General features: G+C 48.6%; 1 protein-coding gene across 1 annotated transcript; it reads left to right on the top strand.

The window, feature by feature from the left end:
- The first annotated feature begins 17,498 nt into the window (after positions 1-17,498).
- On the top strand, positions 17,499-55,626 carry LOC139242385 (testis-specific serine/threonine-protein kinase 5-like). Its single transcript, XM_070870330.1, has 8 exons — positions 17,499-17,696; positions 40,480-40,587; positions 42,855-43,057; positions 44,516-44,571; positions 46,766-46,895; positions 47,478-47,593; positions 50,891-51,070; positions 55,111-55,626. The coding sequence occupies exons 1-8, from the start codon at positions 17,499-17,501 to the stop codon at positions 55,512-55,514; spliced, it is 1,395 nt and encodes a 464-aa protein (XP_070726431.1). The 3' UTR covers positions 55,515-55,626.
- The last annotated feature ends 16,463 nt before the right edge of the window (positions 55,627-72,089 follow it).

The following is a 72,089-nucleotide window of genomic DNA, read 5'->3' as shown; positions in this document are numbered from 1 at the left end:
GGAAAGTGTGAGGTTATCCACTTTATCAGGAAAAATAAAAAAGCAAATTATTATTTAAATGGAGAGAAATTACAAAGTGCTGCAGTACAGCGGGACCTGGGGGTACTTGTGCATGAAACACAAAAGGATAGTATGCAGACACAGCAAGTGATCAGGAAGGCCAATGGTATCTTGGTCTTTATTGCAAAGGGATGGAGTATAAAAGCAGGGAAGTCTTACTACAGCTATATAACGTATTGGTGAGGCCACACCTGGAATACTCTGTGCAGTTTTGGTCTCCTTATTTAAGGAGGGATATACTTACTACATTGGAGGCAGCTCAAGTTGATTCTTGAAATGAAGGGATTGGCTTATGAAGCAAGGTTCAGCAGGTTGGGCCTATTGTGTATGGAGAAAGAGTCAGACTGAACACTGTGAGCTCAAAGTAAAGTGTGACCTTAATCTTTTATTGCAGGTCTCCAGAGTGCCTCTCCAACCTGTGAAGCCTCCTTTAATGCCTGTGCTCCCAAGGGATTATGGGATAAGAACATAAGAACATAAGAATTAGGAACAGGAGAAGGACATCTAGCCCCTCGAGCCTGCTCCGCCATTCAATAAGATCATGGCTGATCTGGTCGTGGACTCAGCTCCACTTACCTGCCCTCTCCCCGTAACCCTTAATTCCCTTATTGGTTAAAAATCTATCTATTTTTGACTTGAAAACATTCAATGAGCCAGCCTCAACTGCTTCCTTGGGCAGAGAATTCCACAGATTCACAACCCTCTGGGAGAAGAAATTCCTTCTCAACTCGGTTTTAAATTGGCTCCTCCGTATTTTGAGGCTGTGCCCCCTAGTTCTAGTCTCCCCCACCAATGGAAACAACCTCTCTGCCTCTATCTTGTCTACCCTTTCATGATTTTAAATGTTTCTATAAGATCACCCCTCATCCTTCTGAACTCCAAGAAGTAAAGACGTCTACTCTAATCTATCATCATAAGGTAATTCCCTCATTTCTGGAATCAGCCTAGTGAATCATCTATGTACCCCTTCCAAAGCCAGTATATCCTTCCTTAAGTAAGGTGACCAAAACTGCATGCAGTACTCCAGGTGCGGCCTCACCAATACCCTGTATAGTTGCAGCAGGACCTCCCTGCTTTTGTACTCCATCCCTCTCGCAATGAAGGCCAACATTCCATTCGCCTTCCTGATTACCTGCTGCACCTGCAAACATATTTTGGGATTCATGCACAAGGACCTCCAGGTCCATCTGCACCATAGCATGTTGTAATTTCTCCCCATTCAAATAATATTCCCTTTTACTGTTTTTTTTCCCAAGATGGATGACCTCACACTTTCCGATATTGTATACCATCTGCCAAACCTTAGCCCATTTGCTTAACCTATCCAAATCTCCTTGCAGCATCTCTAAGTCCTCTACACAACCCGCTTTCCCACTAATCTTAGTGTCATCTGCAAATTTTGTTGCACTACACTCTGTCCCATCTTCTAGGTCATCTATGTATATTGTAAACAGTTGTGGTCCCAGCACTGATCCCTGTGGCACCCCACGAACCACTGATTTCCAACAGGAAAAGGACCCATTTATCCCGACTCTCTGCTTTCTGTTCGCCAGCCAATTCTCTATCCATGCTAATACATTTCCTCTGACTCCGCGTACCTTTATCTTCTGCAGTAACCTTTTGTGTGGCACCTTATCGAATGCCTTTTGGAAATCTAAATACACCACATCCATCGGTATACCTCTATCCACCATGCTCGTTATATCCTCAAAGAATTCCAGTAAGTTAGTTAAACATGATTTCCCTTTCATGAATCCATGAGACTCCAGGGGATGAGCCCTCTGGTGGTTGTACAGAGTAAATACAAGTATACATATATAACAACACTCCCCCCAAAGTCAATGGTGTAACTATTTACAATGTGAGTCGATCTGGGGCCCTTGCCCTGGTTGATTGTCTCGATGTGAAAGCTGGTGTTGTTGAATCATTTGTTGGGCCCTCGCTGGGCTGCTGTGCAGCTGGCCTTGCTGGACAGCCTGGTGTGTTGGGCCCTACTGGGCTGCTCTGGATGATGGGTTCTGCTTCTTGGTCAACCGTGGTGCCGGTTGCCACTGGTGTGTATGTTGGGGGAATCAAAAAAGGTAGGGTTCAAGGTGGGTTGCTCAGGATAGTTCGTGAATCTGAGTTTGATTTGGTCCAAGTGTTTCCGTGAATGAATGAGTCCATTTGAAAGTTTGACCCGAAACATCCTGCTTCCCTCTTTGGTCACGACAGTCCCGGGAAGCCACTTGGGACCTTGTCCATAATTTAATACAAATACAGGATCATTCATTTCAATCTCGCGTGAACACATTTGCACTTTCATCGTATGCACTTTGTTGAAGCCGCCTGCTCTCTACCAGTTCATGTAGATCAGGGTGAACTAACGAGAGCCGTGTCTTAAGTGCTCTTTTCATGAGCAGTTCAGCAGGTGGGATCCCAGTGAGTGAGTGGGATCTCGTGCGGTAGCTAAGCAGGACTCGGGATAGGTGAGTCTGCAGTGAGCCTTCAGTTACCCTCTTCAAGCCTTGCTTGATGGTTTGCACTGCTCTCTCTGCCTGACCATTGGACGCTGGTTTAAATGGGGCAGATGTGACATGTTTGATCCCGTTACAGGTCATAAATTCTTTGAACTCAGCACTGGTAAAACATGGCCCGTTGTCGCTCACCAGGACATCGGGTAAGCCGTGAATAGCAAACATGGCCTGCAGGCTTTCAGTAGTGGCAGCGGACGTGCTAGCCGACATTATCTCACATTCAATCCACTTGGATTACGCGTCTACAACCACAAGGAACATTTCACCCAAGAACGGGCCTGCATAGTCGACCATGGTTTGGAGGGCCAAGACCATAAACTTAGCGGTGCCTCCCTGGGTACATTGCTTAACTGCGAGCATATATTACATCTGTGAACGCAGGACTCTATAAGTCCACATTGATACCTGGCCACCACATGTGGGATCTGGCTATCATTATGATGCCTGAGTGGGTACTGTGGAGGTCATTGAAGAAGGTCTCTCTGCCCTTCTTGGGGACCACTACTCGATTGCCCCACAGAAGGCAGTCTGCCTGTATAGACATTTCATCTTTGCGCCGCTGGAACGGCTTTATCTCTTCCTGCATTTCCACTGGGACACTGGACCAGCTCCCGTGAAGCACACAGCTTTTGACAAGAGATAATAAGAGGTCCTGGTTTGTCCAGGTTTTGATCTGCTGGGCAGTGACAGGTGATTGCTCACTCTCAAATGTTTCCATAACCATGGCTAGATCTGCGGGCTGCACCATTTGCACCCCAGTGGTGGGCAATGGCAGCCTACTGAGAGCATCGGTGCAGTTTTCTGTGCCTGGCCTGTCGCGGATGGCATAGTTGTATGCGGACAACGTGAGCGCCCATCTCTGGATGCGGGCTGATGCATTGGTATTTATCTCTTTACTCTTGGAGAACAGGGATATAAGTGGCTTATGGTCAGTTTCCAATTCGAATTTTAGCCCAAACAGGTATTGATGCATTTTCTTTACCCCTTAGACATATGCTAACGCTTCTTTTTCAATCATGCTGTAGGCTCTCTCAGCCTTAGACAGACTCCTGGATGCATAAGCAACCAGTTGCAGTTTCCCGAAATCATTAGCTTGTTGCAATACACACCCGATGCCATATGATGACGCATCACATGCTAGTACCAAACGCTTACATGGATCATACAACACAAGCAATTTGTTTGAGCATAACAATTTTCTCGCTTTTACAAAGGCATTTTCTTGGCTTTTGCCCCAAACCCATTCGTCCCCTTTTCGTAGTAAGACATGCAGTGGTTCTAACATTGTGCTGAGATCCAGTAAGAAGTTACCAAAGTAGTTCATGAGTCCCAGAAACGACCGCAGCTCCGTCACGTTCTGTGGCCTTGGTGTGTTCTCAATTGCCTCCGTCTTCACGTTGGTGGGCCTGATGCCGTCTGCCGCAATCCTCCTTTAACCTGAGCCCCACGTGGTTGAGTCGACTAAGAACCTCTTCCAGGTTCTGCAGATGCTCGACTGTGTTCCGACCTGTGACCAAGATGTCGTCCTGTGCGGGACCAACTTCAGTAAACTTTCCATGTTTCACTGGAATATCGCCGCCGCCGATCGGATTCCAAACAGGCATCTTTTATAAACAAAAAGACCTTTGTGCGTGTTGATGCAGGTGAGGGCCTTCGATGATTCCTCCAGTTCCTTCATCATGTAGGCTGAATTCAGATCCAGCTTCGTGAACGTCTTTCCTTCCGCCAGCGTTGCAAAGAGGTCGTCGGCCTTTGGTAGTGGGTACTGGTCCTTCAGGGAGAAACGATTGATAGTTACTTTGTAATCGCCACAAATTCTGATGGTGCCGTCTCCTTTGAGGACTGGGACAATAGGACTGGCCCGTTCGTTGAACTCGATCGGGGAAATGATGCCCTCTCGTTGCAGCCGGTCTAGCTCGATCTCTAGCCTTTCTCTCATCATGTACAGTACTGCTATCGCCTTGTGATGGATGGGTCGTGCCCCCGGAATTAGGTGGATCTGCACTTTTGCTCCTTGGAATTTCCCGATGCCTGGTTCGAACAGCGAAGGAAATTTGTTAAAGACCTGGGCACACGAAGTGTCGTCAGCGAGCGATAGCGCTCGGATGTCGTCCCAGTTCCAGCATATCTTTCCCAGCCAGCTCCTGCCGAGCAACGTGGGACCATCGCCCGGTACCACCCAGAGTGGTAGCTTGTGCACCGCTCCATCGTAGGAGACCTTTACGGTAGCACTGCCGATTACAGGTATCAGTTCTTTCGTGTAAGATCTTAGTTTCGTGAGAACTGGAGTTAAGACTGGCCTTGAGGCATTGTTGCACCACAATCTTTCGAAAGTCTTTTTGCCCATGATGGACTGGCTCGCGCCGGTGTCTAGCTCCATTGACACCAGAAGTCCATTTAGTTCAACATTCAGCATTATCGGGGGACAATTCGTGGTGAATGTGTGCACCCCATGTACCTCTGCCTCCTCGATCTGAGGCTCTGGTTTGTTGTGACCCTCCATGGATCTGTCCTCCTCTGCAACATGGTGGTTTGCAGGTTTAACAGGTTTTGCAGCTCGCCTGCACACTCATTGGAGGTGTTCCATTGTTCCACAGCCCTTGCAAACGTACTCTTTGAATCGGCATGAATGGAAACGATGATCACCCCCCCAAAGCCAACAAGATGTTAATGGCCAAAGCATTCATCACCCTGATGGTGGACTCTGAGACATCTGCAGACGTGTAGCTGCAGGTATGTGTGACCTGCCCTGTACATTACGATTTGAAAACAACATCACTTTGTTCACAGTACTTGTAGCAGCACTTGTGTGCTGAGAGATTTGCTTCGTATTGTCACTGGTGACAATGAACACCTGGGCTATCGCTATGGCCTTACTCAAGGTTGGGGTCTCTACAGTCAAAAGTTTGTGAAGTATGGTTTCGTGGCCAATGCCAAGAACGAAAAAGTCTCTGAGCATGTGCTCCAAATGTCCTTCAAATTAGCAATGTCCTGCAAGGTGTCTTAGCTCGGTGACATAATTCGCCACTTCCTGGCCTTCAGACCTTTTGTAGGTGTAGAATCAGTACCTCGCCATCAGAACGCTTTCCTTCGGGTTCAAATGCTCTCGGATCAGTGTGCACAAATCGTCATATGATTTTTCCGTGGGTTTCGCTGGAGTGAGCAGATTCTTCATGAGGCCATACGTTGGTGCCCCACAGACGGTGAGGAGGATCGCCCTTCGTTTGGCAGTGCTCTCTTCCCCATCTAGCTCGTTGGCCCCGAAGTATTGGTCGAGTCACTCCACAAAAGTTTCCCAATCATCTCCCTCCGAGAATTTCTCCAGGATGCCCACTGCTCTCTGCATCTTTGGGTTCGCTATCTGTATCTCGTCGCCAGTTGTTGTGTATGGAGAAAGAGTCAGACTGAACACTGTGAGCTCAAAGTAATGTGTGACCGTAGTCTTTTATTGCAGGTCTCCAGAGTGCCTCTCCAACCTGTGAAGCCTCCTTAAATACCTGTGCTCCCAAGGGATTATGGGATCCCTTGTGACTCCAGGGGATGAGCCCTCTGGTGGCTGTACAGAGTAAATACAAGAATACATATATAACACCTATAATTGTAAATGTTGATTCTTTTCCCTCAATCTGGTTCAGCAAAATTACTGAAACGAATACCGTTAGTGCTTTAAACAAAGCAAGCTTTTATTTAAAAAGCAAATCCCGATTGGGGACCTTATCAGACAGAAGGAATGCTTCCTGATAGATCGCACCCACTTCCTACGGACAAAGTGACATTACATTGTAAAGGGACGACGGTTATACATTCTCGGCAAAAGATAACAAGATAGGGCTAGAGTGACATCCTCGTTCAGCCTATCCCTTTTGATCCCTCTTTCCCTTTGTCCACTCATAAGCCGACCTAAGTATGGTCTGATTTTAAACAAAGACCTTCTGTTAATGTTTCAGGTTAATAACATGATTTAATAAGACCTTGAGGTTTTTCTGCAAGCTGTGGGTTTTGTTTCAATACGTGTTAGTGTTGTAACATTTCGCAGTCTCGAGTCTGAGATGTCATGGCTATTCCTCCATGAATTCTTTGTTAGCTTATACTGTCCCTATACAATTCCCACGTTCTCAACTTCAATGTCTCTATATATTTTTAAACATTCACATACTCAATGGAGTTTAGAAGAATGAGAGGTGATCTTATTGAAACATATAAGATAATGAAGGGGCTCGACAAGGTAGATGCAGAGAGGATGTTTCCCCTCGTGGGGGAATCTAGAACTAGGGGGCATAGTTTCAGAATAAGGGGCTGCCCATTTAGAACTGAGATAAGGGGGAATTTCTTCTCTCAGAGGATTGTAAATCTATGGAATTCTCTGCTCCAGAGAACAGTGGAGGCTGGGTAATTGAATATATTTAAGGTGGAGATAGACAGATTTTTGAGTGAAGGGTTATGGGGAGCGGGCAGGGAAGTGGAGCTGAGCCCATGATCAGATCAGCCACGGTCTTATTAAATGGCGGAGCAGGCTCGAGGGGCCAAATGGCCTACTCCTGCTCCTAATTCTTATGTAACTGCTAACTCCCAACCCTAAGAGCATCTTAACCCTAACACCTAATCCTAACTACTAACGGAGGCGGAGGTGGTGACGGAGGGAATAATAATAATAACTTTTATTTATATAGTGCCTTTAATATAGTAAAATGTCCCAAGGCGCTTCACAAGTGATACAGACAAACAGATAAATTTGACACTGAGCCACAGAAGAAATTACGGCAGATGACCAAAAGTTTGTTTAAAGAGGTAGGTTTTAACAAGCGTCTTGAAGGAGGAAAGAGAGGTAGAGAGGCGGAGAGGTTTAGGAAGAGAGTTCCAGAGCTTGGGGGCCCAAACAGATGAAGACACGGCCACCGATGGTTGAGCAGTTATAATGAGGGATGTTCAAGAGGACAGAATTAGAGGAGCGCAGACATCTTGTGGGGTTGTGAGGCTGAAAAAGATTACAGAGTTAGGGAGGGGCAAGGCCATGGAGCGATTTGTAAACAAGGATGAGAATTTTGAAATCGAGGCATTGTTTAACCGGGAGTCAATGTAGGTCAGAAAGCACAGGGGGTGATGGGTGATCTTTGTCATGTCTTTAACACTCTTATGAATGACTTCACGAGGTCTAGTATTGTACTTGATCTGTTGTGACCTTGGTCCCATTTATTGTAGCTCCAGAGTGAGGCACAAGCATGGTGGGCAGCCTTTTATACTGGGCCCTGCACACCTATGCAGGTGACCCTCAGGTCGCCCACCGCAGTGCCCTCTGGTGGCACACCTTATGTGACTATACAGTTAGTATACATGATCTAGATACATGACAATCTTGACTTGGTGCGAGTTCGTACACGGACTGCTGAGTTTCGGATGAGCTCAAGTTTATGTAGTGTAGAATGTGGGAGGCCGGCCAGGAGTGAGTTGGAGTAGTCAAGTCTAGAGGTAACAAAGGCATGGATGAGGGCTTCAGCAGCAGAAGAGCTGAGGCAGGGGCCGAGGCGGATTTCCTGGAGTGTATTAGGGATGGTTTTCTAGACCAATATGTTGAGGAATCAACCAGAGAGCTGGCCATCCTAGACTGGGTGATGTGTAATGAAGAGACTAATTAGCAATCTTGTTGTGCGAGGCCCCTTGGGGAAGAGTGACCATAATATGGTAGAATTCCTTATTAAGATGGAGAGTGACAAAGTTAATTCTGAAACTAGGGTCCTGAACTTAAGCAAAGGTAACTTCGATGGTATGTGACGTGAATTGGCTAGAATAGACTGGCAAAGGATACTAAAACAGTTCACGGTGGATAAGCAATGGCAAACATTTAAAGATCACATGGATGAACTTCAGCAATTGTACATCCATGTCTGGAGTAAAAATAAAACGGGGAAGGTAGCTCAACCGTGGCTAACAAGGGAAATTAAGGATAGTGTTAAATCCAAGGAAGAGGCATATAAATTGGCTAAAAAAAGCAACAAACCGGAGGACTGGGAGAAATTTAGAATTCAACAGAGGAGGACTAAGGGTTTAATTAAGAGGGGGAAAATAGAGTACGAGAGGAAGCTCGCAGGGAACATAAAAACTGACTGCAAAAGCTTCTATAAATATGTGAAGAGGTCTCTTGCTGTCGGATTCAGGTGAATTTATAATGGGGAACAAAGAAATGACAGACCAATACTTCGGTTCTGTCTTCACGAAGGAAGACACAAATAACCTTCCGAGGGTACCAGGGGACAGTGGGTCTAGTGAGAAGGAGGAACTGAAGGATATCCTTATTAGGCGGGAAATTGTGTTAGGGAAATTGATGGGATTGAAGGCCGATAAATCCCCGGGGCCTGATAGTCTGCATCCCAGAGGACGTAAGGAAGTGTCCCTAGAAATAGTGGATGCATTGGTGATCATTTTCCAACGTTCTATCGGCTCTGGATCAGTTCCTATAGACTGGAGGGTAGATAATGTAACACTACTTTTTAAAAAAGGAGGGAGAGAGAAAACGGGTAATTATAGACCAGTTAGCCTGACATCAGTGGTGGGGAAAATGTTGGAATCAATCATTAAGCATGAAATAGCAGCGCATTTGGAAAGCAGTGACAGGATCGGTCCAAGTCAGCATGGATTTATGAAAGGGAAATCATGCTTGACGAATCTTCTGGAATTTTTTGAGGATGTAACTAGCAGAGTGGACAAGGGAGAACCAGTGGATGTGGTGTATTTGGACTTTCAAAAGGCTTTTGACAAGGTCCCGCACAAGAGATTGGTGTGCAAAATCAAAGCGCATGGTATTGGGGGTAATATACTGATGTGGATAGAGAACTGGTTGGGAGACAGGAAGCAGAAAGTCGGGATAAACGGGTCCTTTTCAGAATGTCAGGCAGTGCCGCAGGGCTCAGTGCTGGGACCCCAGCTCTTTACAATATACATTAACGATTTAGATGAAGGAATTGAGTGCAATATCTCCAAGTTTGTAGATGACACTAAACTGGGTGGTGGTTTGAGCTGTGAGGAGGACACTAAGAGGCTGCAGGGTGACTTGGATAGGTTAGGTGAGTGGGCAAATGCATGGCAGATGCAGTATAATGTAGATAAATGTGAGGTTATCCATTTTGGGGGCAAAAACACGAAGGCAGAATATTATCTGAATGGCGGCAGATTAGAAAAAGGGGAGGTGCAACGAGACTTGGGTGTCATGGTTCATCACTCACTGAAAGTGGGCATACAGGTACAGCAGGCGGTGAAGAAGGCAAATGGTATGTTGGCCTTCATAGCTAGGGGATTTGAGTATAGGAGCAGGGAGGTCTTACTACAGTTGTACAGGGCCTTAGTGAGGCCTCACCTGGAATATTGTGTTCAGTTTTGGTCTTCTAATCTGAGGAAGGACATTCTTGCTATTGAGGGAGTGCAGCGAAGGTTCACCAGACTGATTCCAGAGATGGCTGGACTGTTATATGAGAAGAGACTGGATCAACTGGGTTTTTATTCGCTGGACTTTAAAAGGATGAGAGGGGATCTCATAGAAACGTATAAGATTCTGACGGGGCTGGACAGGTTAGATGCCGGAAGAATGTTCCCGATGTTGGGGAAGTCCAGAATCTGGGGACATAGCCTTAGGATAAGGGGTAGGCCATTTAGGACTGAGATGAGGAGAAACCTCTTCACTCAGAGAGTTGTTAACCTGTGGAATTCCCTGCTGCAGAGAGTTGTTGATGCCAGTTCATTGGATATATTTAAGAGGGAGTTAGATATGAACATAAGAACATAAGAATTAGGAACAGGAGTAGGCCATCTAGCCCCTCGAGCCTGCTCCGCCATTCAACAAGATCATGGCTGATCTGGCCGTGGACTCAGCTCCACTTACCCGCCCGCTCCCCGTAACCCTTAATTCCCTTATTGATTAAAAATCTATCAATCTGTGATTTGAATACATTCAATGAGCTAGCCTCAACTGCTTTCTTGGGCAGAGAATTCCACAGATTCACAACCCTCTGGGAGAAGAAATTCCTTCTCAACTCGGTTTTAAATTGGCTCCCCCTTATTTTGAGGCTGTGCCCCATAGTTCTAGTCTCCTCGACCAGTGGAAACAACCTCTCTGCCTCTATCTTGTCTATCCCTTTCATTATTTTAAATGTTTCTATAAGATCACCCCTCATCCTTCTGAACTCCAACAAGTAAAGACCCAGTCTATTCAATCTATCATCATAAGGTAACCCTCTCATCTCCGGAATCAGCCTAGTGAATCGTCTCTATACCCCCTCCAAAGCTAGTATATCCTTCCTTAAGCAAGGTGACCAAAACTGCACGCAGTGCTCCGGGTGCGGCCTCACCAATACCCGGTACAGTTGCAGCAGGACCTCCCTGCTTTTGTACTCAATCCCTCTCGCAATGAAGGCCAACATTGCATTCACCTTCCTGATTACCTGCTGCACCTGCAAACTAACTTTTTGGGATTCATGCACAAGGACCCCCAGGTCCCTCTGCACCGCAGCATGTTGTAATTTCTCCCCATTCAAATAATATTTCCTTTTACTGTTTTTTTTTCCAAGGTGGATGACCTCACATTTTCCGACATTTTATTCCATCTGCCAAACCTTAGCCCATTCGCTTAACCTATCCAAATCTCTTTGCAGCCTCTCTGTGTCCGCTACACAACCCGCTTTCCCACTAATCTGTGTCATCTGCAAATTTTGTTACACTACACTCTGTCCCCTCTTCCAGGTCATCTATGTATATTGTAAACAGTTGTGGTCCCAGCACCGATCCCTGTGGCACACCACTAACCACCGATTTCCAACCCGAAAAGGACCCATTTATCCTGACTCTCTGCTTTCTGTTAGCCAGTCAATTCTTGATCCATGCTAATACATTTCCTCTGACTCCGCGTACCTTTATCTTCTGCAGTAACCTTTTGTGTGGCACCTTATCGAATGCCTTTTGGAAATCTAAATACACCACATCCATCAGCCCTTACGGCTAAGGGGATCAAGGGGTATGGAGAAAAAGCAGGAAAGGGGTACTGAAGAAATGATCAGCCATGATCTTACTGAATGGCGGTGCAGGCTCGAAGGGCCGAATGGCCTACTCCTGCACCTATTTTCTATGTTTCTATGTTTCGGAGGTGGAAAAAGGCGGTTTTAGTTGTGCCGAGGATTCACCTGAATCCAACTGCAAGGGACCTACGTTTGTTTTCACTAATCTTTTTCTCTTCACATATCTATGGAAGCTTTTGCAGTCAGTTTTTATGTTCCCTGCAAGCTTCTTCTCGTACTCTATTTTCCCCCCCCTTAATTAAACCCTTTGTCCTCCTCTGCTGAGTTCTAAATTTCTCCCAGTCCTCAGATTTGCTGCTTTTTTTAGCCAATTTATAAACCTCTTCCTTGGATTTAACACTATCCTTAATTTCCCTTGTTAGCCACGGTTGAGCCACCTTCCCCGTTTTATTTTTACTCCAGACAGGGATGTACAATTGCTGAAGTTCATCCATGTGATCTTTAAATGTTTGCCATCGCCTATCCACCATCAACCCTTTAAGTATCATTTGCCAGTCTATCCTAGCCAATTCACGTCTCATACCATCAAAGTTACCTTTCCTTAAGTTCAGGACCCTAGTTTCTGAATTAACTGTCACTCTCCATCTTAATAAAGAATTCTACCATATTATGGTCACTCTTCCCCAAGGGGCCTCACACAACAAGATTGCTAATTAGTCCCTTCTCATTACACATCACCCAGTCTAGGATGGCCAGCTCCCTAGCTGGTTCCTCGACATATTGGTCTCGAAAACCATCCCTAATACACTCCAGGAAATCCTCCTCCACCGCATTGCTCCCAGTTTGGTTAGCCCAATCTATATGTAGATTAAAGTCGCCCATGATAACTGCTGTACCTTTATTGCACACATCCCTAATTTCTTGTTTGATGCTGTCCCCAACCTCACTACTACAGTTTGGTGGTCTGTACACAACCCCCACTAGCGTTTTCTGCCTTTTGGTATTCCGCAGCTCCAACCATACCGATTCCACATCATCCAGGCTAATGTCCTTTCTTACTATTGCATTAATTTCCTCTTTAACCAGCAATGCCACCCCGCCTCCTTTTCCTTTCTGTCTATCCTTCCTAAATGTTGAATACCCCTGGACGTTGAGTTCCCAGCCTTGGTCACCCTGGAGCCATGTCTCCGTGATGCCAATTACATCATATCCATTAACTGCTATCTGCGCAGTTAATTCGTCCACCTTATTCCGAATACTCCTCGCATTGAGGCACAGAGCCTTCAGGCTTGTCTTTCTAACACACTTTGCCCCTTTAGAATTTTGCTGTAATGTGGCCCTTTTTGCTTTTTGCCTTAGGTTTCTCTGCCCTCCACTTTTACTTTTCTTCTTTCTATCTTTTGCTTCTGCCCCCATTCTACTTCCCTCAGTCTCCCTGCATAGGTTCCCATCCCCCTGCCATATTTAACTCCTCCCTAACAGCACTAGAAAACATTCCCCCTCGGACATTGGTTCCGGTCCTGCCCAGGTGCAGACCGTCCGGTTTGTACTGGTTCCACCTCCCCCAAAACCGGTTCCAATGTCCCAGGAATTTGAATCCCTCCCTTCTACACCACTCCTCAAGCCACGTATTCATCTGAGCTATCCTGCGATTCCTACTCTGACTAGCACGTGGCACTGGTAGCAATCCTGAGATTACTATTTTTGAGGTCCTACTTTTTAATTTAGCTCCTAGCTCCCTAAATTCGCCTTGTAGGATCTCATCCCATTTTTTACCTATATCATTGGTACCTATAGGCACCATGACAACTGGCTGTTCACCCTCCCTTTTCAGAATGCCCTGCACTCGCTCCGAGACATCCTTGACCCTTGCACCAGGGAGGCAACATCCCATCCTGGAGTCTCGGTTGTGGCCGCAGAAACGTCTATCTATTCCCCTTACAATTGAATCCCCTATCACTATCGCTCTCCCACTCTTTTTCCTGCCCTCCTGTGCAGCAGAGCCAGCCATGGTGCCATGAACTTGGCTGCTGCCCTCCCCTGATGAGTCATCCCCCCAACAGTACCCAAAGCGGTGTATCTGTTTTGCAGGTGGATGACCGCAGGGGATCCCTGCACTACCTTCCTTCCACTGCTCTTCCTGTTGGTCTTCCATTCCCTATCTGGCTGTGTACCCTTTACCTGCAGTGAGACCAACTCGCTAAACGTGCTATTCACGTCATTCTCAGCATCGTGGATGCTCCAAAGTGAATCCACCCGCAGCTCCAGTGTCACAATGCGGTCCATCAGGAGCTGGAGGCGGATACACTTCGGCACACGTAGTCATCAGGGACACCGGAAGCGTCCCTGACTTCCCACATAGTACAGGAGGAGCATAACACGTGTCCGAGCTCTCCTGCCATGACTTAACCCTTAGATTAACTTAATTTGGCAACAACAATGCTAAATGTTACTTACTGATAAAGAAAAGAAAAAGAAAAATTACTTACCAATCACCAGCCAATCACTTACCCCCTTGGCTGTGACGTCACCTGTCGATTTCTTTCTACTTCTTTTTTGCCTCCTTGCTGCAGCTGCACCGGCCCCGCCCCTCCGACCCCGAACTCTCACCCCTCCGACCCCGAACTCTCGCCCCTCCGACCCCGAACTCTCACCCCTCCGACCCCGGACTCTCGCCCCTCCGACCCCGAACTCTCACCCCTCCGACCCCGAACTCCCAGACTGCTCACTGACGGGCCTCTTGCAGGCCGCTCGCCTCCCGAACTCCCGCCTGTGACTGGAAACTCATTTCAGGGTCAAATATGACACCAAGGTTGCGAACAGTCTTGTTCACCCTCAGATTGATACTAGGGGGAGGGATGGAGTCAGTGGTTAGGGAACGCAGTTTGTAGCGGGGACCAAAGATAATGGCTTCGGTCTTCCCAATATTTAATTGGTGAAAATTTCTGCTCATCCAGAACTGAGTGTCGGACAAGCAATCTGACAATTTAGATACCAAGCAGGGGTCGAGAGAAGTGGTGGTGAGGTAGAGCTGGGCATCGTCAGCGTACATGTGGAAACTGACTCCGTATTTTCGGAAGATTGATTTTCAGATTTTTTTTACATTTTTTAAATTTAAATTTAAATTTACAGATCAAGTGGCCTCCATGGCTTATGGCCGCCAAAGGTGGGCTGAAGGGAAGGAGGGAAACACAAGAGGAATGCAGAGTTTGAAGGGTTGTGGGGCTGGAGGAGATTACAGAGATAGGGAGGGGCGAGGGCCATGGAGGGATTTTGAAAACAAAGATGAGAAATTTAAATTGAAGCGTTGCCGGACCGGGAGCCAATGTAGGTCAGCGAGCACAGGGGGTGTTGAGTGAATGGGACTCAGTGCGAGTTAGGACACGGGTCAGCGAGCACAGGGGGTGATGAGTGAACGGGACTTGGTGCGAGTTAGGTCACGGGTCAGCGAGCACAGGGGGTGTTGAGTGAACGGGACTCGGTGCGAGTTAGGACACGGGTCAGCGAGCACAGGGGGTGATGGGTGAGCGGGACTCGGTGCGAGTTAGGACACGGGTCAGCGAGCACAGCGGGTGTTGGGTAAACGGGACTCGGTGTGAGTTAGGACACGGGTCAGCGAGCACAGGGGGTGATGGGTGAGCGGGACTCGGTGCGAGTTAGGACACGGGTCAGCGAGCACAGGGGGTGATGAGTGAACGGGACTTGGTGCGAGTTAGGTCACGGGTCAGCGAGCACAGGGGGTGTTGAGTGAACGGGACTCGGTGCGAGTTAGGACACGGGTCAGCGAGCACAGGGGGTGATGGGTGAGCGGGACTCGGTGCGAGTTAGGACACGGGTCAGCGAGCACAGCGGGTGTTGGGTAAACGGGACTCGGTGTGAGTTAGGACACGGGTCAGCGAGCACAGGGGGTGATGGGTGAGCGGGACTCGGTGCGAGTTAGGACACGGGTCAGCGAGCACAGGGGGTGATGAGTGAACGGGACTCGGTGCGAGTTAGGACACGGGTCAGCGAGCACAGCGGGTGTTGGGTGAACGGGACTCAGTGCGAGTTAGGACACGGGTCAGCGAGCACAGCGGGTGTTGGGTGAACGGGACTCAGTGCGAGTTAGGACACGGGTCAGCGAGTACAGTGGGTGAGGGGTGAACGGGACTCAGTGCGAGTTAGGACACGGGTCAGCGAGTACAGTGGGTGAGGGGTGAACGGGACTCAGTGCGAGTTAGGACACGGGTCAGCGAGTACAGTGGGTGAGGGGTGAGCGGGACTTGGTGCGAGTTAGGACACGGGTCAGCGAGTACAGTGGGTGAGGGGTGAACGGGACCCCTACACCATTACAGCCTTCGGCCGCCTGAGGAAAAGAGTGTTTGAAGACCAGACCCTCAAATCTGCCACCAAGCTCATGGTCTACAGGGCTGTAATAATACCCGCCCCCCTGTATGGCTCAGAGATGTGGAACATGTACAGTAAACACCTCAAGTCACTGGAGAAATACCACCAATGATGTCTCCGCAAGATCCTACAAATCCCCTTGGAGGACAGACGTACCAACATTAGCGTCCTCGATCAGGTCAACATCCCCAGCATTGAACCGCTGACCACATTTGATCAGCTCCACTGGGCAGGCCACATTGTTTGCATAGAAACATAGAAACATAGAAAAATAAGTGCAGGAGTAGGCCATTCGGCCCTTCGAGCCTGCACTGCCATTCAATAAGATCATGGCTGATCATTCCTTCAGTACCCCTTTCCTGCTTTCTCTCCATACCCCTTGATCCCTTTAACCGTAAGAGCCATATCTAACTCCCTCTTGAATATATCCAGTGAACTGGCATCAACAACTCTCTGCGGCAGGGAATTCCACAGGTTAACAACTCTCTGAGTGAAGAAGTTTCTCCTCATCTCAGTCCTAAATGGCCTACCCCTTATCCTAAGACTATGTCCCCTGGTTCTGGACTTCCCCAACATCGGGAACATTCTTCCCGCATCTAACCTGTCCAGTTCCATCAGAAACTTATATGTTTCTATGAGATCCCCTCTCATCCTTCTAAACTCCAGTGAATAAAGGCCCAGATGATCCAGTCGCTCCAGCCCAGCCATCCCTTGGAATCAGTCTGGTGAACCTTTGCTGCACTCCCTCAATAGCAAGAACGAGACTCCCAAAGCAAGCGCTCTACTCGGAACTCCTTAACGGCAAACGAGCCAAAGGTGGGCAAAGGAAACATTACAAGGACACCCTCAAAGCCTCCCTGATAAAGTGCAACATCCCCACCGACATCTGGGAGTCCTTGGCCAAAGACCGCCCTAAGTGGCAGAAGTGCATCCGGGAGGGCGCTGAGCACCTCGAGTCTCATCGCCGAGAGCATGCAGAAACCAAGCGCAGGCAGCGGAGAGAGCATGTGGCAAACCAGTCCCACCCACCCCTTCCCTCAAGGACTATCTGTCCCACCTGTGACAGAGACTGTAATTCTTGTATTGGACTGTTCAGCCACCTAAGGACTCATTTTTAGACCCGATTCCAAGGGACTGCCTATGTTCACGATGACACCATCACACCCAGACAAAGACTGGAATGTAGAACCTCAGCGAGGTTCCGATTCTAGGTCGCTCTATTGGCAAAAAAAAACGTGCATTCTGGAAATCTCTTGGAGGTTTTTTTTTAGAAAGAAAAGAGATTTCGGAAAACAGACTCTTATCGGCACAAACTGCTGAGCGGAGGTGGGGAGAGAGTCACAACACAAACCCTGTCACCAAACCTTCAATGGGATGAGAGATTTCCTGGCCCTCTGCACCTTTAACCTTGACGTTTACGGAGGAGAACTGAACATCGACCATGAACTGAGTGATCTGCTCCTCCCTCCTCCTCCTTCTTCATTGTCCTCTTCCCTCGCTCTTTCCTCCCTTCCGCCCGCGGCACGAATGGTCCACCATGCCCACCCGCGCGGATGAGGTCGCGGAGGTCAAGGTGGACGAGGTCAGCGAGTGCCGGGAACGAGGCTACCTGCTGACCCAGAAGAAGATCGGCTCAGGGTCGTTCTCCAAAGTTTACCTGGGAGTCCCCACCCAGGAGAAGATCGGCTGCAACTTCCGATTGGCTCTGGGGCTGCGGAGCAAGAAGGACAACATGGTGAGCGTGAGGGGGGGGGGCGGGGCTTGTGAATCAGTGTGGGCAATGGGCGGGTGGGGGAGAGCGGGGCAGTACAGCGTGCTGTGTCAACGAGATTGGCTCAAACGTAGAATAATATTCATGGGGGATTTCAACCACCCGGATATTCATTGGCCCAAATACTCCCCTTCCCCTCCCCTTGGCCCTCCCCCATGTGAGGAGGATGGTCTATAAAACCTTTGGAAACAAAGGGCAAGAAATTACACAGCGCCCCGTTTGGGGTCACAGTGCCAGCTGTGGCTCAGTGGGTGGCACACTCACCTCTGAGTCAGAAGGTCGTGGGTTCAAATCCCACTCCAGAGACTTGTGCACGGAAAGATCCAGGCTGACACTCCAGTGCAGTGCTGAGGGAGCGTTGCACTGTCGGAGGTGCCGCCTTTCGGATGAGACGTTAAACTGATGCCCTGTCTACCCTCTCAGGTGGATGCAAACGATCCCATGGAACTATTTCTGGAAGAAGAACAGGGGAGTTATCCCCGGTGTCCTGGCTAATATTTATCCCTCAATCAACATAACAAAAAGCAGATTATCTGGTGTCATTATCGCTTTGCTGTTTGTGGGAGCTTGCTGTGAGCAATTTGGCTGCCGCCTTTCCCACATTGCAACACTGACTATACTTCAAAAGTATTTCATTGGCTGTAAAGTGCTTTGGGACATCAGGTGGTTGTGAAAGGCGCTATATAAATGCAAGACTTTCTTTTTCTTTTATACCGTTTGCGGGAGAGCAAATGTATCACCAGCCGCTGCATAATTGAATTGGACGCGAACTTCCGGTTTAGCGCTCTGGGAAGGGAAGTGGAGCACTAAATCAGGCACTGCCACTTCCCTTGGAGCGCGGAACGGATGAGAGGGGCGATATCGGCAGAGCGCTGCACGATATCCCGTGTTCGTCACTGGATCCACAGGCTCCTACTCTCCCTTAAAGACAGAGTGCCGGGCTGATCAATGGCGGCATTGGAAAAATTCACAATGCACCACAGTCCCACACAAGAGATTGTTGTGCAAAATCAAAGCACATGGCATTGGGGGTAATGTACTGACGTGGATAGAGAACTGGTTGGCAGACAGGAAGCAGAGAGTCGGGATAAACGGGTCCTTTTCAGAATGGCAGGCAGTGACTACTAGGGTGCCGTGGGGCTCAGTGCTAGGACCCCAGCTCTTTTACAATATATATTAATGATTAAGATGAAGGAATTGAATGTAATAATGTAAATGTTGATTCTTTTCTCTCAATCTGGTTCAGTAAAATTACTGAGTCGAATACCTCTTGTACTTTGAACAAAGCAGTCTTTATTTTGCCGGCCGGCTAGACCTATCAGACAGAAGATATACTCTCTGGATAGAGCGTACACACTCCCTACGGATAGGTGAAGTTACATCGTAAAGTGACAACAGTTATACAGTTTTGAAATCAGATAACAAAATACAATTAGATTGACATTCTAACTTAGTCAATCTATATGAGATGTTTTTACGAAAGCTCAAGCATTGCCTCTGAATGTTTCAATCTAGTGGTGTGACTACTAACTGAGACCTTGCAATTCTGCAGATTTATCCGTATATTCATTTCATGTTACAATTTATGTTATTGGCAGGATTAGTGACTTGAAACCTTGGGAAAGACTGTTAGCTATGCTGATGTTGCACTATGTGCAATCTGACATTCTCCCAGCTATTCTTCCATGGCTTATACATTTTCATATATCCCGTTTACTTTACTGTCCTTAATTCCATATATTCCGTTCAGATATCCACATCCCTCCTTTTATCATTCTATGATAACATTTAGGATCATTCTGAGAGTATTGCATTCATCCGTTCACACTCCTTTTCCAGAATCATATTATTGTTGAGTAGTTCTCTAGTTTGTTGGATCATAACCCGGGAACCCTTGACCACAAGAGGGTTTGCTAACCTTGCCATCATTACTTTACAGCAGAGGTTAAGGCAACCAACAATCAAACAGCAGGTAATTATTATTATGAGGAGAACAATTGCCCCATGTATTAGATAGGATCTCCAAGATCCACCCAGAAACCAATCAAACCTGCTAAGTTCTTTTGCTGGTGTGGATAACTTCTTCACCTCCCTCCTTATGTGATCAGCGAGATTGGTTATGTTTTCTGAACTATCAGGAATGTAAGTGCAACATTCAGATCCTATCAGGGCACACGTTCCCCCTTTCTCAGCTAACAGGTAATCGAGGGCCATTCGGTTTTGTAATGCTACGGTCCTTATCGCTACCATTTCAGCTGTGATGCCCTCCAGAGCCTCAGCAGTGCGGTTAGCTACCTGTTCCAATATCGTTTCTAAGTTCTGTACTTCATCCATGAGACGTTTTATCCCCACTGGGAATACCAGGACCCCAAAGAACTTGTCGGCGGGGGTGATGGCTCGCTTAACTCGTATGGGGGCATGTACTTCCGCCAAGGTACGTACTTATCGCATAGATGGCACCACATATCCCATATAGCAGGACCCTGTCCATCGCCTGGGCAACCAAGGCTATGCCTTATGACCGCACACGAAATACGTGCCGTTAAAGGCTGCTTTCTGATATATTGCCTCCGGGTCCCAGGACTGGGCCCACAACCTCCCGTCTGTGTTATTTGGATCATGAGAGTGAATGGTAACCCGTGTACCTGTGGTGAGGTTGAGACTCTGTGGGCAATTGCTATACCCTACGACATGTCCCCTGGTACTGGTATCATTTCGAATTAGACATATGCCCCCTGTTGGCCTCCCTATCCCTGAGATATTGATCAGAGCTATGAATGGGGGTTCCTTTTCCCGGCTGTAGGTTGGTTGGTACCATCCCTGGAACGTCTGACTAATGGGATCTCCAATACTCTCCCACTTGGTGACCTCCCCGTGAGCTTTCAGGTGGTAACGGTATGTTACTCCTCCTGATCTCCGTGATCCCTCTTTTGACCCGCCTTCCATCATTCGTACTTGTATTGGCCCCCCTCCTTTTACTATAGTTTGGCTTTGAATCCATCTAACAGTCTCAGTTAGGGTTAGTGGAACGGTGCGCAAAGGAATTCCCCCTTTGGAATGTATAGGGATATGTGAACACACCCAGCATCTAGTGAAGTGCCCTTTTTCCGCATAAACGTAAGACATATATAAAAAGGTGTTCACATGGAGCTCTCGCCTTTGTCTTCCTTCCCATGCGCCAAAACTGTCATATATCAACACTATTATGCAGACAGTGGCATACAGACACAGTCTCATCTTATGGCTCAGGATTCTGATAAATAGTCCAATTATTTTGCTGATTAAAAGAGTTCCGTTTTCCCGTCTCTCTTCTCCAGGTCTCCGTCAGTGTATTTGGCTGTCCTACGGGTAAAAGTTCAAACTGGTCCTCCTTCAACTGCCTTGTTCAGCTATGGGGAAGAGGAGATCTGGAACAGAAACAGGAATTAGAATAACCAGCAAAATGTGTTTAAATGGTGATGAGCTTGCAGTGGTGCAGGTGAACCCAGGCACTTTTCCCTTCTAACTTAGCTGCAGTAGGGGTAGTGAGTAACACCTGAAAAGGGCCCTCCCATCGCGGCTCCAATCCTTTTCGAACCCATTTCTTAATCAAAACATACTTCCCTGGAACCACGAGGGATGATTCGGGTAAAACTGGGAGGTCAAGGTGAGCCCCTCGAACCTGGTTGTGGGCTTCTCGCAGAGCCTGAGTTAAGGAAAGAATGTATGTGGTCATCTCCTCAGTCATGTGATGGAATTGGACAGTGGAGGGGACATTCTGATTCCAAGGGGTCCTTAGGGGTTTACCATAAATGACTTCAGCGGGGGTCAGCCTAGTTTTACCAGTTGGGGTAGTGCGTATCTGGAATAGGGCTATGGGAAGGAGTTTAAGCCAGTTTAGTCCAGTTGATGCTACTAGTTTTGCAAGTTTAGTTTTCAGAGTTTGATTAGCACGTTCAACCAGTCCTGCAGCTTGGGGTCGGTAGGCACAATGCAGCTGCTGGTTAATGTGCATCTGGGAGCAGAATTCTTTGTTAACTTGGCCAATAAAGTGAGGGCCATTATCGGAACTCAGTCGAGCAGGGATACCATATCTAGGAACAATTTCCCTCATTAACACTTTAACAACAGTTTGAGCTTTATTGTCTAGGGTAGGATAAGCTTCAATCCATTTGCTGAATACATCCACTATTACTAGCACATATCTATAACACTGAACCCTTTGCAACTCAATGTAGTCCAACTGCAAGGTCTCAAAGGGACCTTCTGGTAGGGGCGTCTTACCCCAGTCACAGGGGACTCCCTTCCCTGGATTATGCTGTTGGCAAACAAGGCAACGACTACTAGTTTTTTGGGCCAAAGCCTGGAGTCTAGGGTGCCACCAAGTAGCCAAAAGTATATCACACGTCGCCCTTGCTCCACAATGAGTAGCAAAATGCAGACATTCTATAACCCATGAGGCCAACTCGTCAGACATGCAAGTCTGTTCCGCGGGAGTGGTCCAGAGTTTAGAGACATTGTCATAGGTACATCCATAATCTTTCTACAACAGTTTATCTTTTTCAGGAGCGTCCTCCTGTGCTTTTATAACATCTTGGATGGTTGGCATTGGTTTTTCCGAGGCTAGCTTATCCTTCAAAAGATTTTTAGTCTGACTCATCATTCTAGGCACTACCATCTGTTGGTCACAAGAGGCCTGTTTGGCCTCTCGGTCAGCACAACGATTCCCTATATCAACCAGAGAATTTCCGGTAGTGTGGGTGGTACATTTGACAATGGCAATGCGTTTGGGGAACATGAGGGCTTGCAACAAATCAGATACTAAATGTTTATGAGATATCCCACTCCCCTGTGAGGTTAGGAATCCCCTATTTTTCCATAATTGTCTGAAATCATGGGCTACTCCAAAGGCATACCCAGAGTCGGTATAGATATTAACCTTGAGGTCTTTAGCCAAGATACAGGCTCTGGTAAGGGCAAATAATTCAGCTTGTTGGGCGGAATAAGCGGTCTCAAAGGCGGCAGATTCCACGATCTGATTCTCCTGGTCTACTATAGCGTATCCAGAATTTCGTCTGCCTTCTGGGTCAATGGAAGAACTTCCGTCAACATACATAATACAGTCTGGATCCTCCATTGGTACATCAACTAAATCCTCCCTGACCGATGTGGCCTCCTGAATTAAGGATAAACAATCATGACTGGGTTCTTCCTCATCTTGGGGTGGTTCGGTAAGAAAACAGGCCGGATTGATGGCAGTACAGTGCCGAAAGGTCAGCCTTGGATTATTTAGTAGGTAGATCTCATATCTACTTTGCCTAGCCATGGTAAGATGTTAAGTCTGCAGTTGGCCCAAAAGGGCAGCTATGGAGTGAGAAGTATATACAACAATATCTTGCTGAAGGGTAAGGTTGGCGGCAGATTGAAGGCTATTGTAGATAGCAGTTAGTATTTGAGTACATACGGGGTGTCCCAAGGCAACGGGATCTATTTTAGAAGAGTAGTAAGCAACAGGCCTATGTTTATCCCCGTGTTTCTGAGTTAAAACAGCGGTAGCACAATCTTTCATGATCGTACAATACAGTTGAAAGGGACAGTCGTAGAGGGGCCGTCCCAAAGCCGGAGCCTGCAGCAGGGCTGTTTTTAGTTCCTTAAAGGCTTGGATGTCGGTGGTTTCTAATTTAAAGTTGCCTTCCTTGGTAGTGTACGGTGTGAGCTGCTTGGTCATCAGGGCAGCATTAGGAATCCAGGATCTACAGTAATTTATCATCCCCAACCACTGCCGCATTTGTCTAGACGTGATAGGGACTGGAAACTGGCAGATGGGTTTAATTCGACATGCCTCCAAGGCTCAGTGGGTGCCTGATAAAATGATCCCAAGAAATTTAACTTGAGACTGGCCAATTTTGACCTTTGATGGGGATACTGTGTATCCCAGGGAGGACAAGTAATTCAGTAACTGATTGGCATTCTCCCGATTACTTGGTTTATCTACGCTGGATATCAGTAAATCGTCCACATACTGAAGTAAAGTAGATCCCTTAGTCAGCGTGAGAGACTGTAACTGTTTCTGCAGGCACCTTGAGAATAAGGTTGGGGAGTGGATGAACCGTTGGGGAAGTCTCGTCCAGGTATATTGCTGCCCCTGGTAAGTGAAGGCGAATAGGTACTGACTCGCCTGGGCTAGCGGTAAAGCGAAGAAGGCGTGTTGGAGGTCTATTATTGTGAAGATCTTGGCGTCTGCTGGGATTAAAGACAGTATCTGTGCTGGGTTGGGAACCAGAGCGTGCAGGGGCCGGACGATAGCATTGATAGCTCGAAGGTCTTGGACCAAACGGTATTCGTTTGGTCTGCCTGGCTTAGGTACTGCCATTATAGGAGTATTACACGGGGACTGGCATCGGACCAAAATCCCCTGTTCCATCAGCCCCTTAATCAGTCGGTATTGCCTGAGATTTCAGTGGGTACTGTCGGATAGAGGGCCAGTCCACACTACTCTGTACCGAGATCTCAATTGGATCAATGGGAGTATAACCCACTTGGGAGGGGTCCTCTGCCCACACATGAGGATCCACATAGTCAGGTATGTCCGAGTCAGTATGATGCTGTAGAGTCGTTAAGACCTTCTCGGGGTCCCCATAAAATTGGACTGTTCGGCCATGTTTTACGATTTGCACATCCGGCTGTAAGGGTCAGCCTCATCTATAGCCTTGCGTACTATAACTCCCAAATCTCTAGCATGGTGAGGGGCTAATACTTCACGAGCAATATGCGGTGCCATTGTTAGGGGCTGTTTCCACAGATTCTTATCCACTTCCACAAAATCTGCCTCTCCTTCCGGTCCAGCCACTCTAGCCCTTAATAGAATTCCCTTCACTTTCCCTTCATGATCATGATAAAAGTTCTGCAGGTCCTGATTCTTTCCGCTAGGATCATATGCTAGGGTTACGTGATAGGGTGCCTGCGGCAGGTCCAGAGACCACCACTGAGGGGTTCTAGTGGTATAATACTGCCGCTTAAGGGTTTCCTGTTTTACAATAATCCCATCATCTCCACACTCCAGATGCAACTGGAATTTGCAGAGGAGGTCTCTAGCCATCAGGTTACAGTCCAGATTGGTAGTGATGACAAATCGATGTTCTACCGATTCTTCCTGGTAACCCACTTTAACTGATTCTGACACCGGAAATGTCGAGATTTGTCCCAGGAATCCTGAAAGTTCCTGCGTTTCAGTAGAGGCAGGGAGTTTAAGCTTTGATTGTACAGAAGACATAAAGGCTCCCGTATCTATCAAAAAGGGTTGCCACTCATTCAGAATGGGTTCGTCGTCCGGGGAGGATCCCTGTACAATCAAGCTGCGTAGTCAATCGGGGGACAATTGACCAAAGGGGTTGTTCTGGGAGAAGTTAGTGTAAGATCCTCCTCTCCCCCCTTGCCCCCTTCCTCCTCCTCCGTTTCCTGTTTCATGTTGATGGTAGGGGCAATGTTTACTCCAATGTCCTTCCTGCCCACAACTAAAGCATCCATTTCGTCTTCCCCAACCCCGACCTCTTCCCATACCAGGCCGGGGACAGTAGGGCGGTCCGTAATTAGCAGGGCCCGGGCCATTTGGGTGTTCGATATAACCGTATCCCTGTTTATCCACCCAACCCGGCACGCAATACTGTGGTTCCATCTGGTATCCCCTGGGGTCGGGTTTTGGTTCTTTTTCCCGAGGCAACTCTTCCTTTCTAGTCACGTATTCAGTCTTGACCCGGGTTGGGGGCGCACCTCCCCCTTCTCCTTTCTTTTCCTGCCAGTAATATCTAACCGCCCTTTCCATCTGGGCTTTACTGTTATCTGCCCAATTCATATTATTTGTCCGGATAGCGTGAGCAATCGAATAAGGCAGGCACTGAAGTAGAATAGCGCAGAATTGAGGAGAATCCTCTCCTGCCCTGAAGGCATTATCTCCTGATTGACTCCCGTATATTTCAATAAATCTTTCCATAAATTCATCGGCAGTTTCTTCACGTTTGGGTTTAGTTTCTAATACTGTGGCCATACTAATGGGCTTCTGAAGGGTCGTGGTGAGAGCATTAAAGATAGCATTTAGGCGATCCTGGATATCGTTAGGGTGCGCTACCAATAAAGCATCATGAGTAGGACGTCCTAGGTGAGTTAGAAATCGGGTGTGTTCGGTTGGGTTCAGGGTTTGCTTTACCAAGGCCCACAGGTCCCTTGATTCTGCATTATAAACTGAAATAGTTGTTCGAAGATAGTCTATAAATTTGATAGGTTCTTTTTTCCGTTCTGGTATGTTGGCCATAAGGGCCATAATTTCGTTCGGTTTCCAGGGCACATAGACATCTATAGTGGGGTGGTCTGCAGCTTGTTGTGCATCAGGGTTTGGCATCGGTCTGACAGGGAATTGGTGTCGGGACTTTGTGATCCTGGAAATTTCTAGGTCGGAGGATGATTCGGAGCTATCTGACTGCTTGACAATTCTGTGTCTCGATCGGCGGGGGTGTTTACTATGTCTTTCACAACTTGGACTGGTAGATTGACTAGAAGATTTACGGGACTGTCTGTGATGTCGAGATATAGTTCTGCCCTTTCGAGTGTGAGATCTGGTCCTTTCGGCTATATTGCTTGTGAACTGGGGATCCGAATCGCTATCAGAGGATGAGGAGTCAGTTTGGGTTTGTTGCTTTGGTGGTATGGGGTTATTTTTAACTCCTCTTGCTGGAGTGTAAGGTGGAGGGTGTTGGGAAGAGGACTGGAGCAAGGGGCCAGGGGGTGCGGGAGGCGCCGTTGGGCGCTGAGTCAGTGACCACTCATCAATTTCATCATCAGCCTCGGTTAACACAAAGCCAGCCATTTGACTATGTAGTCGGTCAATACCTTTCTCAGAGGTCCCAGAGGATCTCTTAGTAAGTTTCTCGTGCGCACATTCTTTTTTTAAGACGTCTACAGTTTTAACATGGGTTCCCTCCGTCAATGAAAGCCCTAATTTAATAGCATTTGTTTGCCAACTTGACAGAATTGATGCATCTTTTAACTTTTGACAATAATGTCGCCATGTTGCAATTAAATGTTTGTCCCCTTTTCCTCGTCCCCTTCTCCAAATTAATCCCTGTGCTTTTTTTGCTACCTCTACGCTTCTAGTGCCACCTAGAGGCCATTGATCATCTCCCAATAATTTGTTCAGGGCTCCTGATAATTTTCTAAAGTCTTCAGCTCTCTCAGGGAATTCTTCACATAACTTTTGTAACGGACTACCCGCATCCGTTGTTTTATCCAATTGATTACCCATTATCATATTGTTACGCGTTCACGTAGTCGTGCGATTTAAACAAACTTAAAACGAACAGACTTTACTTAAAAAACAGACTTTACTTAAAAACAGACTTTACTTAAAAACAGACTTTCTAATCTAACACACAGCTGCGTCGCCCCGCGGCTCGCGTCTCCACGCGATTCCACCGAAACACGCTTGACAAACTCAACACACAGCCGCGTCGCCCCGCGGCTCGCGTCTCCACGCGATTCCACCGAAACACGCTTGACAAACTCAACACACAGCCGCGTCGCCCCGCGGCTCGCGTTTCCATGCGATTCCACCGAAACACGCTTGACAAACTCAACACACAGCCGCGTCGCCCCGCGGCTCGCGTCTCCACGCGATTCCACCGAAACACGCTTGACAAACTCAACACACAGACGGACTTACTGAAATCAGCACTGACTTTCGCGGTTCGCGTTGCTGCGCGTTCGCGTCGGCCCACGTTTACTCGCGCGCGCGCACTCGCGCCGCCGCACGTCTCGCGTCACCACGTGTTTGCGTTGCCGTGCGTCTGCGTCTGCCTTCCTCCACTCGGCCGCACGCTCGTGCCGCTGCGCGTCTCGCTTCGTTGTGCGTCAGCGCCGCTGCGCGTTCGCATCGGCCCTACCTACGCTGCGGGATTTAAATTCAATCAGTGCCTAGACGGGCCAAGTGATATACAAGGTCGACGTCGTACCTGAATTGAACACCTATCCTCTATTTAATTCCCCATAAGCCTTATTTTATTCCCTGTGAGCCTAATTTTCTAAATTTGATTTCTTATGAGCCTAATTTCCCTATCTTTTGGCGTCATTGCGCAGTTTAAATTCAATCAGTGCCTAGACGGGCCAAGTGATATACAAGGTCGACGTCGTACCTGAATTGAACACTTATTTCTAAATTTAGAAGGTATTCGCCAAATTGTTATGAATCTCGTTCAGACACTACCCGAGAACCAGCGAGTGGCTAAACTTTTCTCAGACTTTTGAAACCGGGGGAAACTGGAACAGTATTGAAATCATACTCACTCCAGTGGCCACTTTCCCCTCGTCTCGTCCAAGGTTAGTCTGGCTCTTAATTCGCAAGTTTTCGGCAGTCGTCCGTTGAGATCCCACTTCTGACACCAAATGTAAATGTTGATTCTTTTCTCTCAATCTGGTTCAGTAAAATTACTGAGTCGAATACCTCTTGTACTTTGAACAAAGCAGTCTTTATTTTGCCGGCCGGCTAGACCTATCAGATAGAAGATATACCCTCTGGATAGAGCGTACACACTCCCTACGGATAGGTGAAGTTACATCGTAAAGTGACAACAGTTATACAGTTTTGAAATCAGATAACAAAATACAATTAGATTGACATTCTAACTCAGCCACTCATTAGTCAATCTATAATGAGATGTTTTTACGAAAGCTCAAGCATTGCCTCTGAATGTTTCAATCTAGTGGTGTGACTACTAACTGAGACCTTGCAATTCTGCAGATTTATCCGTATATTCATTTCATGTTACAATTTATGTTATTGGCAGGATTAGTGACTTGAAACCTTGGGAAAGACTGTTAGCTATGCTGATGTTGCACTATTTGCAATCTGACATTCTCCCAGCTATTCTTCCATGGCTTATACATTTTCATATATCCCGTTTACTTTACTGTCCTTAATTCCATATATTCCGTTCAGATATCCACAATATCTCCAAGTTTGCAGATGACACTAAACTGGGTGGTGGTGTGAGCTGTGAGGAGAACGCTAAGAGGCTGCAGGGTGACTTGAACAGGTTAGGCGAATGGGCAAATACATGGCAGATGCAGTATAATGTGGATAAATGTGAGGTTATCCACTTTGGGGGCAAAAACACGAAGGCAGAATATTATCTGAATGGCGGCAGATTAGGAAAAGGGGAGGTGCAGGGAGACCTGGGTACCATGGTTCATCAGTCGTTGAAAGTTGGCATGCAGGTACAGCAGGCGGTGAAGAAGGCAAATGGTATGTTGGCCTTCATAGCTAGGGGATTTGAGTATAGGAGCAGGGAAGTCATACTGCAGTTGTTCAGGGCCTTGATGAGGCCCTACCTGGAATATTGTGTTCAGTTTTGGTCTCCTAATCTGAGGAAGGACGTTCTTGCTATTGAGGGAGTGTAGCGAAGGTTCACCAGACTGATTCCAGGGATGGCTGGACTGTCATATGAGGAGAGACTGGATCAACTGGGCCTTTATACACTGCAGTTTAGAAGGAGGAGAGGGGATCTCATAGAAACTTATAAGATTCTGACGGGACTGGACAGGTTAGATGCGGGAAGAATGTTCCCGATGTTGGGAACCAGGGAACACAGTCTTAGGATATGAGGCAGGCCATTTAGGACTGAGATGAGGAGAAACTTCTTCACTCAGAGAGTTGTTAACATGTGGAATTCCCTGCTGCAGAGAGTTGTTGATGCCAGTTCATTGGATATATTCAAGAGGGAGTTAGATATGGCCTTTACAGCTAAAGGGATCAAGGGGTATGGAGAGAAAGCAGGAATGGGATAATGAAGGAATGATCAGCCATGATCTTATTGAATGGTGGTGCAGGCTCGAAGGGCCACAGGGATCGGTGCTGGGACCACAACTGTTTACAATATACATAGATGACCTGGAAGAGGGGACAGAGTGTAGTGTAACAAAATTTGCAGATGACACAAAGATTAGTGGGAAATCAGGTTGTGTAGAGGACACGCAGAGGCTGCAAAGAGATTGAGATAGGTTAAGCGAATGGGCTAAGGTTTGGCAGATGGAATACAATTTCGGAAAATGTGAGATCATCCACCTTGGAAAAAAAAAACAGTAAAAGGGAATATTATTTGAATGGGGAGAAATTACAACATGCTGCAGTGCAGAGGGACCTGGGGGTCCTTGTGCATGAATCCCAAAAAGTTAGTTTGCAGGTGCAGCAGGTAATCAGGAAGGCGAATGGAATGTTGGCCTTCATTGCGAGAGGGATGGAGTACAAAAGCAGGGAGGTCCTGCTGCAACTGTACAGGGTATTGGTGAGGCCGCACCTGGAGTACTGCATGCAGTTTTGGTCACCTTACTTAAGGAAGGATATACTGGCTTTGGAGGGGGTACAGAGACGATTCACTAGGCTGATTCCGGACATGAGAGGGTTACCTTATGATGATAGATTGAGCAGACTGGGTCTTTACTCGTTGGAGTTCAGAAGTATGAGGGGTGATCTTATAGAAACATTTAAAATAATGAAAGGGATAGACAAGATAGAGGCAGAGAGGTTGTTTCCACTGGTCGGGGAGACTAGAACTAGGGGGCACAGCCTCAAAATACGGGGGAGCCAATTTAAAACCGAGTTGAGAAGGAATTTCTTCTCCCAGAGGGTTGTGAATCTGTGGAATTCTCTGCCCAAGGAAGCAGTTGAGGCTAGCTCATTGAATGTATTCAAATCACAGATAGATAGATTTTTAACCAATAAGGGAATTAAGGGTTATGGGGAGCGGGCGGGTAAGTGGAGCTGAGTCCACGGCCAGATCAGCCATGATCTTGTTGAATGGCGGAGCAGGCTCGAGGGGCTAGATGGCCTACTCCTGTTCCTAATTCTTATGTTCTTACGTTATGTTCTTATGTTTATATCTAACTCCCTCTTAAGTATATCCAATGAATTGGCATCAACAACTCTCTGCAGCAGGGAATTCCACAGGTTAACAACTCTCTGAGTGAAGAGGTTTCTTCTCATCTCCGTCCTAAATGGCCTGCCCCATATCCTAAGACTGTCCCCTGGTTCCCAACATCGGGAACATTCTTCCCGCATCTAACCTGTCCAGTCCCGTCAGAATCTTATATGTTTCTATGAGATCCCCTCTCATCCTTCTAAAGTCCAGTGAATAAAGGCCCAGTTGATCCAGTCTCTCCTCATATAACAGTCCAGCCATCCTTGGAATCAGTCTGGTGAACCTTTGTTGCACTCCCTCAATAGCAAGAATGTCCTTCCTCAGATTAGAAGACCAAAACTGAACACAATATTCCAGATGAGGCGTCACCAAGGCCCTGTACAACTGCAGTAAGACCTCCCTGCTCCTATACTCAAATCCCCTAGCTATGAAGGCCAACATACCATTTGCCTTCTTCACCGCCTGCTGTACCTGCATGCCCACTTTCAGTGAGTGATGAACCATGACACCCAAGTCTCGTAGCACCTCCCCTTTTCCTAATCTGCTGCCATTCAGATAATATTCTGCCTTCGTGTGGACAGTCCAATACAAGAATTACAGTCTCTGTCACAGGTGGGATAGATAGTGGTTGAGGGAAGGGGTGGGTGGGACTGGTTTGCCACATGCTCCCTCCGCTGCCTGCGCTTGGTATCTGCATGCTCTCGGCGATGAGACTCGAGGTGCTCAGCACCCTCCCGGATGCTCTTCCTCCACTTAGGGCGGTCTTTGGCCAAGGACTCCCAGATGTCGGTGGGGATGTTGCACTTTATCAGGGAGGCTTTGAGGGTGTCCTTGTAATGTTTCCTTTGCCCACCTTTGGCTCGTTTGCCGTTAAGGAGTTCCGAGTAGAGCGCTTGCTTTGGGAGTCTCGTTCTTTCTATTGAGGGAGTGCAGCGAAGGTTCACCAGACTGATTCCAGGGATGGCTGGACTGTCATATGAGGAGAGACTGGATCAACTGAGCCTTTATTCACTGGAGTTTAGAAAGATGAGAGGGGCTCTCATAGAAACGTATAAGATTCTGACGGGACTGGACAGGTTAGATGCGGGAAGAATGTTCTCGATGTTGGGGAAGTCCAAAACCAGGGGACACAGTCTTAGGATAAGGGGTAGGCCATTTAGGACGGAGATGAGGAGAAACTTCTTCACTCAGAGAGTTGTTCACCTGTGGAATTCCCTGCCGCAGAGAGTTGTTGATGTCAGTTCATTGGATATATTCAAGATGGAGTTAGATATGGCCTTTATGGCTGAAGGGATCAAGGGGTATGGAGAGAAAGTAGGAAAGGGGTACTGAGGGAATGATCAGCCATGATCATATTGAATGGCGGTGCAGGCTCGAAGGGCCGGATGGCCTACTCCTGCACCTATCTTTCTATGTTTCTATGTTTCTCCCCAAGCGGCCGGCCGAGGTCACAACGCCTCTAGCAGCTGCCGTTGTTGATGCTCTGCGATGCTGCAGGGAGACAGGAGCGAATTTAAGATCCGGGGCGGTAACGGGAGGCTGCGCACCGGATCACGTCACGGTCTAAGGGGCGCAGGCGATTGTGGCGGTAGGGTTTACCGCCAGCGCTATCCCGCCAAGGACATTCGCGGGCGTCGGTACTTTCGTCACACCTGGTCGGAAAGCTGTTAACACCCCGTTATCGATTCACAACCACCTCACCCCCAGAGGGACACAGGAGGACAATTCACCCCCCCCTCCCCCCTGGAGGCACACAGGAGGCCAATTGCCCCCCCCCCCGCCCCTGGAGGCACATTGGAGGCCAATATTCCTCCCCACAGCTCTTACCCTTTCTCAGGGCCCCAGGTCACTGAGTTGCTGCCTAGTTTGACGAACTCCAAATATAAAGTAAGGCCTAACAAATTGGGTCTTTTCCCATCGGAACAACACAGATTCCAGTGCGATAGGATAGAAACGATGAAGGATGGGATCGGGGAGATGGAAGCAGACTTGTTTGAACATAAGACATAGGAGCAGGAGTAGGCCATTCGGCCCCTCGAGCCTGCTCCGCCATTCAATAAGATAATTGCTGCTCTGATCATGGACTCAGCTCCACTTCCCCGCCCGCTCCCCATGTTTGCTGTAGCTGAGGGGTCTGGATTGAGGGTACGTAGACATAACGTTAAATGTAAGAGGTTCAGAACAGAGGGCTTCCTCACACAGAGAGTTGTGAGGCTGTGGGATTGGCTCCCAGGGTTAGAAGTAGGGGCAGAAACGGTGTCAACATTCCGGTTACATTAGGCAGGGGGCTGAAGGAACAGGGATTGAAGGGGCAGAGACTGAGATTGGGACTATTTGCTCATGTAAAAGGTAAATGCCAACACGGACTGGATGGCCAAATGGCCAGCTTCCATGTTAAGACTTCTATGTAGGAATGTTTAGCTGCTTGGGCAGGGGGAGCTGGGTCACTGTCACTGGGAGCAACTGATAGGTCCCCCCGATGGACCCCTTACAACTACTCTTTGGGCATTCAGGCCTCACATCTGGCCTGGAGACCCACAACCTTGAGCACAGAATCTAGACTGACACTCCAGTGCTGTACTGAGGGAGCGCTGCACTGTCGGAGGGGCAGTACTGAGGGAACGCTGCACTGTCGGAGGGGCAGTACTGAGGGAGCGCTGCACTGTCGGAGGGGCACTACTGAGGGAGTGCTGCACTGTTAGAGGGGCAGTACTGAGGGAACGCTGCACTGTCGGAGGGGCAGTACTGAGGGAGCGCTGCACTGTCGGAGGGGCAGTACTGAGGGAACGCTGCACTGTCGGAGGGGCAGTACTGAGGGAACGCTGCACTGTCGGAGGGGCAGTACTGAGGGAGCGCTGCACTGTCGGAGGGGCAGTACTGAGGGAACGCTGCACTGTCGGAGGGGCAGTACTGAGGGAGCGCTGCACTGTCAGAGGGGCACTACTGAGGGAGTGCTGCACTGTTAGAGGGGCAGTACTGAGGGAATGCTGCACTGTCGGAGGGGCAGTACTGAGGGAGCGCTGCACTGTCGGAGGGGCAGTACTGAGGGAACGCTGCTCTGTTGGAGGGGCAGTACTGAGGGAGCGCTGCACTGTCGGAGGGGCAGTACTGAGGGAGTGCTGCACTTTCGGAGGGACAGTACTGAGGAAGCGCCGCACTGTCGGAGGGGCAGTACTGAGGGAGTGCTGCACTGTCAGAGGGGCAGTACTGAGGGAACGCTGCACTGTCGGAGGGGCAGTACTCAGGGAGTGCTGCACTGTCAGATGGGGCAGTGCTGAGTGTGCGCTGCACTGTCGGAGGGGCAGTACTGAGAGAGTGCTGCACTGTCAGATGGGGCAGTGCTGAGGGAGCGCTGCACTGTCGGAGGGGCAGTACTCAGGGAGCGCCGCACTGTCGTTGGGTTAGTAGTGGGGGGGAGCGATCCAGTGAGCAGAAATTTAAAAAGTCACGGAGAAAGTTAAAGGCAAAAGTGCACGGCAGCGATAGGGGTAATGCTGACCAGAATGTGACAAGTAGGGACAGAGCATATACACAAGACAAAATGAAAAGCTCTATATCTGAACGCACGAAGCATTCGTAACAAGATAGATGAGTTGATGGCACAAGTAGAAATAAATGGGTTTGATCTGATTGCCATTATAGAGCCTGGTTGCAAGGCTGGGAACTGAATATTCAGCTGTATTTGACATTTCGGAAGGACAGACAGGAAGGAAAAGGAGGTGGGGTAGCTCCATTAACCAAGGATGAGATCAGTGCAGTAGTGAGAAATGATATTGGCTCAGAAGATCAAGATGTAGAATCAGTTTGTGTGGAGATAAGAAATAGTAAGGGAAAGAAGTCACTGGTGGGAGTGTTCTACAGGCCCCCAAACAGTAGCCGTTCCATGGCACAGAGTATAAATTCAGAAATAATGGAGGCTTGTAAGAAAGGTACAGCAATAATCGTGGGTGACCTTAATCTTCACATTGATTGGACAAATCAAATTGGCAAAGGCAGCCTTGAGGAAGAGTTCATAGAGTGTATGTGGGATGGTTTCTTGGAACAATACATTGTGAAACCAACCAGGGTGCAAACTATTTTAGATTTGGTAATGTGTAACGAGTCTGGATTCATTAATGATCTTGTAGTGAAGGATCCTCTTGGGATGAATGATCATAGCATGGTAGAATTTCAAATTCAGTTTGAGGGTGAGAAAGCTAGTGTCCTGAAAGCAGGAATGGGGTACTGAAGTTGAATGTTCAGCCATGAACTCATTGAATGGCGGTGCAGGCTAGAAGGGCCGAATGGCCTACTCCTGCACCTATTTTCTATGTTTCTATGTTTCTATGTAATTACAAAGGTATGAAGCCAGAGTTGGTTAAAGTGGACTGGGAAAATATATTACAGGGTAAGACTGTAGAAACGCAGTGGCAAGTATTTAAGGAGATATTTCAGAACTCTCAGCAAAGATTTATTCCAGTGAGAAATACAGATGCTAAGAGAAGGATGAACCATTCCTGGCTAACTCAGGATGGGATCAAATTGAAAACAAAGACCTACAATGTTGCAAAGGACAGTGGGAGGCCAGAGGATTGGGAAATTTTTAGAAACCAGCAAAGGATGACTGAAAAAATGATAAAGACAGAGAAGATAGATTATGAGAGTAAACTAGCAAGAAATATAAAAACAGACAGTAAGAGCTTCTACAGGTATATAAAAAGGAAACGAGTAACTAAAGTAAACGTTGGTCCCTTCGAGGATGAGACTGGGGAATTAATGGGGAACAGGGAAATGGCAGAGACTTTAAACAAATATTGTGTATCAGTCTTCACAGTAGAAGACACTTAAATCATCCCAATGATTGATAATCAAGGGGCTATTATGGCGGGGTGTGGGGCGCTTAAAACAATCACTATCACTAGAGATAAAGTACTAGGCAAACTAATGGGACTAAAGGTGGACAAGTCCCCTGGACCTGATGGCCTGCATCCTAGGGTCTTGAAAGAGGTGGCAGCAGAGATAGTGGATGCATTGGTTGTAATCTACCAAAAGTCTCTGGATTCTGAGGCAGTCCCAGCAGACTGGAAAACTGCAAATGTAACACCCCTATTTAAGAAAGGAGGGAGACAGAAAGCAGGAAACTATAGACCAGTTAGCCTAAGATCTGTCATTGGGAAAATGCTGGAGTCCATCATTAAAGAAGTAATAGCAGGACATTTAGAAAATCATATTGCAGTCAACCAGAGTCAGCATGGTTTTATGAAAGGAAAATCATGTTTGACAAATTTGCTGGAGTTCTTTGAGGATGTAACGAACAGGGTGGATAAGGGGGAACCAGTAGATATCGTGTATTTGGATTTCCAGAAGGCATTCGATAAGGTGCCACATAAAAGGTTACTGCACAAGATAAGAGCTCACAGTGCTGGGAGTAATATATTAGCATGGACAGAGGATTAGCTAACCAACAGAAAACAGAGAGTCGGGATAAATGGGTAATTTTCAGGTTGGCAAACTGTAACTAGTGGGGTGCCACAGGGATCAGTGCTGGGGTCTCAACTATTTACAATTTATATTAATGACTTGGATGAAGGGACCGAGTGCAATGTGGCCAAGTTTGCTGATGATATAAAGATAGTGGGGAATGCAAGTTATGAGGAGGACACAAAAAATCTGCAAAGTAATATAGATTGGCTAAGTGAGCAGGCAAAATTTTGGCAGATGGAGTATAACGTGGGAAGTGTGAAGTCATCCATTTTTGTTGGAAAAATAAAAAATCAAATTATTTTTTAAATGGGGAGAGATTACAGTACAGAGGGATCTCAAAACACAAAAAGTTAGTATGCAGGTACAGCAAGTAATCAAGAAGGCAAATGGAATGTTGGCCTTTATTGCAAGGGGGATAGAGTATAAAAGCAGAAAAGTCCTGCTACAACTGTACAGGGCATTGGTAAGACCATACCTGGAGTACTGCGTGCAGTTTTGGTTTCCTTATTTAAGGAAGGAAAGTATTAGGCAGTCCTGCGTATCGAGGATGACCTGCTTCCACATCAAAAAGGGATGAGTGCACAGGTGTTTCAATGAGGGACCTGACATTCTAGGTCCCGAACTACATATTGAAGGGTGGAAGATGCCTGCGCGTGGATTATTTTAACATGGGGTGGCCGTTGCACACCAGCCACCACACGGGCTTGACAGAGCGAGGTCTTGATCCAGTGGCAAGGGTTAACCAAGACAATTGGAGACCAAACTCTGCTGTACAGACCTAGTGCACACACATATTCCTACTATCCATGGAGAGGCGAGGGTTCGGGGCCCAGAAGAGAAGAATAAGGAAGGATATATTTGCATTGGAGGTTGTTCAGAGAAGGTTCACTAGGTTGATTCCTGAGATGAGGGGTTGCCATATGAAGAAAGGTTGAGCAGGTTGGGCCTATACTCATTGGAGTTTAGAAGACTGAGAGGTGATCTTATTAAAATATATAAGATTCTGAGGGGGCTTGACAAGGTAGATGCAGAGAGGATGTTTCCCCTTGTGGAGGAATCTAGAACTAGGGGGTTTTGTTTCAGAATAAGGCGTCGCCCATTTAAAACAGAAATGAGGAGGAATTTCATCTCTCAGAGGGTCGTGAATCTTTGGAATTCTCTACCCCAGAGAATTATGGAGACTGGGTCATTGAATATATTTAAGGTGGAGATAGACAGATTTTTGAATGATAAGGGAGTCAAGGGTTATGGGGAGCGGGCAGGGAACTGGAGTTGAGGCCATGATCAGATCAGCCATGATCTTATTGAATGGCGGAGCAGGCTCGAGGGGCCAAATGGCCTACTCCTGTTCCTATTTCTTATGTTCTTTTGAGAGCTGCACTGTCGGAGGAGCAGTACTGAGGGAGTGCTGTGCTGTCAGAGGGGAAGTACTCAACAACCCAACTTGGGAGCAGCAAAGCAGCATTACAGACGGCTTAAGGCCGCGGTCCAACAAAAAACCGTGACCTAACTAGATGGTGGGTGGAGAAAGCACAGGAGAGACAGCAGCTGGCCGACAGCCATGATGTGCGAGGATTCTTCATCGCAGTCAAGGCCACCTACGGCCCAAGCACCCAAGGACCCACCCCACGACTGGCCAAGAACGGGGAAACACTCATCAAGGACACCGAGGCAGTCAGGGCCCGCTGGTAGGAGCACTTCGAAGATCTCCTTAACCGAGACTCTACCTTTGACTCGAGTGTCTTCGACTCCATCCCACAGCATGCTACCAGCCACAACTTCAGTAAAACCCCAGCCCTGCCCGAGGTAGAAAAGGTCATCTGTCAGCTCAAGAACAACAAAGCTACAGGAGCAGATGGAATCCCCGCTGAGGCACTGAAGTATGGCGGAGAGGCACTATTGGCACGAATGCATGACCTCATCTCTTATCTGGACGGAGGAGAGCATGGCGGGAGATCTCAGAGATGCAGTGATTGTGACCATCTTTAAAAAAGGGGACAAGTCCAACTGCGGCAACTACAGAGGAATCTCCCTGTTATCAGCCACTGGGAAAGTCATCGCTAGAGTCCTCAACTGTCTTCTCCCCGTGGCTGAGGAGCTCCTCCCAGAGTCGCACTGCGGATTTCGTACCCTACTGGGTACAACGGACATGATTTTTATATGGCGCGACAGCTGCAGGAATAATGCAGAGAGCAGTGCCAGCCCTTGTACATGGCCTTCTTTGAGCTTACAAAGGCCTTTGACACTGTCAACCGCGAGGGACTATGGAGCGTCCACCTCCATTTCGGCTGGCCCCAAAAGTTCATCAACATCCTCCGCCTGCTCCATGACGACATGCAGGCCATGCTCCTGACCAACGGATCCACCACAGACCCAATCCACGTCCGGACCGGGGTCAAGCAGGGCTGCGTCATCGCCCCAACAGTCTTCTCGATCTTCCTCGCTGCAATTCTCCACCTCAGGCTCAACAAGCTCCCCGCTGGAGTGGAACTAAACTACAGAACCAGTGGGAACCTGTTCAACCTTCGTTGTCTCCAGGCCAGATCCAAGACCGTCCCAACCTCTGTCGCGAGCTACAGTACGCGGACAACGCTTCCGTCTGCGCATATTCAGAGACTGAACTCCAAATCATTGTCAACGTCTTCACCGAGGCGTACGAAAGCATGGGCCTTACACTAAACATCCGTAACACAAAGGTCCTCCACCAACCTGACCCCGCCACACAGCACTGCCCCCCGGTCATCAAGATCCACGGCGCGGCCCTGGACAACGTTGACATAAGAACCTAAGAACATAAGAATTAGGAACAGGAGTAGGCCATCTAGCCCCTCGAGCCTGCTCCGCCATTCAACAAGATCATGGCTTATCTGGCCGTGGACTCAGCTCCACTTACCCGCCCGCTCCCCATAACCCTTAATTCCCTTATTGGTTAAAAATCTATCTATCTGTGATTTGAATACATTCAATGAGCTAGCCTCAACTGCTTCCTTGGGCAGAGAATTCCACAGATTCACAACCCTCTGGGAGAAGAAATTCCTTCTCAACTCGGTTTTAAATTGGCTCCCCCTTATTTTGAGGCTGTGCCCCCTAGTTCTAGTCTCCCTGACCAGTGGAAATAACCTCTCCGCCTCTATCTTGTCTATCCCTTTCATTATTTTAAATGTTTCTATAAGATCACCCCTCATCCTTCTGAACTCCAACGAGTAAAGACCCAGTCTACTCAATCTATCATCATAAGGCAACCCCCTCATCTTCGGAATCAGCCTAGTGAATCGTCTCTGTACCCCTTCCAAAGCCAGTATATCCTTCCTTAAGTAAGGTGACCAAAACTGCACGCAGTACTCCAGGTGCGGCCTTACCAATACCTTATACAGTTGCAGCAGGACCTCCCTGCTTTTGTACTCCATCCCTCTCGCAATGAAGGCCAACATTCCATTCGCCTTCCTGATTACCTGCTACACCTGCAAACTAACTTTTTGGGATTCATGCACAAGGACCCCCAGGTCCCTCTGCACCTCAGCATGTTGTAATTTCTCCCCATTCAAATAATATTCCCTTTTACTGTTTTTTTTCCCAAGGTGGATGACCTCACACTTTCCGACATTGTATTCCATCTGTCAAACCTTAGCCCATTCGCTTAACCTATCCAAATCTCTTTGCAGTTCTGTGTCCTCTACACAACCTGCTTTCCCACTAATCTTTGTGTCATCTGTAAATTTTGTTACACTACACTTTGTCCCCTCTTCCAGGTCATCTATGTATATTGTAAACAGTTGTGGTCCCAGCACCAATCCCTGTGGCACACCACTAACCACCGATTTCCAACCCGAAAAGGACCCATTTATCCCGACTCTCTGCTTTCTGTTAGCCAGCCAATTCTCGATCCATGCTAATACATTTCCTCTGACCCCGCGTACCTTTATCTTCTGCAATAACCTTTTGTGTGGCACCTTATCGAATGCCTTTTGGAAATCTAAATAAACAACTTTCCGTACTGTCGGAAGTGCTATCTTTCAGATGAGAAGTTAAAACGAGGCACAATTTGTCCTCTCAGGTGGACGAGAAAGATCCCACGGACACTATTTTGACGAAGAGGAAGCAACATTCTCATCCAATGCCACTAAAATAGATGAGCTGGTCATTATCGCACTGCAGTTTGTGGGATATTGCTTTGCCAGATTGGTTGCCACATTACAACACTTACTGTAATGTATTAGCTGGGAAGCACTTTGTGACATCCTGAAGTTGTGCAAGGCGCTATAGCAATGCGAGTCCTTTCTTTCTTGGTGCTGATAGTGAATTGAGTGGAGCTGAGCCACAATCTGATGTTTTTCACACCCTAGGTCGCTATCAAGATAATCCCAATCTCTCAAACCTTCCAGCAGCAGTCTCGGCGATGCCTGTCCCGGGAGATCAACGCTTTGCAGACAACCTACAAACACCCCAATGTGGTATGTACCCGAGACATTGTGAGGCCACTCTCTCTGTGCCCCACACGCAGTACCTCCCCCACACCCCCAATGGCTCAGTCAACGAGTGTACGGCCCAGTGTAGTAGGACACTGCCGCAGCGAGCCAGTGCTCCACTTCAACCACCGCCCACCACCCCCGCCCCCCCCCCCCCCGCTCAGCGGTGGGAGGGGCTCCAGATACACTCAGCTCCCCCTGGACAGAAACTATCCTCAGCCCCAAATCAGTTCTACTCTCCCCTTCTGACAGATAGAGCGGGGGTTCCCTCAGTGCCAGAGTTCCCCCAGTGCCAGAGTTGCCCCAGAGCCAGAGTTGCCCCAGTGCCAGATTTCCCCCAGAGCCAGAGTTCCCCCAGTGCCAGAGTTCCCTCAGTGCCAGAGTTCTCCCAGTGTCAGAGTTCCCTCAGTTCCAGAGTTCCCCCAGTGCCAGAGTTCCCTCAGTGCCAGAGCCAGAGTTCCCTCAGTGCCAGAGTTCCCTCAGTGCCAGAGTTCCCCCAGTGCCAGAGTTACCTCAGTGCCAGAGTTCCCCCAGAGCCAGAGTTCCCTCAGTGCCAGGGTTCCCTCAGTGCCAGAGTTGCCCCAGAGCCAGAGTTCCCCCAGAGCCAGAGTTACCTCATTGCCAGAGTTCCCTCAGTGCCAGAGTTCCCCCAGAGCCAGAGTTCCCCCAGAGCCAGAGTTCCCCCAGAGCCAGAGTTCCTTCAGTGCCAGGGTTCCCTCAGTGCCAGAGTTCCCCCAGTGCCAGAGTTACCTCAGTGCCAGAGTTCCCCCAGAGCCAGAGTTCCCCCAGAGCCAGAGTTCCCTCAGTGCCAGAGTTCCCTCAGTGCCAGAGTTCCCTCAGTGCCAGAGTTCCCCCAGAGCCAGCGTTCCCCCACTGCCAGCGTTCCCCAGTGCCAGAGTTGCCCCAGAGCCAGAGTTTCCTCAGTGCAAGAGTTCCCTCAGTGCCAGAGTTGCCCCAGAGCCAGAGCTCCCCCAGTGCCAGAGTTCCCCCAGTGCCAGAGTTACCTCAGTGCCAGATTGCACCCAGAGCCAGAGTTCCCCCAGTGCCAGAGTTCCCCCAGAGCCAGAGTTCCTTCGGTGCCAGAGTTCCCTCGGTGCCAGAGTTCCCCCAGAGCCAGAGTTCCCTCAGTGCCAGAGTTCCTTCAGTGCCAGGGTTCCCCCAGTGCCAGAGTTGCCCCAGAACCAGAGTTGCCCCAGTGCCAGAGTTGCCCCAGTGCCAGGGTTCCCTCAGTGCCAGAGTTCCCTCAGTGCCAGAGCCCCCCGGTGCCAGAGTTCCCCCAGAGCCAGCGTTCCCCCAGTGCCAGCGTTCCCCAGTGCCAGAGTTGCCCCAGAGCCAGAGTTCCCCTAGAGCCAGAGTTTCCTCAGTGACAGAGTTCCCTCAGTGCCAAAGTTCCCCCAGAGCCAGAGTTCCCCCAGAGCCAGAGTTCCCTCAGTGCCAGGGTTCCCTCAGTGCCAGAGTTCCCCCAGAGCCAGAGTTCCCCCAGTGCCAGAGTTCCCCCAGTGCCAGAGTTGCCCCAGAGCCAGAGTTGCCCCAGTGCCAGGGTTCCCTCAGTGCCAGAGTTCCCTCAGTGCCAGAGTTCCCTCAGTGCCAGAGTTACCTCAGTGCCAGAGTTCCCCAGAGCCAGAGATCCCCCAGTGCCAGAATTCCCCCAGTGCCAGTGCGGTAGTCTGTACCTCAGAGCCAGACCCTATACCACACACCTACACGGAGAACATTTGCCTAAAGCAGGCTGCACCGTGTCCTGGGCTTGATGGTCCCGAGGATGTGAAGGCCGAGACATCAGTGAGACCACAGCTTGCCCCGGGGTGGGGCAGTCAGTAACTTCCTCCCGCCGGGCACATTGAGTCCTACCGCAGCGAGAGAGTGCCAGGCCGTGTCCCCCGGCCCGTGCCCAGTTAGCGCGCCTCTGTGCGGGCGCAGGCGGAACTGGAGGGGCCGGGGGGTGGGGCACAGATAAAGATCAGCCTCTCTGTCACTGCCCCCCCCACTCCTTCACCCCCTCACAACTATCCAGTGACACCACTACCCCAACTGCCCCACTTGAAAATAGCCATAGGCCACTGAGTGTCGGTGTGGTATGCCCCCCATGGTCGAACAGCCCACTGATGGTGGTGAGGGGGTGGGGGGTTCGGGGGAGGAGGTTGACGGCTGGCTCCTGCGGGAGTCAGTACCTTTAGTAGGGTGGGGTGATGAAGGGGGAATTGGGGGAACGATATACAGCAGATGAACTCTCGCCTCCGCTCCCCCCACAGATCCAACTGTACGAAACGTTCCGATCACCGTCCCGCCTCTACCTGGTGCTGGAGCTGGCGGCGCAGGGAGACCTGCTGGAGCACATCAACCACATCGGCACCAAGAAGATGACCCTGGGGCTTCAGGAGGGCGAGGCCCAGCAACTCTTCCACCAGCTGGTCGGAGCCGTGACCCACTGCCACACCAAACACATCGTGCACAGGTACCGGGGCCCAGGCCTCACAAACCCACCACAGCCCGCTTAATCTTCCCCAGCCATCCATCTGCTCACTCCCCACCCCCACAGCTTTACTCTGTGTCTAACCCGTGCTGTACCTGCCCTGGGAGTGTTTGATGGGACAGTAGAGGGAGCTTTACTCTGTATCTAACCCGTGCTGTACCTGCCCTGGGAGTGTTTGATGGGACAGTGTAGAGGGAGCTTTACTCTGTATCTAACCCGTGCTGTACCTGCCCAGGGAGTGTTTGATGGGACAGTGTAGAGGGAGCTTTACTCTGTATCTAACCCGTGCTGTACCTGCCCTGGGAGTGTTTGATGGGACAGTGTAGAGGGAGCTTTACTCTGTATCTAACCCGTGCTGTACCTGCCCAGGGAGTGTTTGATGGGACAGTGTAGAGGGAGCTTTACTCTGTATCTAACCCGTGCTGTACCTGCCCAGGGAGTGTTTGATGGGACAGTGTAGAGGGAGCTTTACTCTGTATCTAACCCGTGCTGTACCTGTCCTGGGAGTGTTTGATGGGACAGAGTAGAGGGAGCTTTACTCTGTATCTAACCCCCTGTACCTGCCCTGGGAGTGTTTGATGGGACAGAGTAGAGGGAGCTTTACTCTGTATCTACCCATGCTGTGCTTGCCCTGGGAGTGTTTGATGGGACAGTGCAGAGGGAGCTTTACTCTGTATCTAACCCGTGCTGTACCTGCCCTGAGAGTGTTTGATGGGACAGTGTAGAGGGAGCTTTATTCTGTATCTAACCTGTGCTGTGCCTGTCGTGGGAGTGTTTGATGGGACAGTGTAGAGAGAGCTTTACTCTATATCTAACCCGTGCTGTACCTGCCCTGGGAGTGTTTGATGGGACAGTGTAGAGGGAGCTTTACTCTGTATCTAGCCCATACTGTCCCTGCCCTGGGAGTGTTTGATGGGACAGTGTAGAGGGAGCTTTACTCTGTGTCTAACCCGTGCTGTGCCTGCCCTGGGTGCGTTTGATGGGACAGTGTAGAGGGAGCTTTACTCTGTATCTAACCCCGTGCTGTACCTGCCCTGGGAGTGTTTGATGGGACAGTGTAGAGGGAGCTTTACTCTGTATCTAACCCCCTGTACCTGCCCTGGGAGTGTTTGATGGGGCAGTGTAGAGGGAGCTTTACTCTGTATCTAACCCGTGCTGTACCTGCCCTGGGAGTGTTTGATGGGACAGTGTAGAGGGAGCTTTACTCTGTATCTAACCCCCTGTACCTGCCCTGGGAGTGTTTGATGGGACAGTATAGAGGGAGCTTTACTCTGTATCTAACCCGTGCTGTAGCTGCTGTGTGATGGCTGATGGTGACACTGGATCCCTTAACTGGAATGTGTTGTGTTCACTGAGCTACGGTCCCTCAATTTGAAGAGCACGAGAGGTTGTAGGCATTAACGTCAGCCTGTAATACGTTCTGAAAAAATTATCTTGCAGGGATCTGAAGTGTGAAAATATTTTACTGGATGAAAGCGGATGCGTTAAGCTGACAGGTGAGAGATTGTTAACTGAGCAAATCTCGTGTAAAATAAATTGGGACGGATAGCACGGGATGAGTCGGTCTGGCTGTGGCTATTCCAGCTCAAAGACTATCTTATATTGGTGACAGGGTAAACCAGCCGGAATTTCCTCAGAACGTGCAGCGAAACAATTATGTAAGTACGACGTAAGACCGAAGTTTGGCGGAAGAGATCGCGGAAACTTGGGCGTGAGACGCGTATCCACGAATCGCCATGTCCGCTCGCCAACGCGGTCCGGCCCCAATGCAGTGCCTGCACATCTCCCGAATTCACGCCCATTCTCAACTGGGATGTTCCTAATGCGCCTCAGTGACTATCTCTGCTCTCTCCGGGGGGGGCGGGATGTCAAACGTCCCATGGCACTACTGTGAAGAAGAGCAGGGGAGTTCTCCCCGGTGTCCCGGCCAACCGTTATCCCTTAACCAACATCACAAGGACAGATGATCTGGTCATTGCCATATTGCTGTTTGTGGGAGCTTGCTGTGCGCATATTGGCTGCTGTAGAAACATAGAAATAGAAACATAGAAATTTACAGCGCAGAAGGAGGCCATTTCGGCCCATCGTGGCTGCTCCGGCCGACACGGCCCTGAAGGTTATATATAAACCTATGAACAATGAACAAAGAACAATGGCGGACAGGTAAAGAGCACCCAGCCCAACCAGTCCGCCCCACACAACTGCGATACCCCCTGCATCGTAGCATTTTACATTCCACCCCACCCGGAGTCATGCGATCTCCTGGGAGAGGCAAAGAAGCAGATAAAAACCAATAAAGGCCAATTGGGTTTTTGCTCTCCGGCCCATCCAGACAATCGAAACTAATCCAGGAGATCACCCCGGCCGTATTAGATTCCCTGAAGTACTTACCATCGTATCTGTGCCAGCCTACAAGAGGTTATCCAGTCTAATCCCACTTACCAGCTCTCGGTCCGTAACCCTGCAGGCTGCGGCACTTCATAAGAACAGTGTGTTTTCTACATTACAACAGTGACTACACTCCAAATGTACTTCATTGGCTGTAAAGCGCTTTGTGATGTCCTCAGGTAATGATTCGTGAAAGACACCAGTTGGTGAGTACAGGGTCTCCCCGCCTTCTCTCTTGCGCTAAAACCTCTAAAGCTCGCTGGGAAAATCTGCGGACTCTCCCTGGGGCGGCGATCTGCCATGAGGGTTTGTAAATAAGTGCTCCTTCTCCTTGTCCTCCTTCTTATGGTTGTTGAGGCAGCTGCACAGCCGACAATGCTGAGAATGAGGTGTTGCAGCATCAGTGAACCTCCTCTTTAATAAGTAGTGGAAAAAGCCTGTGGCAATCATGAGTTGTGATTAGACTGCACCCGATATTGGTGCAGCCTTTTGGTGTAACACCAATGAGCTTGGGTTTTTAAGACTTGATTTAAGACTCCAATCATATGATTCAGCAGCGAGAACGAATTTTGTGTGCAGTCTAGAACATTTTCGCTTGGCGCTAATTCACCATATTTTGCCCTAAGCACGTCCATTCTTTGGCTATAACGAATTTCAATGGTGGATGTCCTGTCATCATTGACTTCATTTTCCCCAGGACTGGATTGTGCCTGCTGTGAGGATTACATTACCGGGGTTCCTCCCTCTGCCAGGAAAGACTTGTACTTCTGTAGCAACTTTCATGACCACCGGATATCATAAAGCACTTTACACCCAATGAAATACTTTTGGAGTGTAGTCACTGTTGTAATGTGGGAAACGCGGCAGCTAATGTGCGCTCAGCAAGGTCCCATGAACCGCAATGTGATAATGACCAGATAATCAGGTTTTTTTTGTTATGTTGATTGAGGGATAAACATTGGCCCAGGACACCGCGGATAACTCCCCGGCTCTTCTTCAGCATAGTGCCGTGGGATCTTTTACGTCCACTTGAGAAGACAGATGGCACCTCGGTTTAACGTCTCATCCGAAAGACGGCACCTCCGACAGTGCAGCACTCCGTCAGCACTGCACTGGAGTGTCAGTCTGGATGTTTTTGTGCTCAAGTCTCTGGAGTGGGATTTGAACCCACGACCTTCTGACTCCAGGGCGAGGGTGTTACCCACTGAGCCAGGGCTGACCCTGTGTGACAGTAACCCCCCCCCCCCCACCCCCGACGCCGTGGTTTATGTCGTTAACCGTGTTGCGCTTGTCGTCCCTCAGATTTCGGCCTGGCCACCAAGTGCAGGAAAAACGGGCTGATGAACACCTTCTGTGGGTCCATGCCATACACTGCGCCCGAGATCCTCCAAGGCCAGAAGTACAAAGGCGAACACGCGGACATATGGAGCATGTAAGAGCGGCAAAACATATCCCAGCATAATCAGTCATTAATCCCGGACCTTCCACTGTCCTCACTTTCTCTCTCTCTCTCTCTCTCTCACACCACCTGCTAAAAAGTCTGAATGCAGACGGTCTCGTTTCTCCAGTGAGAATCCAGTCTGCCTGTTGTAGCTGGATTGTCAGCTTTCTGCAGTGCATCCAGTTTGTATGTCGTCGCTGGATTTCATAAGAAATAGGAGCAGGAGTCGGCCATTAGGCCCCTCGAGCCTGCTCCGCCATTCAATAAGATCATGGCTGATTGGATCATGGGCTCAGCTCCACTTCCCTGCCCGCTCCCCATAACCCTTTATTCCCTTATCGCTCAAAAGTCTGTCTATCTCCGCCTTAAATATATTCAATGACCCAGCCTCCACAGCTCTCTGGGGCAGAGAATGCCACAGATTTACAACCCTCCTGTTACCGTGTTCTCTCACCTGCAGAATTGGTTGCCCAATAGCTGAACACTCTCCTGTCCCATATAGAAGTATTTGTGCCCTGTTCCTTTACTGCTTGTTTAGTTTATGTGTTTTTCTCTCTCTCTCTCTCCTCCCAGGGGTGTTATTCTATACGCTATGGTGACCGGCAAACTTCCATTTAGTGAATTTCAACCTTGTAAACTGTTGGAGGAGATAAAAAATGGCATTCTTTTCCATGAGCGCTTGTCAACAGGTAACTAATTCCCTGCTTAAGCCCTTTGATTATTCTTAAACAGACTAGTCAATCCCCCGTGGCATTGCCCCTGGGGAATTAAGGCCAAGGGGGCGAATTATCCTCGGGAACTCTCCCACTCCATTGCGGTAATTTCGGCAGAAACCCAATTCACAAGACTCAAGTTAATTCCCAGCACAAGTCTTCAGATAAGGTGGGGTTAGAGGTATGGGAATATTTAGACCGGGGCACACAAATATAATTGTGTCTGATGAAAGGTCATTGACCTGAAACATTAACTCTGTTTCTCTTTCCACAGATGCTGCCTGATCTCAGTATTTCCAGCATTTTCTGTTTTTATTTCAGATTTCCGGCACCCACAGTATTTTGCTTTTGAACAGAATTCAGACCCCATTTCAAAGTCACACATTCACTCTTTGCTATCTCCATTATTCACATTGCCAATGGAAATTGTCGATGTAAAGTTGTCACACTGTAATTACACCCTCCCTGTGGTGTACTGGTGGATGGCTGTAACTGCACCCTCCCTGTGGTGGAGCTGCACTGCCTCTACTGGTGAAAGGCTGTAATCACACCTTCCCAGTGGTGGCGCTGCACTGCCTCTACTGGTGGGAGGCTGTAATTACAGTTGCCCAGCGGTGGCGCTGCACTGCCTCTACTGGTGGGAGGCTGTAATTACACGTTCCCAGTGGGGGGGGCGCTGCACCACCTGTACTGGTGGAAGGTTGTAATTACACCTTTCCAGTGGTGGCGCTGCACCGCCTGTACTGGTGGGTGTAATTACACCCTCCCTGTGGACTGCGTCATCGCGCCAAACCACTTCCTTGTTGCCATGTTCCACCTCACACTCTCCCGCTGGAGTGGAACTAAACTACAGAACCAGTGGGGAGCTGTCCAACCTTCGTCGCCTCCAGACCAGATCCAAGACTGTCCCAACCTCTGTCATCGAGCTACAGTAGGCCATTCAGCCCTTCGAGCCTGCACCACCATTCAATAAGATCATGGCTGATCATTCACCTCCGTATCCCCTTCCTGCTTTCTCTCCATACCCCTTGATCTCTTTAGCCGTAAGGGCCATATCCAACTCCCTCTTGAATATATCCAATGAACTGGCCTCAACAACTCTCTGCGGTAGGGAATTCCACAGGTTCACAACTCTCTGAGTGAAGAAGTTTCTCCTCATCTCGGTCCTAAATGGCTTATCCCTTATCCTTAGACTGTGACCCCTGGTTCTGGACTTCCCCAACATCGGGAACATTCTTCCCGCATCTAACCTGTCCAATCCCGTCAGAATTTTATACGTTTCTATGAGATCCCCTCTCATCCTTCTAAACTCCAGTGAATAAAGGCCCAGTTGATCCAGTCTCTCCTCATATGTCAGTCCAGCCATCCTTGGAATCAGTCTGGTGAACCTTCGCTGCACTCCCTCAATAGCAAGAACGTCCTTCCTCAGATTAGGAGACCAAAACTGAACACAATATTCCAGGTGAGGCCTCACCAAGGCCCTGTACAGCTGCAGCAAGCCCTCCCTGCTCCTATACTCAAATCCCCTCGCTATGAAGGCTAACATGCCATTTGCCTTCTTCACCGCCTACTGCACCTGCATGCCAACCTTCAGTGACTGATGTACCTTGACACCCAGGTCTCGTTGCACCTACCCTTTTCCTAATCTGCCGCCATTCAGATAATAGTCTGCCTTCATGCTTTTGCCATCAAAATGGATAACCTCACATTTATCCACATTATACTGCATCTGCCAGGCATTTGCCCACTCACCTAATCTGTCCAAGTCACCTGCAGCCTCTTAGCGTCCCCCTCACAGCTCACACAGCCACCCAGCTTAGTCATCTGCAAACTTGGAGATATTGCACTCAATTCCTTCATCAAATGACATTAATAAACTTAAAGAATGGGCATATAATTGGCAAATGAAATTCAACACAGATAAATGTGAGGTATTACATTTTGGTAAGAAAAATAGGGAGGTCACATATTACATGGAAAATACAAATCTAAGTGGGGTAGAAGAGCAAAGAGATCTTGGGAGTACAAATACACAAGTACACAAAAAGTTGCAACACATTTTAGCAAGGCCATAAAAAAGCAAACCAAGCACTCGGGTTTATTTCTAGAGTGATAGAATTGAAAAGTAGGGAAGTTATGCTGAACCTGTATCGAACCTTGGTTAGACCACACTTGGGAGTACTGCGTACAATTCTGATCGCCATATTATAAAAAGGATATAGAGGCACTGGAGAGGGTGCAGAGAAGATTTACAAGGATGATACCAGAAATGCGAAGGTATACATATCAGGAAAGGATGAACAGGTTGGGTCTCTTTTCTCTTGAAAAGGGAAGTCTGAGGGGTGACCTAATAGAGGTCTTTAAAATGATGAAAGGTTTTGATAGAGTGGATACAGAGAGAATGTTTCCACTTGTGAGGGAAGAGCATAACTAGAGGCCATCAATATAAGATAGTCACCAAGAAATCCAATAGGGAATTCAGAAGGAACTTCTTTACCCAGAGAGTGGTGAGAATGTGGAACTTGCTACCACAGGGAGGGGTTGAAGCAAATAGTATCGATGCATTTAAGGGAAGGCTGGACAAGTATATGAGGGAGAAGGGAATAGAGGGTTATGCTGATAGATTTAGACGAGGAAAGACGGGAGGAGGCTCGAGTGGAGTATAAACGGCAGCATGGACTGGTTGGGCCGAATGACCTGTTTCTGAGCCCTATAACCTGTGTCTAACATGCGATTTCTGCCCCAGTCAGGAATCGGTCCGTACGCACCGCACCAACCAGCAACACAGTCCACAGGCTCACTACCCTCTGGGAAAAGAACCGCCTCATATTTATTCTTACTTCTGCGCAGCTTAAATGAATTTCCCTGGTCCTCCTCAAACTGGAATAATCCATCAATCTGGCCCTCAGTATTTGATAGACCTCGCATCAGGTCTCCGCTAAATAGACCAAGGTCCTTGAGCCTATCTGAGCGACTCGTTCTTTAAGCTGGGAATTATTCTCTTAGCTTTCCTCTGAGCCTTTTCCCAGGGTCGCTCCATCACCCACCATGTGAGCGGACCTTACTGGGTGCAATACTCCAGGTGTGGTCTCACCAATGACCTGTATAATGGTGCCCTTTGCTTTGTACGGAATGGTTGTATTAATACAGCCCAGTTTGATTTCTCCTTCTGGTGATCGAAGGAGATGCTGCGCTAACAAATAACATTAACGCTACAGGTCAAAAAACGTTTTATTTGTTGATACTATAAAGTGTTTTATTCCTTCATTGCCGAAGCCTGCCAGGACCTGATCAGTAAGATGCTGCAGTGGAAGCCATCGGCCCGTCTTGAGCTCAGCGAGATCCTCACACACCCCTGGATGCTGCCCACTGCATCCATCCTCCTCCAGAAGGTCAGAGTCTTCATGGCTGGTTCCTCGGACAAGAAGCAACAACGAGAGATGAGTGCCAAAGGTTTGCACGTTTGCTTGCTACTCGACTGAAGTCAGTTTCCTTCTGTGCTCGCTGACCTACATCTTGTCTCGGTCAGCAACACCGCCAATCTAAAATTCTCACCCCTCCCCCCCCCCCCCACCGTTCCAAATCCCTCCGTGGCCTCGCCCCTCCCTACCTCTGTAGCCTCCCTCTGGCCCTACAACCCTCTGAGATCTCTGCGCTCCTCCAATACTGGCCTCTTGAGCATCCCTAATTATAATCGCTCCACCATTGGTGGCCGTGCCTTCTGTTGCCTGGGCCCCAAGCTCTGCAACTCCCTCCCTAAATCTCTCCGCCTCTCTCCTCCTTTAAGACTCTCCTTGAAACCAACCTTTTTGACCAAACTTATGGTCACCTGTCATTACCTCCTTTATTGGGCCACATAGGGACTTGAACACAAGGATGAGAATTTTAATATCGAGACGTTGCCGGACCGGGAGTCAATGTTGGGCAGCGAGTACAGGGGGTGATGGGTGAGCGGGACTTGGTGCGGGTCAGGGCACGGACAGCAGAGTTTTTTTCCCGACAATCTGACAGCTTCATTGTCCCTTTTACCGTTTGCTGGCTTTTTATATGCAACAATCCCCGAGTAATTAAGAGCTGGAAAGCGGTCTAGAGCTCCCCATGTCACAGTGGCACAGGGTCCCTGCTCCTGATCAACATCTAGCAAACATGCACCGGGACATCAGGGGAAGACGGGGTCAAACACCCCAGCCACCACAAACAGCCCATAGATACTCGATGTTTAATCCGACAGGCAATGACTGGCCTCTTGGGCTAGGCATAGGAGTGCGAGCAGACTCAGACACTGTGGCCTGCAGTGAGCCTGCGATTCAGGAGAGAAGCGGGGCGGGGGGAAATTAACTAATACCGTTACTGCCTTAAAGTGGACTAATTAACAGCAGCAAGTGCAGATTAAAGGGGAGCTTTTGTGATCTTTCTCCCACAAGAGGGGAGCGATGCAGACATTGCTATCGAGGAGGAGGAGTGTGAAATATTAGATGACATAAACATTGGGAGAGGAGGTATCAAAGGGTTTAGCAGCTTTGAAAGTGGATAAGTCCCCAGGCCCAGATGAAATGTATCCCAGGCTGTTAAGCGAAGCAAAAGAGGAAATAGCAGAGACTTTGACCATCAATTTCCAATCCTCTCCGGCTTCAGGTGTGGTGCCAGAGGACTGAAGGACTGCTAATGTGGTACCTTTGTTTAAGAATGGAGAAAGGGATAGGCCGAGTAATTACAGGCCAGTCAGTGGTGGGAAAATTTATTGAAAAAAATCCTGAAGGACAGGATAAATCTACATTTAGAAAGGCACAAATTAATCAAGGTCAGCACGGATTTGTTAAGGGAAGGTCGTGTCTGACTAACTTGATTGAATTTTTCGAGGAGGTAATCAGGAAGGTCAATGAGGGCACTGCGTACGATGTAGTCTTTATGGATTTTAGCAAAGCTTTTGATAAGGTCTCATATGGTAGACTGGTCACAAAGGTAAAAGCCCATGGGATCCAGGGCAAAGTGGCAAATTGGATCCAAAATTGTCTCAAAGGCAGGAAACAAAGGGTAATGGTTGATGGGCGTTTTTGTGACTGGAAGGATGTTTCCAGTGGGGTTCCGCAGGGCTCAGTACTGGGTCCCTTGCTTTTTGTGATATACATCCATGATCTAGACTTGAATATAGGGGGTATGATTAAGAAGTTTGCAGATGATACTAAAATCGGCTGTGTGGTTGATAATGAAGAAGAAAGCTGTAGACTGCAGGAAGATATCAATCAACTGGTCAGGTGGGCAGAACAGTGGCAAATGGGATTGAATCCGGAGAAGTGTGAGGTAATGCATTTGGGGAGGGCTGACAAGGAAAGGGAATACACAGTAAATGGTAGGACACTGAAGTGTAGAGGAAAAAAAGGACCTGGAAGTGCATGTCCACAGATCCCTGAAGGTAGCAGGCCAGGTGGATAAAGTGTTTAAGAGGGTATACGGAATGCTTGCCTTTATTAGCCGAGGCACAGAATACAAGAGCAGGGAGGTTATGCTTGAACTGTATAAAACACTGGCTCGGCCACAGTTGGAGTACTGCGTGCAGTTCTGGTCACCGCATTACAGGAAAGATGTGATTGCACCGGAGAGGGTACAGAGGAGATTTACGAGGATGTTGCCGGGAGAATCTTGGTGTTGTGGACAGATTGGATAGGCTGGGTTTGTTTTTCTTGGAACAGAGGAGGCCGAGGAGAGACCTCATCGAGGTGTATAAAATGATGAGAGGCCTAGATATAGTGGATAGCAAGGGCCTAGTTCCCTTAGCAGAAGGGTCAACAACCAGGAGGCATAAAGTTAAAGTAATTGATACAAGGTTTAGAGGGGATTTGAGGGGGTCTGGAACTCTGCCTGAAAGGGTGGTAGAGGCAGATTTAAAAAGTACTTGGATGTGCACCTGAAGTGCTGTAACCTGCAGGGCTACGGACCCAGAGCTGGAACGTGGGATTAAGCAAGGACACGATGGGCCAAAATGGCCTCCTTCCGTGCTGTAAATTTCTATGATTCTATGAGACTTAATGTAATTGGCAAAAGAACTGGGGGGGGGGGGGGCAAGATCAATGAAGGATAACAGCACAGAAAGAGGCCACTCAGACCATCGTGCCTGTGCCGGCTCTTCGAAAGAGCTGTCCAATTAGTCCCACTGCCCTGAGGACAAGGAGAATTATTTTTTTAAGTGCAGTGAGTTGTGATCTGGAACGCGCTGCCTGAAAGGGCGGTGGAAGCAGATTCAATCATAACTTTCAAAAGGAAATTGGATAAATCCTTGAAGGGGTAAAATTTGCAGAGCTATGGGGAATGGGACAAAGAGCCGCTATAGGCACAATGGGCCGAATGGCCTCCTTCTGTGTTGTAAGATTCTATGATGCACATACCCCAGACCACTGGAAATTCCTACACAAAGGGTGTAACACAGTTAGCAGACAGGGCCTCAATGTAACGTTTCATCCGAAAGACAGTGCTCACAGTACTGCACTGGAATGTCAGCCTGTATAATATGCTCATGTTTTACATTATAAGTAGTGTCAGAAATAAATCATATGGAGGATGGTTATTGGGAGGCATTGAGCTCCTGGAAGAGGGTGGGGGAGGTAGGTTAAATAGCCTGTCGGCTGTAGGGAGCTCAGTTCCGGGGGCCTGGGATAGATGGAGGTGATGCGACGAGTCTCGATTTGAAAGGCGAGAAGGTATGGAGGATGGTGTACTTGGAGGGCGGTGGGCCAGTGGGGAAAGCCCAGATGATCATCAATAAAAGAGGGACAGAGAGCGGGACGGAGAGCTGTTGACGCCTTAGTTCGAGGTCACGCAGAAACTTGCTCCCTTCATCCTTTCCGGCTCGCTGCTGGCAAGTGTAGAAGGGTGGTGCAGAATGGTTCTCACACCTCCTCCCCGAAAATACAACCACCCGGCTCGGCTCACACTCACTCCCAACCTTCCCAAATAACGGCGGAGATTGCAAACTCACCGTATGGTGGAGAACACTTCAGAGTGCCAACAGCCACAGCATCGCCATGCTGTTCTGCCAGAGGTCCAGATTTGGTTTTAATTATTCTTTGGGATGTGGGGAGTCGCTGGCAAGGCCAGCATTTATTGCCCATCCCTAATCGCCCCGTGAGAAGGTGGCGGTGAGCCGCCTTCTTGAACCGCTGCAGTCCGTGTGGTGAAGGTGCTCCCACAGTGCTGTTAGGGAGGGAGTTCCAGAACTGTGACCCAGTGATGATGAAGGAACGGCCGATGTCTTCCAAGTCAGGATGGTGTGTGACTGGGAGGGGAACGTGGAGGTGGTGGTGTTCCCCATGCGCCTGCTGCCCTTGTCCTTCTAGGGGGTAGAGGCCGTAAGTTTGGGAGGTGCTGCAGTGCACCTTGTCGATGGTTCACACTGCAGCCACGGTGCGCCGGCGGTGGAGGGAGTGAATGTTTAAGCTTTGGCCTATAAAGGAGGGGTTCCGATCGGCTTCCGTCACTAAAATGCTTTGTCTCCGCAGGAGGAAGCCTTCCAGCGGCGAGAAGCCCGAAGGGCAAGAAAGTTCTCATCATCTGCGACTCGAGAGCAAGCAGAGCGAAACACAAAATGGCGGCGGTCAGGCGGATCGGCCCCAGCGCCCCCCAGGAAAGGCCCGGCGACTCCGCGTGCCCACCGTCCCGCGAGCACAAGCCCAACACGGCCGACGGCCCGGGCAAGCTCTTCACCCGCGTGCCCAGGCCGCCGGCGGCCTCCAAACCTGCCCGCAGCTTCCGCAGGCCTGTCTCGGCCTCGCTGCGGAACCCGGAGCTGGCCAGGAAGCTGCTGGGCTCGCAGGACTGGGTGCGCTGCCTGCGGCTCGCTAAGTCCGCTCAGCGCATCCTGCCGCTCGCAGAGTACCTGCCGAGCCGGCAGAAAGGATTCTAGGGCCGGGGGAGGGGAGGGGGTTCTCCCGGTTTATGTTCTGTATCTCTCTGTTTTGTTTTAAACGGATCCAGTGGCATTTACCAATTCTTGTACCAAGAAAGGTTGACCAATAAATAGCTACAAATGGCAGCCAGCCAGCGCCAAAGATTCAAGGCTTCATTTCCGCCTTGGGCACGTACGCCCGTGGTCCAATAATCTGCACCAGCCGACTCCAGGCTCAATACAGCTCTGTCTGAAACCCAAGTACGGCCCCAGCCGTTTACAGTGAACAGAATCCCCCCGGCTACTATACAGCGATAGCAGAGATAACAGGGAGGCATTCTGACAGCACTCGACCACATAACACAAATAACGGCAGCTAGTTTGATTTAAACTGCAGTCAGTGCTTAGTATAAACTGTAACCCCCACACACATCACGTGGGGGGGGATTAGAAGCGTTTAAGTGCACACAAAGGTAACCGAATATTAACCAGGCATGCTTTGAAAAGAAAGTAAAATTTTCTTTGGAGTATATTTGGAGAATAGTCACTGCTGTAATGTAGGAAACGCGGCATTCACTTTGCACACAGCAAGCTCTCACAAACAGCAATGTAATAGTGACCAGATAATCTGCTTTTTGTGATTGAGGGATAAATATTGGCCAAGACACCGGGGAGAACTCCCCTGCCCTTCTTCACAATGGTGCCCCAGGATCTTTTAAGCCCAATATGAGAGAGCAAACGGGGCCTTGGTTTAACATCTCGTCCGAAAGATGGCACCTCCGGCAGTGCAGCGCTCCCTCAGCACTGCACTGGAGTGTCAGCCCAGATTTTTGTGCTCAAGTCTCTGGAGTGGAACTTGAACCCACAACCTTCTGACTCCGAGGCGAGAATGCTGCCCACTGAGCCACAGCGGATGTTGCTCTCGCATTTGTTCAGTGCACCGTAACTGGTGCGCAAACACAGCAGTTTCTGCCCAAAATAAACTGAGCTCTTGAGATGCTACAGCCAGCAAATGTTGATGCAAATGCATCATGGTTAACACTTTCTGGCCGGTACAAGTGCCTGCCCATTTTAAACATGGCCGTGTTAAGTGGTGAGGACTGTAGGTCACATTGTGATGTTTCATAGTTACATAGAAACATAGAAAATAGGTGCAGGAGCAGGCCATTCGACCCTTTGAGCCTGCACCACCATTCAATATGATCATGGCTGATCATTCAACTTCAGTACCCCACTCCCGTCTTCTCTCCATACCCCTGATCCCCTTAGCCGTAAGGGCCACATCTAACTCCCTCTTGAATATATCCAACAAACTGGCATCAACAACTCTCTGTGGTGGAGAATTCCACAGGTTCACCACTCTCTGGGTGAAGAAGTTTCTCCTCATCTCGGTCCTATATGGCTTACTCCTTATCCTTAGACTGTGACCCCTGGTTCTGGACTAACCCAACATCGGGAACATTCTTCCTGCATCTAACCTGCCAGTCCCATCATAATTTTATATGTTTCTATGAGATCCCCTCTCATTCTTCTAAATTCCAGTGAATATAAGCCTTGCCGATCCAGTCTTTCTTCATGTCAGTCCTGCCATCCCAGGAATCTTCGCTGCACTCCCTCAATAGCAAAAATGTCCTTCCTCAGATTAGGAGACCAAAAACGGCACACAATACTCAAGGTGTGGTCTCACCAAGGCCCTGTACACCTGCTCCTGTACTCAAATCCTCTTGCTATGAAGGCCAGCATGCCATTTGCTTTCTTTACTGCCAGCTGTACCTGCATGCCTACCTTCAGTGACTGATGTACCATGACACCCAGGTCTCGTTGCACCTCACCTTTCAATAATCTGTCACCATTCAGATAAGGTGGATGAATTAACTGTGCAAATAGATGTTAACAGATATGATGTGATTGGGATTACAGAGACGTTGCTCCAGGATGATCAGGGCTAGGAACTCAACATCCAAGGGTATTCAACATTCAGGAAGGATAGAATAAAAGGAAAAGGAGATTGGGTAGCATTGCTGGTTAGAGGAGATTAAGGCAATAGTTAGGAAGGACATTAGCTTGGATGATGTGGAATCTATATGGGTAGAGCTGCAGAACACCAAAGGGCAAAAAACGTTAGTGGGAGTTATGTACAGACCTCCAAACAGTAGTAGTGATGTTGGGGGGGGGCATCAAACAGGAAATTAGGGATGCATGCAATAAAGGTGCAGCAGTTATCATGGGTGACTTTAATATGCATATAGATTGGGCTAGCCAAACTGGAAGCAATATGGTGGAGGAGGATTTCCTGGCGTGCATAAGGGATGGTTTTCTAGACCAGTATGTCGAGGAACCAACTAGGGGGGAGGCCATCTTAGACTGGGTGTTGTGTAATGAGAGAGGATTAATTAGCAATCTCGTTGTGCGAGGCCACTTGGGGAAGAGTGACCATAATATGGTGGAATTCTACATTAGGATGGAGAATGAAACAGAGACCATGGTCCAGAACTTAAAGAAGGGTAACTTTGAAGGTATGAGGCGTGAATTGGCTCGGATAGATTGGTGAATGATACTTAAGGGGTTGACAGTGGATGGGCAATGGTAGACATTTAGCGACTGCATGGATGAACTACAACAATTGTACATCCCTGTCTGGCATAAAAATAAAAAAGGGAAGGTGGCTCAACCGTGGCTATCAAGGGAAATCAGGGATAGTATTAAAGCCAAGGAAGTGGCATACAAATTGGCCAGAAATAGCAGCGAACCCGGGGACTGGGAGAAATTTAGAACTCAGCAGAGGAGGACAAAAGGTTTAATTAGGACAGGGACAATAGAGTACGAGAGGAAGCTTGCAGGGAACATTAAAACGGACTGCAAAAGCTTCTATAGATATGTAAAGAGAAAAAGGTTAGTAAAGACAAACGTAGGTCCCCTGCAGTCAGAATCAGGGGAAGTTATAACGGGGAACAAAGAAATGGCAGACCAATTGAACAAGTACTTTGGTTCAGTATTCACTAAGGAGGACACAAACAACCTTCCGGATATAAATGGGGCCAGAGGGTCCAGTAAGAAGGAGGAACTGAGGGAAATCCTTATTAGTCGGGAAATTGTGTTGGGGAAATTGATGGGATTGAAGGCCGATAAATCCCCAGGGCCTGATGGTCTGCATCCCAGAGTACTTAAGGAGGTGGCCTTGGAAATAGCGGATGCATTGACAGTCATTTTCCAACATTCCATAGACTCTGGATCAGTTCCTATGGAGTGGAGGATAGCCAATGTAACCCCACTTTTTAAAAAAGGAGGGAGAGAGAAAACAGGGAATTATAGACCGGTCAGCCTGACATCGGTAGTGGGTAAAATGATGGAATCAATTATTAAAGATGTCATAGCAGCGCATTTGGAAAGAGGTGACATGATAGGTTCAAGTCAGCATGGATTTGTGAAAGGGAAATCATGCTTGACAAATCTTCTGGAATTTTTTGAGGATGTTTCCAGTAGAGTGGACAGGGGAGAAGCAGTTGATGTGGTGTATTTAGACTTTCAGAAGGCTTTCGACCAGATCCCACACAAGAGATTTGTAAAGTCCTGTCCCCTCAGTACAGATTCACACGAGGCATGTAGTGAAGTCAAGGTCACTCTGGACCTGCACCTTTATTTCACAGCTCTGGAATGCTGCACTTGCCTGAGACCTGTCCTTATATACCTGTCTCTTGCAAGTGCACCCCTGGTGGTAAGGTATGCTGGTGGTTACAGGTCATATCTTATTACAGTCATGTATAGCATGTTAGGATACAGTTATATATAATAATGTAAGATACATGACATCACCCTCCTCCAAGGTCTTATTGTCTTTATAGGTTCAGTCTCTCAGGTGGTCTACGCTCTCGCGTGAAGCATCTGAGTTGTGGTTCAGCTGTTTGCCTTGGTGTCTGTTTTTCTTTGGGTGTGGTTGCTGGTATCTCACCTGGGCTGTCTGTTTCGATTGGTGTGATTGTTGTTAACTCGCCTGGGCTGTCTGTTGGGATTGCCCTTTCCTCAGGTTGTTCCCTCTGTCTGTCCACCAGGTGTGGTGCGAGTTCCACATTGTAGTCTGCCTCTGGTTCCGCAGTGTTGTTGGTAAATCTGCTTTTGACTTGGTCTACATGCCTCCGGCAGGTTTTGCCATTGTCCATTTGTACTACCAGTAGCGTGTTTCCTTCCTTGCCCGTTACTGCCCCTGCAAGCCATTTGGGACCCCTGCCATAGTTTAGTACAAATACTTTGTCCCCTATCTCATTCCATCTCCCCCTCGAATTTCTGTCATGGTACTCAGTCAGCTTACGGCGCTTTGCCTCAACGATTTCGTGCATGTCTGGGAGGATTAATGAGAGCCTTGTTTTTAAAGTCCTTTTCATCAACAGTTGCACGGGGGGGGGGGGGGGATCCCAGTCAGTGAGTGCGGACGAGATCTGTATGCCAGCAGCAGTCACGACAGGTGACCCTGCAGCGTGGGACCTTGGATTTTAAGCATGCCTTGATTAATGATTTGCACTGCTCTCTCTGCCTGGCCGTTGGAGGCCGGCTTGAACGGTGCCGTCTTGACGTGATTTATGCCGTGGTCAATTATAAAGTCTTGGAATTCTGCGCTGGTGAAGCACGGACCATTGTCACTGACCAATGTGTCAGGGATTCCGTGCATTGCAAACTTGGTTGCGAGGCTCTCCACAGTGGTGGAGGTTGTGCTCGAGTTTAAAATGGTGCATTCGATCCACTTTGAAAATGCATCTACAACTACGAGGAACATTTTGCCCATGAATGGGCCCGCATAGTCTACGTGCACCCGCGACCACGGTTTGGTAGGCCAGGGGCTCAGTGGAGCCTCCCTGGGGGCATTGCTCAGTTGGGCACAAATGGTGCACCTTCGGACGCAGAGCTCCAAGTCCGCGTCAATACCAGGCCACCAGACGTGGGATCTGGCTATGGCCTTCATGAGAACGATCCCCGGGTGCTCGCGATGGACCTCCGGACAAATGCCTCTCTGCCTCGCAGAGGCATGACTACTTGGCTGCCCCACATCAGGCAGTCTGCTTGTAGTGATAGCTCATGCATGCGCCTGTGAAAGGGTTTTAATTCCTCGGGGCAGGCATCGCGAGCCTCTGCCCAGTCACCGGTTAGGACACATCTTTTTAGTAAGGATAACGTGAGGTCACTGGCCGTCCAGGCTCTGATTTGGCGAGCCGTCATGGGCGAACCTGTGGACTCAAAGGCATTGATTGCCATGACTATCTCACAGTCCTGTTCGTCAGACCCTTCCGTGGTCGCCAGGGGTAGCCTGCTGAGCGCGTCAGCACAGTTGTCTGTGCCTTATTGTGTAGTCGTAGGACGCCAGCATGAGTGCCCACCGTTGAATTCGTGCCGAGGCGTTGCCGTTTATTGCCTTGCTCTCGGATAGGATGGACGTGAGGGGCTTGTGGTCGGTTTCTAACGCAAACTTGGCCCCGAAAAGGTATTGGTGCATCTTTTTGACGCCGTACACGCACACGAGCGCCTCCTTCTTTATCATTCCGTACCCGAGCTCCGCCCGTGAAAGTGACCTGGAGGCATAAGCTATGGGTTGTAATTTGCCCGCACTATTGACATGTTGCAAAATGCACCCGACCCCATACGCTGATGCATCACATGTGAGAACTAGCTTTTTACCTGGGTCAAAGAAAGTCAAAACACTGTTGGAACACAGAAGGTTGCGAGCCTTATTGAAGGCGCGTTCCTGGGCGTCCCCCCAAAACCAATTGCACCCCTTCCTGAGTAGCACGTGGAGAGGCTCCAGCAGCGTGCTTAAGTTCTGCATTAAGTTCCCAAAGTAATTGAGTAGCCCGAGAAAGGCGCGCAGTTCTGAGACATTCCGGGGCCTGGGTGCCAGGCGAATTGCTTCTGTTTTGGACTCTGTTGGGCGGATTCCATCAGCGGCAATCCTTCTGCCCAAAAATTCAACCTCGGGTGCGAGAAACAGGCACTTGGATTTCTTGACTCGTAGGCCTACCCGATCCAACCGCTTTAGTACTTCCTCCAAATTACGGAGGTGGGAGTCAGTGTCCCTGCCCGTGATAAATATGTCGTCTTGAAATACAACCGTCCCTGGGATGGACTTGAGCAGACTCTCCATGTTGCGCTGGAATATGGCAACTGCCGACCTGATACCGAATGGGCATCGATTGTACATGAAAAGGCCTCGATGTGTGTTGATGGTGGTGAGTAGCTTGGATTCCTCGGTCAATTCTTGCGTCATATACGCAGATGTGAGGTCTAATTTTGAGAAAAGTTTACCTCCAGCCAATGTGGCAAATAAGTCCTCCGCTCTGGGTAACGGGTACTGGTTCTGTAGGGAGACTCTGTTTATGGTAGATTTGTAGTCCCCACAGATTCGTACGGATCCATCAGGCTTCATGACTGGGACGATGGGACTTGCCCAGTCGCTAAATTCCACAGGTGATATAATGCCTTCCCGCAGAAGCCTGTCTAGTTCGTGTTCAATCTTTTCCCTCATCACATAGGGTGCAGCTCTGGCCTTGTGATGGACCGGTCTAGCATCCTGTGTGATGTAGATTTTGACTTTGGCCCCTTTGAAAGTGCCCACACCTGGCTGAAAGAGATGTTCAAATCGCTTTATAACTGTTGAGCAGGAGGTCCGTTCCTCTAATGACATGGCATGGACATCATCCCATTTCCAGTTTAGTTTTGCTAGCCAGCTTCTCCCCAGCAGTGCTGGGGGGTCTCCGGGCACAATCCACAGGGGAAGTCGGTTCACTGTCCCTTTGTGTGTGACAGAGAGCATGGCGCTGCCGAGGACTGGTACGATTTCTTTGGTATAGGTCCTTAGTGTGGTGTCGACCCTTGTGAGTTTTGGTCTGTCTCTTTTATGCGGCCACAGTTGTTCAAATTGTTGAGCGCCCATGAGAGATTAACTCGCTCCCGTATCCAGCTCCATGTTGACAGATATCCCATTGAGTAGGACCCTCATCATTATAGGAGGCGTCCTGTTGTAGGAGCAGCGGCCATTGATCGTGTTGACCCGCTGTACATTGGTGTCCCGGGTACTGTCCCCACCATCTTCTGGTCCGCTTTCCGACCCATCCGATTCGTATACCAGCCGAGCTGCCGTTTTTTTGTACATGCGGGCCAAATGCCCTGTATATTCACAATTTCTGCATACAGCCGGCTGAAATCGACATCCCCTTGACGAGTGCCCACCCCCACACCTCCAGCACAGACCTGTTCCATTGTTTAAAGTGTTCCCAAAGAATGAGCTGCGTCTGGCTGATCTCTCTTGAGCTTCTCAGTTTGTAGTTGATTGCTCGCATTGTGGGTTAATGAGGTGTGAACGGCCGTTCCTGTGACCCTTGATGGCTTCTACCTGCTGTCGAGAGCCTGTTCTCCCAGTTTTGTCTGTGTGTGGAGGTAGCAGCTTGTTTAGTGCTGTGAACTCCTTGTTCCGATATTTCGTTAGTTGTCGTACCTGCATTGTAAATCAACCTCGTTTCTTCTTCCCATGCCAAGAATGTCTGTGCAACCAGTGCTGCTGCCTCTAAGGTCAGGTTCTTGGTCTCTATGAGCTTTCGGAATATGCCTGCATGGCCTATTCATTCAATGAAAAAGTGTCTCAGCATTTCTCTCCTCAGTTCATCGGAGAATTCACATAAACTAGCCAACCTCCGAAGTTCCGCCACGAAGTTGGGTATGCTCTGGCCCACACAGCGTCTGTAGTTGTAGAAGCTGTGTCTGGCCATGTGTAGGCTGCTCGCTGGCTTCAGGTGGTCTCTTACCAGTGTGCTCAATTCTTCAAACTACTTGCTTGCTGGTTTCTCGGGTGCCATCAGGTCCTTCATTAAAGCGTATGTTTTCGAGCCACAGCTGGTCAAGAGATGGGCTCTTCTCTTGTCTGCCTTATCGTCGCCTAACCAGTCTTTGGTTACAAAGCCTTGCTGGAGCCTTTCTATAAAGTCCTCCCAATTGTCTCCCGCATTGTACTTTTCATCTGATCCGTTGTTTGCCATTCTGTGGATTCTGTAATCCCGTAACTCGTCGCCACTGTAAAGTCCTGTCCCCTCAGTACAGATTCACACGAGGCATGTAGTGAAGTCAAGGTCACTCTGGACCTGCACCTTTATTTCACAGCTCTGGAATGCTGCACTTGCCTGAGACTTGTGCTTATATACCAGTTTCTTGCAAGTGCACCCCTGGTGGTAAGGTATGCTGGTGGTTGCAGGTCATACCTTATTATAGTCATGTATAGCATGTTAGGATACAGTTATATATAATAATGTAAGATACATGACAAGATTAATGTGCAAAGTTAAAGCACATGGGATTGGGGGTAGTGTGCTGATGTGGATTGAGAACTGGTTGACAGACAGGAAGCAAAGAGTAGGAGTAAATGGGTACTTTTCAGAATGGCAGGCAGTGACTAGTGGGGTACCGCACAGTTCTGTGCTGGGGCCCCAGCTGTTTACATTGTACATTAATGATTTAGATGAGGGGATTAAATGTAGTATTTCCAAATTTGCGGATGACACTAAGTTGGGTGGCAGTGTGAGCTGCAAGGAGGATGCTATGAGGCTGCAGAGTGACTTGGATAGGTTAGGTGAGTGGGCAAATGCATGGCAGATGAAGTATTATTTGGATAAATGTGAGGTTATCCACTTTGGTGGTAAAAACAGAAAGACAGACTATTATCTGAAAGGGGAGGTGCAACGAGACCTGGGTGTCATGGTGCATCAGTCATTGAAGGTTGGCATGCAGATACAGCAGGCGGTGAAGAAAGCAAATGGCATGTTGGCCTTCATAGCAAGGGGATTTGAGTACAGGGGCAGGGAGGTGTTACTACAGTTGTACAGGGCCTTGGTGAGACCACACCTAGAGTATTGTGTACAGTTTTGGTCTCCTAACTTGAGGAAGGACATTCTTGCTATTGAGGGAGTGCAGCGAAGGTTCACCAGACTGATTCCCGGGATGGCGGGACTGACATATCAAGAAAATCAAGAAAGACTGGATCAACTGGGCTTGTATTCACTAGAGTTCAGAAGAATGAGAGGGGATCTCATAAAAACGTTTAAAATTCTGATGGGTTTAGACAGGTTAGATGCAGGAAGAATGTTCCCAATGTTGGGGAAGTCCAGAACCAGGGCTTACAGTCTAAGGATAACGGGTAAGCCATTTAGGACCGAGATGAGGAGAAACTTCTTCACCCAGCGAGTGGTGAACCTGTGGAATTCTCTACCACAGAAAGTTGTTGAGGCCAATTCACTAAATATATTCAAAAAGGAGTTAGATGTAGTCCTTACTACTTGGGGGATCAAGGGGTATGGCGAGAAAGCAGGAATGGGGTACTGAAGTTGCATGTTCAGCCATGAACTCATTGAATGGCGGTGCAGGCTCAAAGGGCCGAATGGCCTACTCCTGCACCTATTTTCTCTGTTCCTCTGTAATAATCTGCCTTCCTGTTTTTGCCACCAAAGTGGATAACCTCACATTTATCCACATTATACTGCATCTGCCATGCATTTGCCCAATCACCTAACCTGTCTCAGTCAACCTGCAGCCTCTTGGCATCCTCCTCACAGCTCACACTGCCACCCAGCTTAGTGTCATCTGCAAACTTGGAGATATTACATTCAATTCCTTCGTCCAAATCATTAATGTATATTGTAAAGAGCTGGGGTCCCAGCAGTGAACCTTGTGGCACCCCACTAGTCACTGCCTGCCATTCTGAAAAGGACCCGCTTATTCCCACTCTTTGCTTCCTGTCTGCCAACCAGTTCTCTATCCACGTCAGAACATTACCCCCAATACCATGTGCCTTAATTTTGCACACTAATCTCTTGTGTGGGACCTTGTCAAAAGCATTTTGAAAGTCCAAATACACCACATCTGCTGGTTCTCCCTTATCCACTCTACTAATTACATGCTCAAAAAACTCAAGATTTGTCGAGCATGATTTCCCTTTCATAAATCCATGCTGACTTGGACCGATCCTGTCACTGCTTTCCAAATGTGCTGCTATTACATCTTTAATAATTGATTCCAGCATTTTCCCCACTACCGATGTCAGGCTAACCGGTCTATAATTCCCTGTTTGCTCTCTCCCTCCTTTTTTAAAAAGTGGGGTTACATTAGCTACCCTCCAATCCATCGGTACTGATCCACAGGCCATGGAATTTTGGAAAATGACCACCAATGCATCTACTATTTCTAGGGTAATTTCCTTAAGTACTCTGGGATGCAGACTATCTGGCCCTGGGGATTTATTGGCTTTCAGTTCCATCAGTTTCCCCAACACCATTTCCTGGCTAATAAGGATTTCCCTCAGTTCCTTCTTCTCGCTAGACCCTCGGTCCCCTCATATTTTCGGGAGGTTACATAGAAACATAGAAAATAGGTGCAGGAGTAGGCCATTCAGCCCTTCTAGCCTGCACCGCCATTCAATGATTTCATGGCTGAACATGCAACTTCAGTACCCCATTCCTGCTTTCTCGCTATACCCCTTGATCCCCCTAGTACTAAGGACTTCAGCTAACTCCCTTTTGAATATATTTAGTGAATTGGCCTCAACTACTTTCTGTGGTAGAGAATTCCACAGGTTCACCACTCTCTGGGTGAAGAAGTTTCTCCTTATCTCGGTCCTAAATGGTTTACCCCTTATCCTTAGACTGTGACCCCTGGTTCTGGACTTCCCCAACATTGGGAACATTCTTCCTGCATTTAACCTGTCTAAACCCGTCAGAATTTTAAACGTTTCTATGAGGTCCCCTCTCATTCTTCTGAACTCCAGTGAATACAAGCCCAGTTGATCCAGTTTTTCTTGATAGGTCAGTCCCACCATCCCGGGAATCAGTCTGGTTACTCGTGTCTTCCTTAGTGAAGGCAGAACCAAAGTATTTGTTCAATTGGTCTGCCGTTTTCTTGTTCCCCATTATGAATTCACCTGATTCTGACTGCAAGGGTTCAAGGGTACATTAGTGTTCACTAATCTTTTTCTCTTCACATATCTATAGAAGCTTTTGCAGTCAGTTTTTATGTTCCCTGCAAGCTTCCTCTCATACTCTATTTTCCCCCTCCTAATTAAACCCTTAGTCCTACTGTCCTGAATTCTAAATTTCTCCGAGTCCTCAGGTTTGCTGCTTTTTCTAGCCAATTTATATGCCTCTTCCTTGGATTTAACACTATTCCTAATTTTCCTTGTTAGCCACGATTGAGCCACCTTTCCTGTTTTATTTTTACGCCAGACAGGGATGTACAATAGTTGTAATTCATCCATGTGATCTTTAAATGTCTGCCATTGCTTATCCACCATCAATCCTTTAAGTATCATTCGCCAGTCTATCCTAGCCAAATCACGTCTCATACCATCGAAGTTTCCTTTCTTTAAGTTCAGGATCCTAGTCTCTGAATTAACTGTGTCGCTCTCCATTTTAATGAAGAATTCTACCATATTATGGTCACTATTCCCCAAGGGGCCTCGCACGACCAGATTGCTAATTAATCCTCTCTCGTTACACAAGACCCATTCTAGGATGGCCTGCTCGCTAGTTGGTTCCGCGACATATTGGTCTAGAAAACCATCCCTTATACACTCCAGGAAATCCTCCTCCACAGTATTGCTACCAGTTTGGTTAGCCCAATCAATATGTAGGTTAAAGTCACCCATGATAACTGCTGTACCTTTATTGCACGCGTCCCTAATTTCCTGTTTGATGCCATCCATAATCTCCCTACTACTGTTTGGTGGTCTGTACACAACTCCCACTAACGTTTTCTGCCCTTTGGTGTTTCGTAGCTCTACCCATACAGATTCCACATCATCCACGCTAATGTCCTTCCTTACTATTGCGTTAACCGCCTCTTTAACCATTAACGTTACCCCACCTCCTTTTCCTTCCTGTCTATCCTTCCTGAATATTGAATACCCCTGGATGTTGAATTCCCAGCCTTGTTACCCTGGAGCCATGTCTCCGTAATCCCAATTACATCATACCCGTTAACAGCTATCTCCGCAGTTAATTCATCCACCTTATTACGAATGCTCCTCGCATTGAGACTCAGAGCCTTCAGGCTTGTTTTTTTAACACTCTGTCCTTTTAGAATTATGTTGTAATGTGGCCCTTTTTGATTTTTGCCCTTGATTTCTCTGCCCTCCACTCTTCCTTTTCTCCTTCCTACCTTTTGCTTCTGCCCCCTTTTTACTTCCCTCTGTCTCCCTGCATAGGTTCCCATCCCCCTGCCATTTTATTTTAACCCCTCCCCAACAGCACTAGCAAACACTCTCCCTAGGACATCGGTTCCAGTCCTGCCCAGGTGCAGACCGTCCGGTTTGTACTGGTCCCACCTCCCCCGGAACCGGTTCCAATGCCCCAGGAATTTGAATCCCTCCTCCTTGCACCATTCCTCAAGCCATGTATTCATCTGAACTATCCTGCGATTCCTACTCTGACTAGCACGTGGCACTGGTAGCAATCCTGAGATTACTACCTTTGAGGTTCTACTTTTTAAATTTAACTCCTAGCTCCCTAAATTTAGCTTGTAGGACCTTATCCCATTTTTTTTTATCTGTATCGTTGGTACCTATATGCACCGCGAAAGCACAAAAGGCACCCGCCCCCAGAAAGCATTTTTAAATCAGCTTTAGATATCAAACTTGAAACAAGTCTTTTTATTTCTTGGCCAAACCCAATGACAGGAGTGGTACCCTTCCCTCCTCAAATCCTTCTTCCCTTTTTATTGGGGTGTGGGGAGAGGTTTTAACACCTTGCAACCAACGGTTGCGCTCGAATCGTGGAAATCAATCACATGGACCCATGTCCTGCCAGTCCAAGGGCGTTACATCAGAATTAGGAGTAGGCCATTTGGCCCCTCGAGCCTGCTCCGCCATTCAATGAGATCCTGGCTGATCTTCTACCTCAACTCCACTTTCCTGTACTGTCCCCATATCCCTTAATATCCAAAAATGTATCGATCTCTGTCTTGGCTCAATGACTGAGCTTCCACAGCCCTCTGGGGTAGAGAATTCCAAAGATTCACCACCCTCTGAGTGAAGAAATTTCTCCTCATCCATAGAAACATAGAAAATAGGTGCAGGAGTAGGCCATTCAGCCTTTCTAGCCTGCACCACCATTCAATGAGTTCATGGCTGAACGTGCAACTTCAGTACCCCATTCCTGCTTTCTCGCCAAACCCCTTGATCCCCCTAGTAGTAAGGACTTCATCTAACTCCCTTTTGAATATATTTAGTGAATTGGCCTCAACAACTTTCTGTGGTAGAGAATTCCACAGGTTCACCACTCTCTGGGTGAAGAAGTTTCTCCTCATCTCGGTCCTAAATGGCTTACCCCTTATCCTTAGACTGTGTCCCCTGGTTCTGGACTTCCCCAACATTGGGTACATTCTTCCTGCATCTAACCTGTCTAACCCCGTCAGAATTTTAAACGTTTCTATGAGGTCCCCTCTCATTCTTTTGAACTCGTGAATACAAGCCCAGTTGATCCAGTCTTTCTTGATAGGTCAGTCCCGCCATCCCGGGAATCAGTCTGGTGAACCTTCGCTGCACTCCCTTAGAACCCGAGTCCTAAATGGCCAGCCACTTATTCTGAGACTGTCACCCCTGGTTCTGGACTCCGCATCCAGGGGAAACATCCTCTCTGCATCTACCCTGTCAAGCCCTGTATGTGTATGTTTCAATGAGATCACCTCATTCTTCTAAACTTGAGAATATTGGCCTAGTCTACTCAATCTCTCCTCATAGGACAATTCCCTCTTCCCAGGAATCAGTCTGGTGAACTTTCATTGTATTCCCTCCATGACAAGTACAGGTTGAACCTTCCTTATCAGGAACCCTCGGGACCTGGCCTGTTCTGGATAAGGGATTTTTCTGGACGAGGGTGGTCACATTAAATTGGATGGCACAGGTGCCGAGAAAGGGATAACGGGGCAGGCTGGCTGGCTTGGGGCTGGGAGTGCGGCAGAGATCATTGGTGGGGGGGGGGGGGGGAAGGGGCGGTGGATCGCAGGGTCAGGCCAGCGATTGCGGGAGTCGGCAGCGAGGAAGGATTTCAATTTGTTCATGCTGGAGTTCTACGCGTGTGCTACCCGGTGTCCGGGAATGGTCCTGGATAATGGCGTTCTGGATAAGGGCGGTTCAACCTGTATACCCTTCCTTAGGCATGGAGACCAAAACTGTACAAAATACAGTTATCTGTGATTTATTCCCAGCTGCCACAGCTATCGAGGGACAGAGCTTTGGATGTGAAGTGCTTCCCTCGTCAGGAGCAGTGCGTGGTTCATTCTTGTCCCAAGTTTTTCCAAGTTCTAGCTTGCTCCCCTGCCGGGAGACACATCAGCACGATTCTGGCTTTGATACCCACTTTGTGCCGTTAGCCGATCTCGCCAATTGAAGCACTACGATTTGCATGCGCGTGGCCGAATTCAGGGCTGCCGACTGAAGATTCACCTATTCCCTCGAGTTTAGAAGATTAACGGGTGATCTGATCGAAGTGTTTGGGTCGGTTAAAGGGATTCCACAGGGTAGACAGAGAGAAACTATTTCCTCTGGTGGTGAGGGTTTGTCCAGAACGAGTGGGCATAACCTTATAATTAGAGTCAGGCCGTTCAGGGGTGATGCGAGGAAGCATTTCTTCACACAAAGGGTGGTGTCAATTTAGAAAACTCTGCCCTAAAAAGCTGTTGAGGCTAGGGGCCGGTGAAAATTTCAAAACTGAGACGGGTATGTGTTTGTTCAGCAATGGCATGAAGGGTTACGGAAAGAAGTTGGGCAAATGGAATTTACAGATCAGCCTTGATCTAATTGTATGGCGGAACTGGCTCGAGGGGCCGAATGAATGGCCTTAGCCTGTTCCTACATGAACAAAGTCCTTTAAAAAAAAAAACAAGAGTCAGGATTGAAGCCGTTGGGATTGATGGCAGACGACCAAAGACTGTTGTTACGGCCGTGAGAATCATTTTATTTACAATTATCAGCGATGTTCAACATTTCCCAGAGACACATGTAACAGGCAGGGCAGGCTCGGAGGGACATCAGGCAAGTGTCTATCTGTTTATCTTCAGTACCGATGAAGGGAAGAGACAGTCTGGTTACCAGGATGACAAAAGAAAGAATTTACATTTAAATAGCGCCTTTCATGATCTCAGGATGTCCCAAAGTGCGTTACAGCCAATTAAGTACTTTTGAGGTGGAGTCATTGTAATAATGTAGCCAATTTTGCACAAGGCAAGCTCTCACAGGCAGCAATGCGATGATCAGTTTTTGTAGTAATGGTGGTTGAGGGATAAATATTGACCAGGACACTGGGGCGAACTCCCCTGATCTTGGAATAGTGGCCGTGGGATCTTTTACCTCCACCCGAGGGGGCAGATGGAGCCTCGGTTTAACGTCTCATCCGAAAGACGGCACCTCCAACAGTGCAGCACTCCCTCAGCACTGGAGTGTCAGCCTAGATTTTTTGCTCAGGTTCCTGGAGCGGGACTTGAACCCACAACCTTCTGACTCAAGAGGTGAGAGAGCTGCCCGCTGAGCCTCGGCTGCCAATAATTAGAAAGGGAGTATGGGTGGGAAGGAGAGCGGTTGGCAATTCAGTACTGAATCAGTACGAGATCGGGAGAATTGTGAAATGGGGGGGGGGGGGGGCGTCTGTAGGGCTCTGGCCGCTGGAGTTGGTTCAGACAGCACACCGCAGTTGGGCACCATTTTATCTGGCTCGCAGGTCCGCACCAACACAGATTCGCGACTCTCACCAAGAGAGAGGCGGCTGCAGAAAAAGCCGAGGTGTCCTGCACTCTGATCGAGGCGGCCACGGGGTAATCGGGGAGTCAAACGCTGGATTGATCTGCAGCCTCCCTTTAATCGAATAAATTCCCTTCTTTCCTTTGCCGGGATTTCTGGGCCCCAATCCGCTCCCCCCAGCGAGGAGGACAGAGGAAGAGTTGCTTCCCAATCCTGGCTTAGTTGCGAGAAGGTGTGTGGCGTGTGCCAAGTGTGAATTTCCTCCGCTGCTTCACAGTGACTGCGCGCTTTGGGCAAACTCTTACATCCATCAGACGCCTGCTGACTCAACGATAGCGAATAAAAGGGGTCACACGGAGCTCTTCAGACCAGTCTTTGCAAACGCCGCACACGCAGTCCAGGCCGTTCCATCACCTCTCCAGTCCCTCTGGGGTTCCCCCTCGCCCGCGCTCTCTCTCCCCTACCCGACTCTTCAGTAGCTCTTCTCGTTCCTCCTCAATCCGCTTCTGCTCTTCCTCGTGCTGCTGCCTCAGCTTCCGTTCCATCTCCTCGGGAATCTCCACTTCCAGCAGATTCTCCATCCCGGCCTCGGGCTCATCCGAGATCAGCACCTGGGTGAGGGAGACACAACCGACTCACGTTATCCAGGATCACGCGCGACATCTTGGTCATCATATTGTGTCGGCCGTGGCTCAGTGGGCAGCACTCTCGCCTCTCAATCAGAAGGTCGTAGGTTCAAGTCCCACTCCAGAGGCTGCAGCACAAAATCCAGGCTGACCCTCCCCCAGTGCAGTACTGAGGGAGCGCCGCACTGTCGGAGGGGCAGTGGTGAGGGAGCGCCG

This window comes from Pristiophorus japonicus, unplaced genomic scaffold (genome assembly GCF_044704955.1).
Source record: "Pristiophorus japonicus isolate sPriJap1 unplaced genomic scaffold, sPriJap1.hap1 HAP1_SCAFFOLD_1311, whole genome shotgun sequence".
NCBI lineage: Eukaryota > Metazoa > Chordata > Chondrichthyes > Pristiophoridae > Pristiophorus > Pristiophorus japonicus.
This window is presented reverse-complemented; position numbering and strand designations above follow the sequence as displayed.

Bases quoted from the DNA above. Each gene is read 5' to 3' on its own strand.
- LOC139242385 (XM_070870330.1), top strand. From the start codon at position 17,499: ATGCCCACCCGCGCGGATGAGGTCGCGGAGGTCAAGGTGGACGAGGTC. The intron at 44,572-46,765 runs GTGAGAGATTGT...GTCGTCCCTCAG, and splicing joins CGGATGCGTTAAGCTGACAG to ATTTCGGCCTGGCCACCAAG. The intron at 47,594-50,890 runs GTAACTAATTCC...CCTTCATTGCCG, and splicing joins CCATGAGCGCTTGTCAACAG to AAGCCTGCCAGGACCTGATC.